At 34.4% G+C, this 56,817-nt stretch overlaps 4 protein-coding genes and 1 non-coding gene across 9 annotated transcripts; 2 read left to right on the top strand and 3 right to left on the bottom strand.

Moving 5' to 3' along the window:
• Positions 1–3,435: 3,435 nt before the first annotated feature.
• LOC122292325 (methionine aminopeptidase 1A-like) lies at positions 3,436–12,704 on the bottom strand. Of its 5 annotated transcripts, none has more exons than XM_043100609.1 (16): positions 12,372–12,704; positions 11,904–11,964; positions 11,362–11,467; positions 10,395–10,470; positions 10,001–10,048; positions 9,846–9,890; positions 9,154–9,253; positions 6,947–6,998; positions 6,807–6,848; positions 6,184–6,245; positions 5,995–6,093; positions 5,316–5,389; positions 5,148–5,217; positions 4,868–4,933; positions 4,698–4,786; positions 3,436–3,714 (listed from the first exon to the last, which is right to left on the bottom strand). In XM_043100609.1, exons 1-16 carry the CDS (start codon positions 12,393–12,395, stop codon positions 3,637–3,639), a joined length of 1,092 nt encoding a protein of 363 aa, XP_042956543.1. In that variant the 5' UTR covers positions 12,396–12,704; the 3' UTR covers positions 3,436–3,636. The 5 variants fall into 5 exon arrangements, with proteins under 5 accessions (XP_042956543.1, XP_042956539.1, XP_042956541.1 ...); XM_043100605.1 differs by having other exon boundaries at positions 11,362–11,547; positions 11,891–11,964; positions 12,372–12,703; XM_043100607.1 differs by having other exon boundaries at positions 11,904–11,941; positions 12,372–12,703.
• Positions 12,705–16,465: 3,761 nt separating this feature from the next.
• Positions 16,466–24,679, bottom strand: LOC122291836 (methionine aminopeptidase 1A-like). The gene is made up of 16 exons (XM_043099846.1): positions 24,399–24,679; positions 23,916–23,966; positions 23,414–23,599; positions 22,428–22,503; positions 22,022–22,069; positions 21,862–21,906; positions 21,162–21,261; positions 19,864–19,915; positions 19,723–19,764; positions 19,238–19,299; positions 19,049–19,147; positions 18,339–18,412; positions 18,171–18,240; positions 17,901–17,966; positions 17,731–17,819; positions 16,466–16,741 (listed from the first exon to the last, which is right to left on the bottom strand). Exons 1-16 carry the CDS (start codon positions 24,461–24,463, stop codon positions 16,664–16,666), a joined length of 1,203 nt encoding a protein of 400 aa, XP_042955780.1. The 5' UTR covers positions 24,464–24,679; the 3' UTR covers positions 16,466–16,663.
• A 109-nt stretch (positions 24,680–24,788) lies between these two features.
• TRNAR-CCU lies at positions 24,789–24,861 on the top strand. The gene has a single exon. It is a non-coding gene; the product is annotated as a tRNA-Arg (tRNA).
• Positions 24,862–32,784: 7,923 nt separating this feature from the next.
• Positions 32,785–36,288, top strand: LOC122291835 (pectinesterase 2-like). The gene is made up of 2 exons (XM_043099845.1): positions 32,785–33,794; positions 35,380–36,288. The coding sequence occupies exons 1-2, from the start codon at positions 32,939–32,941 to the stop codon at positions 36,066–36,068; spliced, it is 1,545 nt and encodes a 514-aa protein (XP_042955779.1). The 5' UTR covers positions 32,785–32,938; the 3' UTR covers positions 36,069–36,288.
• A 1,964-nt stretch (positions 36,289–38,252) lies between these two features.
• LOC122291330 (plasmodesmata-located protein 8-like) lies at positions 38,253–40,359 on the bottom strand. Its single transcript, XM_043099009.1, has 3 exons — positions 39,455–40,359; positions 38,524–38,631; positions 38,253–38,424 (listed from the first exon to the last, which is right to left on the bottom strand). The coding sequence occupies exons 1-3, from the start codon at positions 40,200–40,202 to the stop codon at positions 38,420–38,422; spliced, it is 861 nt and encodes a 286-aa protein (XP_042954943.1). The 5' UTR covers positions 40,203–40,359; the 3' UTR covers positions 38,253–38,419.
• Between the last annotated feature and the right edge of the window lie 16,458 nt (positions 40,360–56,817).

Below are 56,817 nucleotides of genomic sequence, written 5' to 3'. Positions count from 1 at the left end.
TTTCTGACCTTCTTCCTCCCTCTACATTTCTCTTCTCTGCGCATCGCAAACATTTTAGTGTATCCTACCTTTCTAACCCTCTTCAATCAAAACTTTCTGCAATGGAATGGTATGCTAGAGTCTTCATGGCTCAATTTTTGGAAAACCTTTTGAAGAAGAAGACATTCCAGCCTCATTGCAAAATTTTGGTACTTTTGACATTGCAAAGGATTGGGAAAACATGTTCATTAAGGCCCAGTAACGTTCATTGCTGATATTCCAGCCATTTCAGTTCTTCTTCCTTCTTTCTTCTTCTAGTCTAATGGTCTTCTCAATTTTCTTCCCTAAATATATTTAGGTGCTTAGAAGGAAAAAATCTCACAAGCCAGTAATGTTCATCAATGATATTCCAGCCACCAGTGTAGCGGTTAAACCCATCACTAGGGTCCTTCCTGAGTGTCCTCGTCTCAGCCAATATCATAAACAAGTTCCCTGCACTCTTCTGCGCAACAAACTTCTTTGTGTTCCAATGCACCACCCCACCCTCTTCTCCGCAACAAACTTCTTTGTGTTCCAATGCACCACCCCACCATATTCTTTCTCAACAAAAATCTCTATAACGTTCAAAACCACGCACATACAAAAAACAGTCACCTTTACAAAACAAATTGTTGTAAAGAAGAAACACAAGTTTCAGGAAACAAAAAATGAAATAATTGCCATTAAAATCACCTGGACTACATAGCATGTACAGACAAAGAAAGAAGAAGAAAAAATGAAGGGTTTGGTCTCAGACATAACATGGTGGGTTCACTTCTGTTCGTTTCCATTTCCATATCCTGAGTCTAGAAATACTCTGGTTTCTTGGAGAATAGAGAGAGGAGAGAGAGAGTGACAGTGATTTAGCTGAGATCTTAAATTCTGTCAGAGCCACATCATCCGGTTACACACGGTTCCGCAAGGGCGGTTGTACGTAGCATAACTGTAAATCAGATCCAAATACGTTGGTGTATGTTATGATTAGCATATTTACCTTTTCAATAATCTTTTTGCTTCTTTCTTTCTTTAGTTCATAGAATGAGGGGAGATTTTATTTTGAGATTTTATTTTGAGAAATACTTTAACCACATTATTTAGTAAATCTATAAAATGAGTTGACTTGATAGTTAAATGACAATATTATCTTAAAATAAATGTTACAGATTCATATATAAAATATATTAATTTATAAATTTACTTTTATATAATTTCTTTATATATATATCACTTCTATTCTACTTTTGGGTATTGTGCAGGATCGTGATTATATACTACGTTAAATACACACAAGAAAAAAAGAATCAAATATTAATTGGCCTCATTAATTATGAATATCCCACGTCGAGGAAAATATGGCTCACTTGTTGATGCAATTAAATTATGGAGATTTGTTATGCATTGTATAGGCTCATGATTTTGGAATTGATTCTGTATTAAAAATATTGATTCATGTTTATTTTCAAAAAAATAAAAGAATGATTCGTTTTTATATCCGTATATAAAAATTTTAAGTACACTTATTTTTATGTATTTTTTTAATATGATTGATTGTATTATTTTTTTAATATAAAATAACTGCTTCAACTAATTACATCGTAAAAATTATACAAAAATAATCACATATAACGTAAGTCTTCGATATATATTATATTCTCGGGACGTTCGAAAAAAGTGACATGTATCATGATTTGGTGAAAAAGAACGTATATTGAGAAATCAAATATCTCTTGAAGTTTTGATAAGTTGTTTAATTCGTCCAATTTCTATTGGTTTTTTGAATTGCCACACGCGTGGTGACGAGTATGTTTCTATACCAATCAGAAGTTGATTAGTGACATTTTAGTTCCATGTTAATTATGTTATTAAAAAAAGAAATATTTTTAAAACTCTAAAAAGTATTTATAAAAAATCCCAAGAATTCAAAAAAAAGAAAACAAAAAACAAAAAACAAAAAATGAAAACAAAGAATGAAAATAAGAGCCTAAAATACTCTAAAAATTAAACAAATTACAAAAACTTAGATTATATATAATTTAAATAAATATTATAGCGAAACAGAAAATCCAAAATTAAAATGAATGAATGAATAAATAACAAAAATGAAAAGAGAAAAACTAATTAAAAAAAAAAAAAAAACAGAAAATCCACTTGATCTCTAGCCAGCTGTTATTACCTGTATGCATGCTTGACGGTCAAGACCAGATCTGGATACATAAGGTGGTCTTATTTTAGTTTCAAGGCCAGATCACCCTATAACTAACCACCTTATTCAAACTACAAAAAGACTAATATTTAACTAAAGAAGAAAATTTAGTTAAAAATGCAATTGGATATATATACATACTTACTATTTTAAAAAAAGTGTACGATATTTGCTTACTCGATGGCGGTAAATATCATTTTTCATGACAATATAATAACCAATAAGATCATATACATACATATATATATATATATATATATATTTATTTATATATATATTATGTATCATAGGGAGACAGTCACAGATCCTTTTTGGCGCTCGCTGGCCATTAACTGGTATTGCCATTGCCAACTCAACATCGAGGATGAGCTGACAATAGTAAAGCATTTTATTCGGCAAACCATCCAATATTAATATTTAATAATTTATCATTCTTGAGGGCAAGGCCTGGCTTGTAAATTAACCGCAGTCGAAGTGGCCCGTGCCAATTTCTATGGGCATGGAACTCTAAACTTTGAATTAATATTTCCTCTAATTTTTATCCGAATTTCCTCTAATTTCACTACGAATTTAGTCGCATCTGTTGCATTGATCAAATGGAGCTCATTCAAAGATGCATGCGTGGGAGCTTCTTATCTTAATTTGTTCTAAGCTCAGAGTAAAATAGAACGTGGTTTGACCTTCATATTTGAAAATAGGAAAATATTTAAACCATAAAGTGAATATACAAAAATAAACCCATAAACTGATACATCTTTATTTAGTATATCAAATTATAAAGTTACTTTTATTATAAAATAGATCTAACGGATTTTATGAAACTACATCAGTTTATATGGATTTATTTTATGTAATCTATTTGTGTCTATAACAATTATCTTAAAAACATCTCCATAAATTTTAATAACATTTATAGGTTCTTTTTATGCTATAAGTATCTTTACCTATCAACGGGACATCTTCCCTGGAAAGTTATGGTTGTTTACAAAGATATCTCAGTAATTGTAGGAGACCCAAAAATACACCTAAAACAGCCCATCAACCTCATCATAAGATGAGACGAGCATGCAATTTTTCAAGGGAAATTACGATTTTGTCTATCCAATGAACTTTTATCCATGCCAGAGAGAGGATAGAGTTAGAAAACTAAGATTAAAACATTGGGATTTATTATGTATATAGAAAATAAAAAGGGGCAAAAAGGGTCATCAAAATGTGAAACACCGAAGCACACTTCTGCACCTTTTGCATTAATTTAAGGTATTTATGCAGTCAGTCGCAAACATCACTAGCGAAAAAGTAAAAAGTAATATGTCCTCAATGATGTGCGATAGTTTAGGGATGGTGTCATTGGGAGATGATTCGCTTGTATTCTATCCACCATGTGGCTTCACCAGAGAGACAATCACCCGATGTTATGCATTTAGCCAAGGAAACACATGGGGGGAGGAAGGCAATCGCGCCGTTAGAACCTCGACTCCAGTCTGTGTCACCTAAAGGAGGATAACAAGCAAAGTAAATATCGTCTGCTAAATCAAACACCTAGCTGTTACGTCTGGTCAATATTTTATGCGAGGTTCAAGCATAAATCAGGTCATAAACATCAATACAGAGACTATGGTGAATGGTGATTTATCTACATACGCAACAATTTTATTTTATTTTATTTTTTATTTTTTTTAAGAAATACTGATCTAAATCCTAAGTTTTATCATCACCAATCATATTATATGCCACATGCTAGTGATTACCATTTAAGTATCTGACGTATAAAACCATGTACGTGTGACAAAGGATGCCGTGATTTTAGGTGAATAGTAGCAGTGCAATTTTTTTTTTTAATTATATATTCTAATCACGGCATGTATAGTATTGAATGTTCATTTAATTCCTTGATATGCTCAGAGGTTAATCAAATTTATAACTCAAATCATAGAAACAATGTTGAAAATTAAGCTAGGTAGTGCGGGAGATCAAGCTAACTACAAATGATCAATCACTGGAATATTCCAGGCTAGTTTTTCAGGAGTTTGCATCAGCCATCGGCCATGGACATGTTAACATCCTACCATGTAAACACTAACACATTTTGTCTCATCGTCCTAGCATTTCTGAGTTCGAGAGTTCAACCAAAACAATGGAATTGATTTACAAACTTAAACTAAGGCCTCTGAAGGATTCTTGTGAGTGATTCCTAAGACGAACGACTGACTTCAGAAGAAGTCAAGAATATCAGACACTAAGTATAAATTATCAAAGATCACGTTTAACAGGTATGCATTTTCTCAAAGAGGGTGAGAGGTCATGGAGAAATATGGGCAGCGCACCCAAATCGAAATGATAGACTGTGGTCTAGTAGTAGTCTCAGATTATATGCTTTGAGGACCACTTCAAACCAATTACAGTAACTCAGACCAACTCAACCTCCTACAACAAAAAATAACAATGCCAAAAGAAGCTGGAAATGTGCAGTTACCAAAAGGGTGTGCTCAAACTGAGCACTGCGTTTGCCATCAGCAGTGACGGCAGTCCATCCATCAGGCCACATCCGATCACGCCAAACCCCTATTCAGAACAGTTATTGAGAGGTCACTAGCAGATAAATAATCAATTCAACTAGTACACATTTATATAATATGCAAATACCAGCGTTGATCATTGGTTCAATTGTAAAGGTTTGTCCAGCCTTCATCACACCAACAGCTTTATTTCCTGCTTGCGTTAAGGTCACTGATGCATGAATGAGGCAAGCAAAAAGTAATAGAACTTTTTTCACAGTATTATCAAAGATTGCACTTGTTATGCTCCACCATTAATTTTTTTTTGATAAGTAGTTATGCTCCACCATTAATTTCCCATGAAAAAATGAAGTAATTTAATACTATAAAAATGCTGGGCTTAAAAGCCACAGCTTAAATTAGGATACGTCCATAGTGTGGAATATTGGGTGCACAATGAAAGAGCTCTCCAATACCATGACCACAAATTGATTTTACCTACTTGCGCAACAGAAATAGAGAAGAATTTCCAAAGACCATCAGTCATACGATAGAAAGAAAGATGCTTACAATTGCAGATCAGTATTAAACATTACCACAGAAAACCCTGACATTGAAGCATGACGATTAATGACCTCCCCAATTTCGCGGAATCGAACTCCAGGTTTCACTGAATTTGACCAAAAAAAAAACACAACAAATTTTATATTTCGAGTCCTTAAAACTCAATACAAGATTGAAAGTCTTCAAATTATACTACAATAAATTCTGCAAATTTCAGATAAAACAGGAAGATATCAATAAAGCATGATTGTGACATATTGACACTCTGCAAACTAGAGGAATATCCAGGATAAGGAAAATTTGCATTATCCCATCCATAGAAGTGATCTGCCAGTGAATCGGAAGTGACTCGTGTTCCCTGTGTACCTGGGCTTTGCCTACTTCTATGAATAAAACTTCTTGATTCCCTAAAAAAAAAAAAAAAACAAACGAAGAAGTGATCTGCCAGTGCAATGCACAAGTGGGGCAGATATTATTGTGAAAAATTACAAGATTAACTTTGACCCACAAATGGTTAAAGGTGGCAATGTCAAGTATAAATAAATAAACTTTTAAACACATCATCAGTCTGCACAGTGCCACCAAAATGTGCAGCGTGCTTTCATTGCTTTCAAGTACTAGGGTCACCAACCAAAACAGCACTATAAACTCAATCATCAGAAAGGTCACATACAGTTCAGAGATCACTTAACTGACATGTCCAACACCTACCAATAGATATTGCTTTCTCCAAGCACTCATATGTACACCGGACCAGCCGTTGAGACTCTTCATCAACATTCCCCACAAAGTACGTTTCATTGAGATCACCTACATGATGAATCAACCATTGGTTAAATAAGGAGCTTCTTTGGCATTTGGCAATATAGAAATTCATAACACGAGTAAAAAGCTTCATACCATGAACACCTTTGTAGTACACAGTCACATCCACATTGACAATATCACCATCCTCTAATGTTCTGCAGCAAATAAAATAGTATCTGGTGAGGAAAGTTTTCTCCAGGATTAATCTTGACGTTTATAGATACTGAAAACAAAAATATTAATAACTTGCAGAACTTATTATATTAACATAATCATGGCTCATTAGATCACACAAAAGGAAAGTAATGGCTAACTTGCAGAACTCATTATATTAACATAATCATGGCTCATTAGATCACACAATAGGAAAGTATAGGCAAAAGCCCAGTTCTCAGATCCAATTAGAATCACTCTGAATGGAATAGAAAATGAGGTGACTTATAACATGTAGCGCATACCTGAAATCCTAGAAGTTATCACTGCTGATAGAAGCTCTAAACCTTTAGCTGTTGGACTACTTAAATTATTGATGTTTTAATTTAGAATTATAGCATAATCTGATAACCCAAAACGAAAACATATTTGAAGCAAAGAATTGAGAATGGTGTTCAAACTTTGGTTTGGAGAGAGTGGCAGAGTTAACAATGTACATGAAGTTACTCATGACTAAAAAAGGACAATAACCCAATTTTTTAAGGAATCGGCTTGACATTTACCTAGCATCTGGAATTCCATGGCAAATTACTTCATTAACTGACCTGCAATAAAGAGACAGGTTGAAGCAGATGTACCTGATCAATACCATATGATCTTAAGAAAAGTTTTTTAAAAATACAGTACACATAGAAGTACCTACGTGCAGCAAGACTTGGGGAAGAAATGATAATTGAGAGGAGATGGATATCCTCCTGCATTGAAGTAGAATTTCAAGATAGCACAATTTATTAATTTTTTTTTTTGATAAGTAATAAGAATTTTATTCATACGAATGAAGAAGGCATAGCCCGTGTACACAAGAAGTATACAAAAGAGACACCTAATTACATTCTAGCTAAGGAAAGAAAATCATGAACATTGTTTCCATCAAGTATAATGGCTGAAAACCACAACATTAAAGTGCGCATAAAAAAATCCTGAAGTTCCTCCAATGTGCGTTCCCTATCTTCAAAGCATCTCTCATTCCTCTCCAACCATGTACACCACATGATACATAACGAGATCATCTTCCACACTGCCGCCACTTGAGGACTGCCTTGAAGCTCCTTCCAACAGGCCAATAAATCCACCACCCGTGACAGCATTACCCAAGCAATATCCAATCTTCTAAAAATCTTGTTCCATAGGCCCCTTGTGATCTCGCAATGTAAAAGTAGGTGATCTACAGATTCTCCCTGTTTTTTACACAGGTAACACCAATCCATCACTATGATTCCCCTCTTCCTCAGATTGTCCGTAGTCAAGACCTTCCCAAGAGCAGCAGTCCATACAAAAAAGGCCACCTTAGTAGGCACCCGTGATCTCCAAATCCTCTTCCATGGAAATAAAACATGGCCATGAATTGACAAAATCTTGTAATAGGTCCTGACTGAACATTTTTTACTACCATTAGCCTTCCACTGCAACCTATCTTCTTGAGCCATATTATTTCTAGCCATAGGCTAGAAATGCATGTTGCCATGATCTAGAACTCAAAAAAACTGAAGATACAGCATCACCAATGGCCACGTAAATAAACAAATCACATTAAGACATATGGTTTAACATGATTAGCAGAGTATAAGAAAGAATAGCTACCCTCAGTTTCTCTTTAGAATCTTGCCTTAATATATATTTCTCCAAACATGCATAAAAACCTTTAAAGTGGTACAAGTACTGTCTTTCTTCTAATCCAAAACACCATAGAAAATAAGTTCATGGAAACCAATAAGCAACCCGATGGTTAATTAAGAAATGAAAACTTTTTTTGATCAGTGATTTAGAAATGAACACTGACAAGAATATGGCAGACGCAAGCAGATATCAGTGTCTAACACAGATCAAAGGCACTGACACAGCATCGTGTGTCACTGTAACCCATGAAAACCACAGTTTACCATAAGTGGATCAGTATGGCAATTGGACTAAGTAATATAGACAATTTCCTGGTTTGCTACAACTAAAATATAAGACAAGCAAGAAAACAAGTTAACCAGGAAAAATTCGGTAAAATTGATGGGTTTCGCATAACACCCCTCCAAGACCCATTGGCTCAACCAATTCTAGAGAGCAAGTTACATGTATAAGTGTTTCAAAGGTTCAAATGTTTGCTGCCACCATGTATTAAACCCACTTCCGTCACTATGGCAATGAATGCAATACCATTAGGAAATCATTTTTTCGTTCCTTTCTATCAAAACTTTTATACTCATGCCAATTTTCTCTCTCTCTCTCTCTCTCTCTCTCTCTCTCTCTCTCTCTCTCTCCCCCCCCCCCCCCCTCTTTCTTATCACAGATAGATACATACATACTTACATATATTTTAAAAAAACTGAACTGTGAAAATAGGCCAGCCGCCTGAATGGGCTAGCCAGTAACCTAATCCCATGTATTGATCTCTGGGTACTCACACTGTAAATATGGTACAAACAAATTAGTGTCTAATCAGCAAACCGTTTAAACGTAACAATAGCAAGCTCAATTCAAGAGACAAACAAGTTTATGGTACTCTCATCATGTGGAATCTAGGCCATTACAGATTGCTCCTTATTCCCTTTGATTCTTCAAAAATAAAGATTTAAAATCCTATCCAAACCTCCACAGTTTTTTAAAAAAAAAATCAAAACTACTGTGCCCATGCATTAAGAGATGTATCATCACTAAATCAACCCACCTGGTCATATATTGCACTCTTAAATGTAAAATTTGATTCAAGAGTTTAAAAAAGGAATAAAGTTCTCTCTTATGAACTCCATGTGTGCTGAATTTGTGCCTTTTGCGCTTATCAAAAAAGATTAATCACTTCCAAAGAAAACAGGAATAAGACTAGTAAGTAGTACCATATTCTGGAGAATGGAAAACCCATACCAGCTGCAATAGTTGCATCATGAACCACACGATCGATCTCATCAGTTGTCACGCCAGGTCGAACTACATGAGCAGCTGCATCCAGAACTTCCCTTGCAATCTGAAAGTAATGGTTGTAAAACAGGAACTTCAGAATCTATGCCAATGGAACTTACTAAATTTTCCCCCGTTCCATCCCAAACATTGCCTAAGCAGTACCAAAAAGAATGTAGATAACTACAAGGAGAATTCTTATTTTCACAGAAAATATTGAATTTGTGTTTTCAATATAGGCTCTTTAATTATTTTTACTCAAATCATCGAGTATAATCTAACCATCCAAAAAAAATCATCGACCATACTCACAGATAGAATCAGCAACAGAAGAAACCCAAGGGAAAATTAAAAATAAAAAGTGAAGCTTTTGAACAATGATTTCAAGAATTTTTGCAAAAATCATCTTCCTAGGATAGCCTTAGATGAGCCAGTGTTACCAGATTCACTATCCTGCCCTCTGCAAAACACTGGACATCATGCGACACCACTGTACCATGAGTAAAAGCACGCAGCATAATATGTTACTATATGTGCATACAGTCAGCAATTAATGCATAGTTGAAGGAAGACCACAGATGAAAGAATGACACGTCATACAATAATTGCTTGAATTATAGAACCTCCTCTTATAACATAAACTTACAAATGCAACTTACTCTGCAAGTCTCTCTCATTCTCTCAATTTGATCCACGGTTTTGATCTTCAAAACAAATACATCAATTAGAAAGAGGAATAGAAAAAAGAAAAAAAAGAAGAGGCCCAAATTATAGCCATAACTAGACAACACTGAAAGAATGAGTACACGTGTACCTCAACAACATGCTGCAGATCACTATTGGGCTCAATTTTTGGGATACCCTACAAGTTAGAGGGCAAGGAAAGTCGCATGAAAACTTCATCAGACACCATAGATGTGTGAGAGATCAACAGAGAGGACTGTTCCTCAGAACTTTTTTTTTTTTGTTTTTTAATCGGTGACTGTTCCTCAGAACTTTTGTGAGAAGAGAACAACAACACATAGCTTAAGCATATTTCTTTTTTGATAAGTCAGTAAAGACAATGCCCATTTAAAAATTTTCAGCATATCCATATTTGTTGATAAAAAATGTATTAGTGAGAGAACAGAACACAGGTGTATAGAGACTGATATAGACATGTCAAATAACAAATGATTCCAACTACAGAACAAGTAAAAATAACTCACATCAACTGCCCAGTCAGGATGCTTAATATGGGCTGGTACAACACGTCTACCAGCTATTGGATATGGCCTTAGCGTCCTGCATAAGAGCAGATGGTAATCATGGTTTGACAATAAAAAGAAATTAATATGCAAAGCATACTACAAAAGGCATCGTGAAAATGATAGAAGCTAGGAAAAAAAAAATTTGATTGGTACTGGGTGTCTGAGAACAAAGTCCCAACTAATCCCAGGGTGCACAGGCCCTCGGCAAGAACTTTGCCGCAAGCGCACCTCGATAATTCAAGGGGAAGTTCCCCCAGTCTAATTGCCCCTAGAAATTGTTTGCACTTGAGAGGATTTGAACCTTAGACCTAGAGGGAGCATACCACCAGGACTAAGGCCTTGAGCACTTGACCCAACCTCTTGGGGTTAAAGCTAAAAAAAATTATACTTAATAAAAAAAGTGTATACTCATAAAATATATTAGGGTGGGCAAGTCCACTGACTACCAATAAGGTTCATAATAAGAACACGGCCCCAATAAAAGATTAGCTCCTAGCTGGTTCTTGCCCTATTCAAGATTTTTTTTGCTGCAGGCATACTTTTCCATCTTCAACCAATCTCACATGATGGCACAATTTTCTATAATTCTATGCTTTTTCCCCAGCTATTATTAATAGGGCAGATGGTTGATCTGAGTCCTAATATTTTAAATCAATCAAGGAAATCTTATGTCTATTTCTAATATCGCATTTGTACAAAAGATTTTCATCATTGAATAGGAGAGATCCCCCCCCCCCCCCCCCCCCCCCCCCCCCAAAAAAAAAAGAATAGAAAGATTAGAATGAGGAGGCGTAGAAATGTACCAAAGGTCCTGCAGAGACCAAAAGAGAAGAAATATCTAAATCAAAACCATCAGACATAAATGTCTGACTACATAAGGGTAAGATATGTCAATATGAAGGCAGCAAAAATCCTTGAGTAATACCCAGTCCAATCAAAATGGGGAAGTTTTGGTGTTCGAGCCTGTCCTTTCTTCAAGCAATATAGCCAACCTTCATTAAGTAAGTCTGAATTTTGTTCATGCGGAGTACCTGTACCAAATGAGGACAGCTTTGCCTTCAAATGCACTGATTTATGAGAGCTCCAAGAAGCCTTGAAACAATCCTGAGTGCTGTCAAGAAATAAATCATATGAGAACTTGGAAAAAAAAAAAAAAAAAAAAAAAAGAAAAGAAAAGAAAAGAAAAAAAACTGCAAATTTCAAAGGCCAAATACAATTCAAGTTGTCATCCAAAGCCCAATGTGCGAACTATGATGAAAGAAGTTAAAAAGAAATCATTCTCCTTGTGTCCACACGGTATGTATAAAATCTAGTACACATTATGTGTTCTGGAAATATCTCCTTGATAGCCTAGGGGACGAACTATTCTGCTAGTTTCCTCAAGCAGTAAGATCAAAGACATAATGCATATATTTGTCCAAATTAATAACACGAAGCAGGGAAAGATTACAAACCAGAAAGAAGCACCTTCACGAGGAAGCTTTAATTCCATGCACTTGGGACACCTACAAACGAAACAAATTGGATCCTAGACAGTGTGGCGAACATTCAACAACATCAAGAAAATTAATAGACCTTCCTAAACCAGCTCTGGTACAGCCATGAAGCTAACGTTGAGCAAAAAGTTCGTGCGTTATGTGTGCAAATAGCTTGCTTTTCAAGTTTCTCTACGTATTTTCTTCAGCACTACCATAAAAACCACAAACGGATAAGTTTCAATCAATTTTTAGACTTTTTCATTAACATCCTCACTTTATATCAATTCTATCTAATAACAGTAATTCAGCGAAATACTTATTTTTTCGATAGGTAATTCAGCTAAATACTTATTATAGCAATAGAATCACATTTGCTCAAGAAAGAGAAAAAGAGAGAGAGAGATCATTTTTAATGATTTTTCAGTTGAGTAAACAGAAAAGCGAAAAATAAACATACTGAAGATGCGCAGGGTTGCCACATCGAGCGCAGGAGAGAGTCGGAGTAGTAGTCGTCTCCGCCATCGAGCAATGAATTTCCAAATTACAGTGGTTTTATGATTACCAGTAGAAAAGACGCAGAGTATTTGATCAGATGTATGACTTGAAGTACTAAAGTCGCAGAGAACCGTACGATACGTTGATGGAAACGGCCGAAGTAGGCGAGGATGTCTTACATCGGGCCAGCCGGCGTCATGTCTAATATAAACTTTTATTCGAATTTTTCATCCTTCAAATAAAAAGAATAAACTGATGAAAATAAAAACTAATATAGAGAGAATTTGATTCATTACTTTGGAACGAAAGAAAGGGATGGATGTAGGCATTTTCATTGGGTCATGCATAATTTCTGACATTCGGTAAGGTTTGGGTTGGATGTAGGCTTTTTCTTGGTACGGTTTGTTATGGCTCAATCCAAGAGGCCCAAGAACAAAAGCCCAACTCACCACCTTTAGATGAATGATCTTATTCCCTTTGCTAGAATAAATTAAGAATTAAATTAATCTATTCCCCTCAAGAAACGTAATTAATAATTTAACATAGTATCGTAACAAAATATTTTAGCTCGAGTCTTGACTCCTTGTGTTATTTCCATTTTAATTAAATATTTTGTTGAATATACTTTTTAAGAGAGAATTTAACTTAATAATATATGTTTCCAACGTGTACTTACTAAGAGAGAATTTAACTTAATAATATAACTTTATAGATCAACACGTAATTTTTTCTAAGCTCAGAGTAAAAAGAATGTCGGTTGACCTTCATATTTGAAAAAAGGAAAATATTTTAACTACAAAATAATTATACAAAAATAAACCCACAAATTGATACAACTTAATTTGATATATCACATTATAAAATTACTTTTATTATAAAATAAATCTAATAAATTCTCTGAAACTATATCAGTTTATATGGATTGATTTTGTGTAATCTATTTGCGTCTATAACAGTTATCTTAAAAAAATCTCCATAAATGTTACATTTTTAGGTTCTTTTTATGCTATAAGTATCTTTACCTATCAACGGGACATCTTCCCTGGAAAGTTATGGTTATTCACAAAGATATCTCAGTAATTGTCGGAGACCCAAAAATACACCTAAAACTAGGACTGTTCATACGGGCCGGGTAAAGTCCGGAACCCGGATAATCGGGTTTCCGGTTATGGTTTTCGGCCCGGATTTGATTCCTAAACCCGGATTAATCCGGATCGGGTACCGGATTTAAACCCGGTACCCGTGTATCTTTAAAATTCCTAACCTAAAACCCGTATCCTGTTTCTTCAAAACACCTAAACCTAAAAACGCCGCAGCCGTCGTTCCTGTCCACGCTCTCTCTCTCGTTCCTGTCTCACCCTCTCGGACGCTCTCTCTCTCTCTCTCTCTCTCTCTCTCTCTCTCTCTCTCTCTCTCTCTCTCTCTCTCTCTCTCTCTCTCTCTCTCTCGTTCCTGTCTCTCTCTCACACACACACCCACACCGAAACCATAGCCTCCTCTGCCGATCGAAATTCCATTCCGTCGTTTGTGCGCCAATTGAAGTCAGTTTGGGTTATTACATGAACTTGGTTTGGGTTTGATAACTCTCTCTCTCTCTCGAACTCGATCTGTGAGTAATGCCTTTGAACAACTCTTATGTGGGTATGAAATATATACTGTTATTTTGTTGGATCTAGGTATTTTTCATTATTTTGTTAAGCATGGGGTTTTTTTTTTTTTTAAGTTTTTGAGGGTTTACGTTTTGTTTCTTCTATTTCTCATGATTTGTTGTTAATAGCCATATAAATGAATGGTCAGAGACCTTCAACCTGTTATGTTTACTTTGAAGTATTTGTGTCTTCGTCCATAGATCTGTGCCTTTGTCCGGATCTGTGTCCCTACATCATGGTAAATTTCTATATTTGACATTTACTCACTTTGTTAAGTTCAACATTTGAGATTTAATCACACTACGTCTAAATTTGGATGTTTGGATTTGACCATAGATCTTTTAACATATTTGAATATTTGGATGTTTGGATTTAACTATAAATCTTTTAACCAGATTTGAATATTTGGATGTTTGGATTTAACTATAAATCTGGGTATTTTTTGTTACGTTGTTAAACATGGGTATAATGTATATGTTGTTATTTAGATATATCTGGGTTTTTTTTTTGTTATTATGATAAACATGGGTATAAAGTATATCATCTTTAGAGATTTGTGATGATTTTGTAATAGATTTGGCTTGGCTCATCAATATATTTGTGATGATATTGTAATTTGCGAGAGCAAAATGCAGTTTGATTTTACTTACCCAAACAAGCTTATCTCAAATAATAGGATTTTTGCCATCTGAACTCTTTTATGCTATTATGCTCTGTTGACGACTGAGTGGAGCACATATTGTTGTCCTATCCAGTTATTCTCCATTTGGTAATTTGGCTTATCTTTGTCTCTTGTCACATGCATGACATGACATGGGAAAGGTATGGGTACCAGATGGAATTAAACAAAATGATGAGCTTGACACTTGGACTTGTACCTGCAGTCCCTATGATCTTACCCGAAGTCGTGTGACACTGTATTTTATCTCCAGCATAAGCAACCATTTATATATTAATTAGGTTTTTTTTCTACTCTTGGGACTGTCATTCTTTGGTTAACTTAATGATTTTATTTTATCTTCACCATGGCAAACTTGAATTTTTTTTTTTGCACGTGTTTTGGACTAAAAGCTTCACTTTTGCAACATGGGGTCATCAGATTTCAGAGCTGATCCAGTATTTCTTATTTTATTTAAGTTTTCTTGAGCTCATATGGCTTATTGCTTGTTATATTGTTGCAGGTATTGCAAGTGTGAGATGCCTTACAACCCTGATGATCTAATGGTTCAGTGTGAAGGGTGCAGTGACTGGTAAGTTGAATGCTGTCGATGTTGTACCACTGAAGATTTTGACATCTTAATTTCTGAGATATAGTGATTAAATTTCTATATGATTGAAGCTTCTTTTCATGAGTAATTAAAAAAGTATTAGTTATGTCGAAAATCGATTTACTTGGGAAATTTCTTAAAAAAATCATGGATTTATGTTGAAGAAATCAAACAACTGTACAACTGAGTAAAAGGTGTGTCGTTAATATGAATTGTCTAGGAAAAGATATTTTATTAATAATATGAATTCTTTGGTAACAGTTTAGAATTTCATTTTTTTTTTTAAAAAGGTCCTGGGCTTATGGGCCGTGATCATTCATTAGCATGTTATCAGCAACATGAAACCAGTTTAAGTGTGTGACAGCTTGCCATGGGAATGTGATGAAAAGTAGTACTTGGAATTCATCGTTGAATATAAATTACCATCGTCCAGCTTTTTATACATTTCTTTCGAAGATTATGCTAATTTCAAATTAGATGCATATGTCTATGATGCAGCCTTGCAAAGGGTATCTATTTGCTTCGTTCATGTAATTCTCAATTGTTGCTGATTTAGAGTTTATGTGTGAGTTACATGTAATCTCAGATGGAGTCAATGGTTTCACAATTCTGAAAGATGTTTTAGGAAGATTACAAAGTGTTGGTAATTAATATAGGAGTTGATGATATTTTTCAACTTTTAAAGTGCACAATCAAATTTATTCTTTTATTTTTTATAAAAAAATCAGAGCTACAAGTGAAAAATTGGACTTTTATATAGGTTTGTTAAAAAAAAAAACCGGTTTCAATCCGGAACCCGGAATCCGGATTTTTCAAAATCCGGATGCATCCGGTTCTGGCCCGTTTATGATCCGGACTAACCCGGTCCGGGTTTCAGCTCGTATTTGAAATCCGGATTCCGGTTTGGGTCTACCCGGATTCCCGGGTCGGAACCCGGATGAACATGCCTACCTAAAACTCAGCCCATCAACCTCATCATAGATGAGACGAGCATGCAATTTTTCAAGAGAAATTACGATTTTGTCCATCCAATGGACTTTTGTCCATGCCAGAGAGGTTCGAGTTAGAAAACTAAGATTAAAACATTGGGATTTATTATGTATATAGAAAATAAAAAAGGGCAAAAAGGGTCATCAAAATGGAAACACCAAAGCACACTTCTGCACCTTTTGCATTAATTTAAGGTATTTATGCAGTCAGTCGCAAACATCACTAGCGAAAAAGTAAAAAGTAATATGTCCTCAATGATGTGCGATAGTTTAGGGATGGTGTCATTGGGAGATGATTCGCTTGTATTCTATCCACTATCTGGCTTCACCAGAGACAATCACCCGATGTTATGCATTTAGCCAAGGAAACACACGGGGGGAGGAAGGCAATCGCGCCGTTAGAACCTCGACTCCAGTCTGTGTCACCTAAAGGAGGATAACAAGCAAAGTAAATATCGTCTGCTAAATCAAACACCAAGCTGTTATGTCTGGTCAATATCTTAAGCGAGGTTCAAGCATAAATCAGGTCATAAACATCAATACAGAGACTATGGTGAATGGTGATTTATCTACATACGCAACAATTTTATTTTATTTTATTTTTTATTTTTTTTAAGAAATACTGATCTAAATCCTAAGTTTTATCATCACCAATCATATTATATGCCACATGCTAGTGATTACCATTTAAGTATCTGACGTATAAAACCATGTACGTGTGACAAAGGATGACGTGATTTTAGGTGAATAATAGCATTGCACTTTTTATTATTATTATTATTATTTTATATTCTAATCACGGCATGTATAGTATTGAATATTCATGTAATTCCTTGATATGCGCAGAGGTTAATCAAATTTATACTCAAATCATAGAAACAATGTTGAAAATTAAGCTAGGTAGTGCGGGAGATCAAGCTAACTACAAATGATCAATCACTGGAATATTCCAGGCTAATTTTTCAAGAGTTTGCATCAGCCATCGGCCATGGACATGTTAACATCCTACCGTGTAAACACTAACACATTTTGTCTCATCTTCCTAGCATTTCTGAGTTTGAGAGTTCAACCGAAACAAAGGAATTGATTTACAAACTTAAACTACGGCCTCTGAAGGATTCTTGTGAGTGGTTCCTAAGATGAACGACTGACTTCAGAAGAAGTCAAGAATATCAGACAATAAGTATAAATTATCAAAGATCATGTTCAACAGGTGTGCATTTTCTAAAAGAGGGTGAGAGGTCATGGAGAAATATGGGCAGCGCACCCAAATCGAAATGATAAGACTGTGGTCTGGTAGCAGTCTCAGATTATATGCTTCGAGAACCACTTCAAACCAATTACAGTAACTCAGACCAACTCAACCCTCCAACAAAAAATAACAATGCCAAAAGAAGCTGGAAATGTGGAGTTACCAAAAGGGTGTGCTCAAACTGGGCACTGCGTTTGCCATCAGCAGTGACGGCAGTCCATCCATCAGGCCACATCCGATCACGCCAAACCCCTATTCAGAACAGTTATTGAGAGGTCACTAGCAGATAAATAATCAATTCAACTAGTACACATTTATATAATATGCAAATACCAGCATTGATCATTGGTTCAATTGTAAAGGTTTGTCCAGCCTTCATCACACCAACAGCTTTATTTCCTGCTTGCGTTAAGGTCACTGATGCATGAATGAGGCAAGCAAAAAGTAATAGAACTTTTTTCACAGTATTATCAAGGAGTGCACTTGTTATGCTCCACCATTTGATAAGTAGTTATGCTCCACCATTAATTTCCCATGAAAAAATGAAGTGATTTAATACTATAAAAATGCTGGGCTTAAAAGCCACAGCTTAAATTAGGATACGTCCATAGTGTGGAATATTGGGTGCACAATGAAAGAGCTCTCCAATACCATGACCACAATATGATTTTACCTACTTGCACAACAGAAGTAGAGAAGAATTTCCAAAGACCATCAGTCATACGATAGAAAGAAAGATGCTTACAATTGCAGATCAGTATTAAACATTACCACAGAAAACCCTGACATCGAAGAATGACGATTAATGACCTCCCCAATTTCACGGAATCGAACTCCAGGTTTCACTGAATTTGACCAAAAAAAAAACACAAAACAAATTTTATATTTCAAGTCCTTAAAACTCAATACAAGATTGAAAGTCTTCAAATTATACTACAATAAATTCTGCAAATTTCAGATAAAACAGGAAGATATCAATAAAGCATGATTGTGACATATTGACACTCTGCAAACCAGAGGAATATCCAGAATAAGGACAATTTGCATTATCCCATCCATAGAACTGATCTGCCAGTGAGTCGGAAGTGACTCATGTATACTCCCTGTGTACTTGGGCTTTGCCTACTTCAACAAATAAAACTTCTTGATTACCTATAAAAAAAATAAAAAATCGAAGACAAAGTGATCTGCCGGTGCAATGCACAAGTGGGGCAGATATTATTGTGAAAAATTACAAGCTTAACTTTGACCCACAAATGGTTAAAGGTGGCAATGTCAAAGTATAAATAAATAAACTTTTAAACACGTCATCAGAGTCTGCACAGTGCCACCAAAATGGGAGAAGCTAACCAATACTGGTCAGTGCATCGTGCAATGGTTTCAATTACTAGGGTCACCAACCAAAACAGCACTATAAACTCAATCATCAGAAAGGTCACATACAGTTCAGAGATCACTTAACTGACATTTCCAGCACATACCAATAGATATTGCTTTCTCCAAGCACTCATATGTACACCGGACCAGCCGTTGAGAATCTTCATCAACATTCCCCACAAAGTACGTTTCATTGAGATCACCTACATGATGAATCAACCATTGGTTAAATAAGGAGCTTCTTTGGCATTTGGCAATATAGAAATTCATAATACGAGTAAAAAGCTTCATACCATGAACACCTTTGTAGTAAACAGTCACATCCACATTGACAATATCACCATCCTCTAATGTTCTGCAGTAAATAAAATAGTATCTGGTGAGGAAAGTTTTCTTCAGGATTAATCTTGACGTTTATAGATACTGAAAACAAAAATATTAACTTGCAGAACTCATTATATTAACATAATCATGGCTCATTAGATCACACAAAAGGAAAGTATAGGCAAAAGCCCAGTTCTCGGATCCAATTAGAATCACTCTGAATGGAATAGAAAATGAGGTGACTTATAACATGTAGCCCATAACTGAAATCCTAGAAGTTATCACTGCTGACTAGAAGCTCTAAACCTTTAGTTGTTGGACTACTTAAATTATCGAGAATAGTGTTCAAACTTTGGTTTGGAGAGAATGGCAGAGTTAACAATGTACATGAAGTTACTCATGACTAAAAAAGGATAATAACCCAATTTTTTTAAGGAATTGGTTTGACATTTACCTAGCATCTGGAATTCCATGGCAAATTACTTCATTAACTGACCTGCAATAAAGAGACAGGTTGAAGCAAATATACCTGATCAATACCATACGATCTTAAGAAAAGTTTTTTGAAAAAAAAAGTACACATAGAAGTACCTACGTGCAGCAAGACTTGGGGAAGAAATGATAATTGAGAGGAGATGGATATCCTCCTGCATTGAAGCAGAATTTCAAGAAACCACAATTTATTAATTATAGGCTAGAAATGCATGTTGCCATGATCTAGAACTCAAAAAAGCTGAAGATACAGCATCACCAATAGCCATGTAAATAAACAAATCACATTAAGGCATATGGTTTAACATGATTAACAGAGTATAAGAAAGAATAGCTACCCTCAGTTTCTCTTTAGAATCTTGCCTTAATATATATTTCTCCAAACGTGCATAAAAAAAACCCTTTAAAGTGGTACAAGTACAGTCTTTCTTCTAATCCAAAACACCATAGAAAATAACTTCATGGAAACCAATAAGCACCCCGATGGTTAATCAAGAAATGAAATGAAAACTTTTTTTGATCAGTGATTTAGAAATGAACACTGACAAGAATATGGCAGACGCAAGCAGATATCAGTGTCTAACACAGATCAAATGCACTGACACAGCATCATGTGTCACGGTACCCCATGAAAACCACAGTTTACTATAAGTGGACCAGTATGGCAACTGGACTAAGTAATATACACAATTTTCTGGTTTGCTACAACTAAAATATAAGACAAGCAAGAAAACAAGTTAAAACCAGGAAAAAATCAGTAAAATTGATGGGTTTCGCATAACACCCCTCCAAGACCCATTGGCTCAACCAATTCTAGAGAGCAAGTTACATGCATAAGTGTTTCAAAGGTTCAAATGTTTGCTGCCACCATGTATTAAACCCATTTCCGTTACTATGGCAATGACTGCAATACCATTAGGAAATCATTTTTTTGTTCCTTTCTATCAAAACTTTTATACTCATGCCAATTTTTTCTCCCCCCCCCCCCCCCTCCCTTTTCTTATCATAGATACATTTGTTTTAAGAGACAAACAAGTTTACGGTACTCTCGTCATGTGGAATCTAGGCCATTACAGATCCTTATTCCCCTTGATTCCTCAAAAATAAAGATTTAAAATCCTATCCAAACCTCAGTTTTTGTAAAAAAATCAAAACTACTGTGCCCATGCATTAAGAGATGTATCATCACTAAATCAACCCACTTGGTCATATATTGCACGCCTAAATGTAAAATTTGATTCAAGAGTTTAAAAAAGGAATAAAATTCTCTCTCTTATGAACTCCATGTGTGATGAATTTGTGCCTTTTGCGCTTATCAAAAAAGATTAATCACTTCCAAAGAAAACGGGAATAAGACTTAGTAAGTAGTTCCATATATTCTGGAGAATGGAAAACCCATACCAGCTGCAATAGTTGCATCATGAACCACACGATCGATCTCATCCGTTGTCACGCCAGGTCGAATTACATGAGCAGCTGCATCCAGAACTTCCCTTGCAATCTGAAAGTAATGGTTGTAAAACAGGAACTTCAGAATCTATGCCAATGAACAGAACTTACTAAATTTACCCCTGTTCCATCCCAAACATTGCCTAAGCAGTACCAAAAAAAATGTAGACAACTACAAGAAGGAGAATTATTATTTTCACAGAAAATATTGAATTTGTGTTTTCAATATAGGCTCTTTAATTATTTTTACTCAAACCATCGAGCATACTCTAACTATCCAAAAACAAAGCATCGACCATACTCACAGATAGAATCAGCAACAGAAGAAACCCAAGGGAAAATAAAAAATAAAAAATGAAGCTTTTGAACAATGATTTCAAGACTTTTTGCAAAAATCATCTTCCTAGGATAGCCTTAGATGAGCCAGTGTTACCAGATTCACTATCCTGCCCTCTGCAAAACACTGGACATCATGCGACACCACTGTACCATGAGTAAAAGCATGCAGCATAATATGTTACTATATGTGCATACAGTCAGCAAGTAATGCATAATTGAAGGAAGACCACAGATGAAAGAATGACAAGTCATACAATAATTGCTTGAATTATAGAACCTGTTCTTATAACATAAACTTACAAATGCAACTTACTCTGCAAGTCTCTCTCATTCTCTCAATTTGATCCACGGTTTTGATCTTCAAAACAAATACATCAATTAGAAAGAGGAATAGAAAAAAGGAAAAACAAAAAAAAAGAGGCCCAAATTATAGCCACAACTAGACAACACTGAAAGAGTGAGTACACGTGTACCTCAACAACATGCTGCAGATCACTATTGGGCTCAATTTTTGGGATACCCTACAAGTTAGAAGGCAAGGAAAGTCGCATTATAACTTCATCAGACACCATAGATGTGTGAGAGATCAACAGAGCGGACTGTTCCTCGGAACTTCTTTTTTTTTTTTTTTTTTTTTTTTTCCCGGTCGGTGACTGTTCCTCAGAACTTTTGTGAGAAGAGAACAACAACACATAGCTTAAGCATATTTCTTTTTTGATAAGTCAGTAAAGACAATGTCCATTTAAAATTTTTCAGCATATCCATTTTTGTTGATAAAAAATGTATTAGTGACAGAACAGAACACACGTATATAGAGACTGATATAGACATGTCAAATAACAAATGATTCCAATTACAGAACAAGTAAAAATAACTCACATCAACTGCCCAGTCAGGATGCTTAATATGGGCTGGTACAGCACGTCTACCAGCTATTGGATATGGCCTTAGTGTCCTGCATAAGAACAGATAGAAATCATGGTTTGACAATAAAAAGAAATTAATATGCAAAGCGTACTACAACAGGCATCGTGAAAATGATAGAAGCTAGAAGAAAAAATTTTGATTGGTACTGGGTGTCTGAGAACAAAGCTCCAACTAATCCCAGGGTGCACAAGCTCTCAGCAACAAGTTTGCCGCAAGCGCACCTCAGATAATTCAAGGGGAAGTTTCCCCAATTCTAATGGCCTCTAGAAATTGTTTGCACCTAAGAGGATTTGAACCTTAAACCTAGAGGGAGCATACCACCAGGACTAAGGCCCTGAGCACTTGAGCCAACCCCTAGGGGTTAAAGTTAGAAAAAATTGTACTTACTAAAAAAAACGTATACTCATAAAATATATTAGGGTGGGCAAGTCCACTGACTACCAAAAGGTTCATAATAAGAACACGGCCCCAATAAAAGGTTAGCTCCTAGCTGGTTCTTCCCCTATTCAAGATTTTTTTTGCTGCAGGCATACTTTTCCATCTTCAACCAATCTCACATGATGGCACAATTTTCTATAATTCTATGCTTTTTTCCCCAGCTATTATTAATAGGGCAGATGGTTGATATGAGTCCTAATATTTTACATCAATCAAGGAAATCTTATGTCTATTTCTAATATCGCATTTGTAGCCCTGAACATTTGTACAAAAGATTTTCATCATTGAATAGGAGAGAACCCCACCCCCCCAAAAAATAAAAATCAAAATAAAAAATTATGAATAGGAAGAGGAGAATGAGGCGACTTAGGAATGTACCAAAGGTCCTGCAGAGACCAAAAAAGAAGAAATATCTAAATTAAAACCATCAGACATAAATGTCTGACTACATAAGGGTAAGATATGTCAATATGAAGGCAGCAAAAATCCTTGAGTAATACCCAGTCCAATCAAAATGGGGAAGTTTTGGTGTTCGAGCCTGTCCTTTCTTCAAGCAATATAGCCAACCTTCATTAAGTAAGTCTGAATTTTGTTCATGCGGAGTACCTGTCCCAAGTGAGGACAGCTTTGCCTTCAAATGCACTGATTTATGAGAGCTCCAAGAAGCCTTGAAACAATCCTGAGTGCTGTCAAGAAATAAATCATATGAGAACTGGAAAAAAAAAAAAAGCATAGTTCACTCCAAATTTCAAAGGCCAAATACAATTGAAGTTGTCATCCAAAGCCCAATGTGCGGACTATGATGAAAGAAGTGAAAAAGAAATAATTCTCCTTGTGTCCACACGGTATGTATAAAATCTAGTACACATAATGTGTTCTGGAAATATCTCCTTGATAGCCTAGCGCACGAACTATTCTGCCTGTTTCCTCAAGCAGTAAGATCAAATACATAATGCATATATTTGTCCAATTAATAACACGAAGCAGGGAAAGATTACAAACCAGAAAGAAGCACCTTCACGAGGAAGCTTTAATTCCATGCACTTGGGACACCTACAAACGAAACAAATTGGATCCTAGACAGTGAGGCGAACATCCAACAACATCAAGAAAATTAATAGACCGTCCTAAATCAGCTCTGGTACAGCCATGAAGCTAACGTTGAGCAAAAAGTTCGTGCGTTATGTGTGCAAATAGCTTGCTTTTCAAGTTTCTCTACGTATTTTCTTCAGCACTACCATAAAAACCACAAACGGATAAGTTTCAATCAATTTTTAGACTTTTTCATTAACATCCTCACTTTATATCAATTCTATCTAATAACAGTAATTCAGCGAAATACTTATTTTTTCGATAGGTAATTCAGCTAAATAATTATTATAGCAATAGAATCACATTTGCTCAAGAAAGAGAAAGAGAGAGAGAAAGAGATCATTTTTAATCTTTTTTCAGTTGAGTAAACAGAAAAGCGAAAAATAAACATACTGAAGATGCGCAGGGTTGCCACATCGAGCGCAGGAGAGAGTAGGAGTAGTAGTCGTCTCCGCCATCGAGCAATGAATTTCCAAATTACAGTGGTTTTATGATTACCAGTAGAAAAGACGCAGAGTATTTGATCAGATGTATGACTTGAAGTACCAAAGTCGCAGAGAACCGTACGATACGTTGATGAAAACGGCCAAAAGCTTAGATTTTCACAGTTACAGAGGGACAGAAAGAGGGAGAGGGCTAGGGTTCTTTCTGAAGAAAGAGAGAGGGAAAAGCAAGGGGTTTCAATATTTATAGTTAATTTTCTGTTCAAAGATAAATTTTATTTGGGTTGGTGACGTAAAAATTGTAAAAATATTTAAAATAACTTAGTATTGTAAAAGACCAGCGCCTGTAGCTCAGTGGATAGAGCGTCTGTTTCCTAAGCAGAAAGTCGTAGGTTCGACCCCTACCTGGCGCGCTCTTCATTTGTTAGAGTAGTTCTATACAGATTCACAATTTTACATAAAAAGGAGTCGTTTTCCAGATTATCAATTTACCACATTGCGGGCTAAACATGAGTATAGATGCTAAAGTTAGAACAGCCTGAATTGGGCTTGTGCTGGGGCTTCAAAGTAAGTGAGAATGTCTTACATTGGGCCAGCCGGGTTATGTTTAAAATAAACTTTTATTCGAATTTTTCATCCTTATAATAAAAGAATAAACTGATGAAAATAAAAACTAATATAGAGAGAATTTGACTCATTACTTGGGAACAAAAGAAATGGAGAAATAGCTCTGCAACTTTCCATTGGGTCATGCATAATTTCTGACATTCGGTAAGGTTTGGGTTGGATGTAGGCTTTTTCTTGGTACGGTTTGTTATGGCTCAATCCAAGAGGCCCAAGAACAAAAGCCCAACTCACCACCTTTAGATTAATGATCTTCTTATTCCCTTTGATAGAATAAATTAAGAATTAAATTAATCTATTCCCCTCAAGAAACGTAATTAGTAATTTAACATAGTATCATAACAAAATATTTTAGCTCAAGTCTTGACTCCTTGTGTTATTTCCATTTTAATTAAATATTTTGTTAACTAAAGAGAATTTAACTTGATAATATATGTCTCTATCGGGTAGAATCAACACGTAATTGTTTAACATTTTTTTTTAAAAGGAAAATATACATAACAGTTAAATTACTAAATTGATTGATACTAAATGTATACGATTATATTACATAAATATCATAAAGCCAAGTACTTTCAAAATTTTAGTTTAGATATTTATAAATAATTGAGGTGTTAACTTTTAAAGAATCCATATTGTTGTTGATAGGCATGATGAAAGCTGATTTTTCATGCCATCGTGGGGGGGGGGGGGATTGATGTGGCGGCCTGGCCGGGAAACGTAAACCAATTAGGAACTTCAAGATAAAGCGTTAAAAGTCAAAACACAATATATAGTTGTTGGTGACCTACTGCATGCATCCATGGTTTTGATTCTCGAATGTTGGTTTAAAGTCCAAAGGCCAAACCAAATTAAGTTAAGGTCTCTAGTTTTAATAGCAGTCAATAAGGCGAAAGGTCCTGGTCGTATATATATAACAATATTGACGATGTGATCATGATCGGAGCGATGATGTTCGATCTTTAACTTTAAATATTCCTCGTGATCTTTTTCTGGCTTTTAATGATAATGTCCGTTTCCATTACGTCAAAGCTGTCTTCGGGTCAAAATTAACTAACATCAGATAGAAGTGAATTTCCATATTTGTTTATATTGTCGTTAATACACACACATATATATATAATATTATATATGAGAGCTTTTAGCTACATACACAAATAGATCCTACACATTGACGTGGCATACCATCGGTGCGTCATGCATCCCTTTTCTTTTCTTTTTTTCTCTCACTTTTTCCCCCTTCTCCCCGATGACTCTTCCCTTTTTTTCCTCCCTATGTCTCTCTCCCCCTCCCCTTTCCCAACTCCTTACCACCATTGCTGTCGAAGCTTCTTTGCCCCTTATCGACGTCACTACCACACCCCTCACTTTCCTTGCCGACGTCGCCTTTCACTATTACCTCCATCATCGTCATCGCTGTTGCTGCCCCCCTCACTGTCATTGCCACTAACTGACACCTCTGTCAATATCTCTTCTCTCGATCAAGCTAAGGGGTTGAGAGTGAGAGAGAGAACACAAAGAAAAAGAAGAAGGGGGGGATGTGGCATTGATAGTGTGTTGCATCAGTGTGCCTGTGACATATTCCTTTTATATTTATAGTATTTTTCTATATATATATTCAATGTTGAGGGGATTGAAAGACCATATTGGATGTGAATATTTTTTGTGGGCTTTAAGCTGCTTAAGGAATAGGGTAAATCAAAATAATTAATGAGCCGAAGTCAAGAGATTATATCATTAAAACCCCTGGAAAATACTGGTAATTCAATCAAAATAATGTAATATTCTAGTTTTTGAGGGATGTACATGCAGGCCAAGGTATTTCTATTTTATTAACAAATAAAGAATATATATATATATATATATATATTGGCCGGACTTATAATTTTGACGTTACACGATTTGTGTTAATTAAATTAAATTTTAAAATGAATGCATGTTTTTTCTGAAATTGGACTTCCCAAGAGTTTTTCCCCCCCCTGAAGGAAATGATAATTTTTGGTACTATTATTTTGTTCAATTATCATTGCTATATATATTTTGAACAATGTTATGGTGCACACCAAATGTGCATCCCAAATATGCACACCGGCGTAAATGAGTTTTTTTTTTTCTAATTTTTTTTAAGCATTCTTAATTATTACAAAAATAAAATAAAATATAAATATAAATTCACTAATAGTCATTTTTTTAATAATTAAAAAAATAAAAATATATGAATGGGCATATATATTTAGGAGTCATACTATCATTTTACATATATTTAATTTATCCAAACAAAAAAAATTAATCACATCTATATAACCTTGATGATAAGATAAGATAATGACAATTAGCTTAATTTATTAATTTAGCATGACTAATTTTTCTAGTCCTTTGGGCAACCTTATTTTAGTTTCAGAAAATTAAGGATCGATCGATTATGGATGCGTAGAATTCCACACAATCGAATGGACAGCCAATAGCAGAATGGCTAATCAGATAGACACGAATAATTGCTGATTATTCATGCAGCTTTCAAGTCAAATTTTCAATGGAATTAGTTATTATTTTCCAATACCATTGCCAAGTGGTTCGGCCTTATGTTCAACCAAGCCGGCCGGTTAAGGTTTCCCACTGGCAATATTTATGTGCAAATACACATTTAATTTTATCGAACATCATTTTCTTTGATTGTTAATTATATATAAGTACTTATAGCTATCCCTACACAATTAATTATAATAACTTGATTTTTAAGTTTATAATATTATATTCCAACTTATTTTTGTACGTTTTAATTTTTGTTTTTAGAATCTTATACTAATATATTATATGATACTAATTAATTAAGTGATCGACATTCATTTTGTTTGACCTTTTCATACCGGCTTCTATAGTTTTATGTGTACGAGATAGGTTAGGCATGCGTGCATGGAATTGGGCGTTCTCTGACAGTCCCACAGAACCACGTGTACACCTTATTGTATACGTGTTGCCTACAAACGTAGTACTTTTTTTCTTTCCGAATAATGTGACCTTTTTTTTTTTCCCTAACACGGGGAATACAAAATTGCTAAGAAGTTTGGTTGGTTAAAAGTTTTGAGAATTTTTCAGATTTTTGAAAAAATCAAATATTTATTTTGTACTAGATTTGTGAAAGTGAATAGGAAATTAAATATTAAAAACTGTTTATATAAAAACTCTTTTGAGATGTTTATTGTGTTTGAGTTTGTGAATTTTTTTTAAATATTGCTAAATTTACAAAAGAATTATATAAAAATAATCTCATTAATTGGTATGGTTTTATCTGATCCGTTAGATTTATTTTATAATAAAAATTATTTTATAATCTGACAAATCAGATCAAATCATGTCAGTTTGTGAGATTATTTTTATATAATCCATTTGTGCCGATTATAATATTTTCGATCTTTTTAGTTATGAAAGATGGTATGGATTTAGTTCTTATGATGAATCCGTACCTAAGCATATAATTTAGATGATTTTTTTCTTTGAGAAAGATAGAATTTTTTGGTAGGTAAAAGCCTAAAGGTGTACTTGGAATAAAATTGAAATGGTTTGCACGAGATAAACCTGCACGGCCGAGTTCCAACTAAACCAAAGTCTAGCGCATACATTCTTTTGTTGACCGATGACGTTTCGAGCATTTCAATTACTCTTCAAGATAACGTAAAGGATTACTTCAGTTAATTATTTTCTCTTATTTTTTCTTTCTTTTAGTTTTTGGGGGAGGTTGGAATTATATTCAAATGTTGCAGAACATAAACGAGTCATTTAAAAAAAACCATAAACGTACGACTCATGGAGTTCTTTTTTTTCTTGGTTTAGAATAGAATCATGACTGCATGATTATAATAAAAAGGAGTAATTGTGATGAATTATTAACGATTCGTTTTAATAAAAAAATGATCAATTTCGTAACATATAACATCGCGCAGCACAAAACTCGATCGTGATAATCACGAACTGATAACCATGCAAATAGCTCCAAGGCAAGCCCTAGCTAGGTTTGGCCACCTGATTTTCAAATATTACTATAACGTAATGCATACATATTATTACTAATCAAACGTACAGCGTTAATTGACAAGTGGAATTCTAGTTAGGTAGGCCTGCATTCTTATTGAATGAGTTAGCAAATTTAGAAATAGTCAAGCTGTTTGAACTTTGAAACATGATTTTGATAAAAATCAACTTTTTTATTTAGTCGACTATAAATGAAGCAAACATATATATATATATATATAGTATGTTCCTTCCGTTTCATAATATGCGTGTCTGATACTTAACTCTTTGTGATCAGTGGATAGGAATTAATTCATATTAATGTCGATCAGGATGTCATAAAAAATTGTATGTATTAATGTTTTGGACAGTTTTTAGCCACTAATTAATTAATTAGAACACGTACGACGTTGCCACATGAATGTAGATCTAACTACCAAAGCTAAGTATTTAGGATTTTCTTTGACAATTATATATATCTACGTACACTAGATTTCATGATCATCGATTTTTTTTTTTAAATTTTTAAAACCGACAATTTAGAAATAATTGTACTAGAGATTGAGGAATATATATATATATATAGCACTAATAAGAACGTGGCAACTACCTAGAAAAGTACGAAGGAAGACATTAGAGAAAAAACTGACTCATGATGCAGTCAAAGACAAATTTAGACTCTGTTCCTACGAAGAGTCGAAGACACCGTCGATCTGTTGGAGAATTTTGAAAGGAGTACTACTTCTACTTCCGATGTTCAAGTCTGAAGTTTAATTTCAATTCTTGCCAGATCATCATGTTCTTTAATTCATAAATATATATATATATATATATCTTAAATATCTATAGATTGATACATGAATTACTTATTAAATCTGTGTCTTGATCCATGCACTTAATTAGCGTTGTTTCAAAAGGATCAGTTTAATTCTTTGTCAATAAATTATACAAAAAAATACGTAAAAATAACTACACATAAAATTTTTGCTATATATATATATAAATATATATAACAAATGCTAGATATATATGATGATAGAACGTCCGCCTAAGCTCACCTAAGGAAAATTATATATATAGATAATTGTAGTTGAATTCTAATATGAATTTACTGGGGCAGATACGTACACTTACGTACGAAACAGTTCAATCATCTAATTATATATATAGAAGTTGTTCATAATTATTAGTCTCAAAGTCGTTTGAAAGGGGTTAAAAAAAAAAAGAGAGAATATTTTTATTTTTCTTTTTATTTCTTCATTGAAAAAACAAGGTCAAGGTAATTTTCATAATCCAATTAATACATGATGACCGTGTCATCCCGAATTGTACATTCCTTATCGACCCCTACCTATACGTAACCGTGCTTAATATTTAAGATGATCATGACTATCATGTCTTTATCGGTGTGTGGCATTAATTTAACCTCATGCAGATGGTTGTTTATAACTGGTGACATCTAATAATAAAATAAGTCTATAGTTTTACATATATTAAACTTTGAATACCGCCACGTGCCCCACCATTGGACTTTCCAGCCATCGATATGTTGATCGGAAGGAAAAAATTGTCAAAAAGGGTAGCGCACAGATGTTAGTACCCGTTAAATCCAGGTGCCGCCGTGCCAAGGTGAGTCCCATGTTGTCACGTGTGGTACCATCAGGAACATCGGTCTCGAATCTTTCAGATTCAACTACTTTTTCTCTGTCTAATGTGGCACGTGTGCCCCATGCGCATCCTCTTTAGCCGTGATCTCACGACCTAGTATGGCACGTGGCAGCAGCTCTTATAAGAGGATTTTATCTACGTACGGTACGTATAAAATGAAGATCCAATATAGCAAACAGTATTATCTGATTTTTTTTTTTGGCTCTCAAGGGAGACCTATATCATGTGTATATATATATATCCACTCCGAAGACATGCATGTGCATGTCCACGTGCTGACTTGATCGTTTGCTTTGTAGGATTAATCATCTCATCAACTGTACATCAGTACATTGGAGTCTAATTTGTTCGTGGGCCTGGCTAGCTAAAAGGATAATCGAGTCTTCATTAATAAACATTACCAAGGAATTTGAGTTTTTTTTTTTTTTTAACTTAATTTCATGTGTAATTTAAAAAAAAATTAAAAGTGCATGTATAATTATTGATATTTGAAGAATTATATATACAAGGCTGATCTTAGTCAAAGAAAATAAAAGGAATAGGCAGATAGAGTTGCTGGCCTATATTTATATAATGATAATAATGTTAATATAAAAAAACTAATTCTTACTTGTCTATGAGTCTTAATTAACCTAAGGGAATCATGAAATCGATCTGGATCTTGCCATGAATGGACCAAAGCCACCCAGTTCAACGTACGAAAGTTCAATAGAAAATTAGGGCCCTAACCATATATGGTTTAGACGCGCATCATGATCGGCCATCAGTGGTTGGTTTGATGTGACGATATATCTAATTCATGACTTGTATATATATAGAGATAATTCTAGAAATTGCAAATGGTCAAAGAGTTTCAGCTTTAAACTCATGTTTTAATTAATTTGGGGGAAAATACGATCTTTTTCAATTCATGAATCCAAAAGTCGTCTAGCTTTCGTTATAATTAGTTAATGATAATAAAAGTATTGATCTAGACCTAGTACTATTAATGGCCAAGCAATATTGCAGTAGTTTATAAATAAAAAAATAAAAAAAATTACTTAATTAACTAGGAATTAAGAAATATTATTTCGGTAAGTTGATGATCAGTTTATCCAAACGAGAATAAAGGAATTTATCTTAATCATAATATAAGATTATAGAATTCAGTTCACCTAGGAAGATAATGAAAAGATAATGAGAAATATAAATATTGAATAATCTATATATAATACCGGATGAAAATCCAGTAGTATTCGTGAGGCATGTTGACCAGTAGTGCGCAGTTCATAACACAGGCAGATTGTGCCTGCACTTCCTCCATCTATTGATATAACATACATCGATCCTATCTAATCCGGCACGCCAGCTAGCTAGCTATTCATGTTGCGTGTATATCTATGGGTCATCAGCAAGCTGTTTCATGCCTCCAACTCCATGTCACATAATTCTCAGGTCAACATATATAAAGTTAGAGACTTAAGAGTCAAAATTATTTATTATTATGATCGATGTTATTGATTCAGCTCATAAACATTAAAACGGTTAATTTCTAGCGTATGATTTTAATTTCCTTTCAGACGTACTGGCACATGATGCAAGTCCCACTGGGCCACACAGGTACGCGAGGGATGAGGGCAAACAAATTAATTAAAATTAATTAATTGGGATATATAAGCCGAAACAAAAATGTCACCACCACACAATCGATAAGATGATCAGCTATAGCTAGCTAGATCGAGGAAACGCAAGAAAGAATTATTTTCGGATCAACTGAAAATTAAAAATGCCCCACCCCCCCCCCCCCCCCCCCAAAAAAAATAATTAATGTTGCGTGCTATAATTAACGTGACGTTTTGAAAATATATAGAAATACTTAAGAAAAATAGGAAAAGATTAATACGGGAATTAATAACAAAGCGGTTGTGATCAATAATGCCACGGAGTATATACCGATGATCATATAGTAACCCGTGAGCTTATTTCAACGAATAATTCCTCGATCTGCATGTATGTCCACATTGTCCAGTACTACTACTCGATCTTCTATATAAGTAGCCCTTTGGGGGACATAGAGCCTACACCAACCCCCAAAATCCCTCTCCATATTGTTCCATTACTTAAGCACATCTATCTATTGTGTTTATTTAAACAATCCAACGCTAGCTACTGCCAAATCATATCACCTATCGAAAGGCCACCATTAATATTATGGCACTTCGAGTATTCGTGACACTTTTATTTTTGCCTCTTTTCCTCTGTCCAACAGTTTTTTCCTACTCTTCAGAAGATGTGAAAAAATGGTGCAGCCAAACCCCACACCCTCAGCCGTGTGAGTATTTCTTAACCCAAAATCTCGGCCACATCCCCATACATCAAAAGTCCGACTTTCTCAAGATTTCAAAGCAACTAGCCCTAGAACGTGCCCTCAAAGCCAAAAGTAACGTGCTTTCACTAGGCACCAAGTGCCGGAACGCTCTCGAAAAGGCTGCATGGAATGATTGTCTTGAGCTCTATGAGCACACCATTCTCCGGCTTAACAACACTGTAGACCCCGGCACCAAGTGCACTGAAACTGATGCTCAAACATGGCTCAGCACGGCTCTGACCAACCTCGAGACGTGCCGAGCCGGGTTCCTTGAGCTTGGGGTCTCCGACTATATCTTTCCCTTGATGTCCAACAATGTTTCCAAGTTAATCAGCAACGTTTTGGCTACCAACAATGTCCCGTATTCTGAGCCAGAGTATAAAGATGGGTTCCCAACTTGGGTCAAGGGCGGGGACCGAAAGCTTCTGCAATCTTCTTCGCCGGCATCTCAGGCCAACATCGTGGTGGCCAAAGATGGGTCGGGGAATTATCGGACGATACAGCAGGCGATAACCGCAGCGTCGAAGCGATCGGGAAGTGGGAGGTATGTGATATATGTGAAGCAAGGGACGTATAAAGAAAACGTTCAGATAAATCTGAACAACATTATGCTGGTGGGAGATGGCATAGGAAAGACCATAATCACAGGGAGCAAAAGTGTTGGCGGAGGTTCTACAACTTTCAACTCAGCCACTGTTGGTAAGCAAATTCAATTAAGTTACTTCGGTAATTAATTAATTAATTAATTAGAAGTTGTGTGCTGGATAATTTGGATTCGTCCTGGTCATGAAAATTTATGTAGTTTAAAGCTAATTGGGTATCACCTAAAATGTTAACGAGAGACGAAAGATGTGGAACTATAGATATGTTCAAAGAGATGAAAGCAACTCACGCAAGAAATTAAGCAGTTATTTTTTGGGATCACTACTAATTAAACCCGAAATTCTTAAATTAATTATTTGTTGACGACGCATGATTCTTTCAGGTCTCTGATACTCGCGAGGCCAGTTTTTTACGTGTTTAGGGTAGCTCTATTTTGCTAGCTAGCCAGGAATTAGGATTGGTTAGCTTATGATCATAATTATCTTGTTTTATTTTTGGGTACACGGTACGTATTTTGATCACCTTCGGATGATTTCTAGATTGGACAGAATGAAATTAATTTCATTATCTCACCGTGAAAATGGATTTTAGAATTTAACAGTATATACTTAGTTAAAGAATGGGGATCCACATAAATATAGTTTTGATCATATTTTATTAAGAGTTATTCTATTCTCAAATTGATTTAATTAATTTTTAAGATTTAAATTTTAAAATTTATCTTCTAAATCAAATTATGTCACTTAATTAGCAATCTTAAAATAGTAGTACTCTTTTATAAATTTACACCATACAATCATTTTTAAAGTTGAACATATTGGAATTATACATGACATCAATGTCTTAAAAATATTTCACAAAACTAAACTCACAAACTGACATGTTTTCATATATTACATTAGAACTATTTTACAATAAAAATAACTTTATAATTTAACATATTTATCATATCAAATTATATTAATTTATAAATTTATTTTGAGTAAATTTTTCGTTAAATCATTTTTCTTAAAATAATACCCAGTTGATGCATGTATAGTTGGTTGCACAAGACTAGAGGTCTTTCTTCGTAAAAAGACGGCAGCTTTAATTTATTGATTATTACCCTGCTGATTTTTCTTTATGGAATTCGACAGTTTACAATTTTTAATCATTTATAATTTAGGTAAATAAGGATGATGAGTAGAAAATTATCTGGGCAATAGATCATAGTAGAAAATTACTTTGAAGAAAATTATCTGGCCGGGCAATAGATCCTGGTATATGCAAGTGCTGTACATCTGTAATTGGTCAAAAAAGTCGAAGACGTGTCTAGCCATGCATGGCATCTAGAAAATGACAAGACTAACCCAGTTTGAACCCCTCTGTAGCTCATGGACCAGACAGTCTATATTTACAAATTAATTAATCTTGGATGGTCCTTTGGCAGCCAATAGGGTTCCATTAATCTGCTTTGAAGCCAGGAAAACCTATCGTTAAAAAATTGGTACAAGTAATCTATAGGTATGGCCCTCCTGTAGAAAGTTTCTAGGTTTGATTTTTGTGGCTTAAGATCAAGTGCAGTACTTATCTTAAATAGCCATCAGAGATTACTTTGTCTAAATCAAGATTTCGGGCTAAATTTAATTAACAATATATATCATTGGTTTGACATAAAAAAATGTTTGTTTGGAACTTGCAGCTGTCGTGGGAGACAACTTCATCGCCCGAGATATCACATTCCAGAATACTGCCGGAGCAGCAAATCATCAGGCCGTGGCTCTGCGTTCAGGGTCCGATTTGTCAGTATTTTACAAGTGCGGCTTTGAAGGGTATCAAGACACTCTCTATGTGCATTCCGAGAGGCAATTCTATAGGGAATGTGACATATATGGCACGGTGGACTTTATCTTTGGCAATGCAGCTGTTGTTCTGCAAAATTGCAACATTTATGCACGTTATCCTCCAAACAAGACCAACACCGTCACTGCACAAGGAAGGACAGATCCTAACCAAAACACTGGGATTTCCATTCACGCTAGCAGAGTCACGGCTGCTTCTGATTTAAAATCTTCACAAAGTTCTGTCAATACATACCTAGGGAGGCCATGGCAGGAGTATTCACGTACGGTGTTCATGAAAACGTACCTAGACAGTTTGATTGACCCTGCTGGATGGATGGAATGGAGCGGTGATTTTGCCCTCAAGACATTGTACTATGGGGAGTATGCCAACACAGGACCTGGCTCCTCGACCGCCAGTAGGGTCAATTGGCCTGGTTATCATGTCATTACTAGTGCATCCACAGCTGCCCAATTCACCGTCGCAAACTTCATCAGCGGTGGTTCTTGGTTGCCGGCTACCAACGTGCCTTACACGGCTGGTCTCTAGTTTATTTCTTTAAAAAGAAATTGTTATTGCCTTCAAATTATGAATTAATAATTTGAATTGGTTATTAAATGTACATTAATCTGCAATAGCCAGGTTGCTAGCTAGAGAGGTTCTACATGCATGATTGGTTCCTCCTGTGACAAATGCAGATTATTGTTGTGTCCAAAAACCAAAATAAGGAATATCATAAATTTGAGTGTATATATATATTAAATATTTACATCGTTGTGCCATATATTCAATCACAGCTAGAGTTTCATTTCATTTATTATAAGTAATAGCAAAGTGTTAATATATATATATATATACAAGTTGTAATCTTAATTAATTTTCGCCCTTTTTGATGAGGTCATGAATTTATAATAAGTTTCCAACTCGATTGAACCAGCTAGTGCCATGTTCAACGCGTTTCTTGCCTCCAACCATGTCCATCTTCTCATATCAACAGAACATATATAGATTAATTCAGTAATTATATATAGTCAAATTAAATTTTGTTTTTCATTCCAATAGAAAATAATTATATCAACAAATTGCTAATCAATATTGTACTATATATATATATATATAAAGTTTGTTGGCAGATGCTATTGATTCAGCTCACGCATGCATTGGTTTCTACTGTATCTCTCCTGGCCTTTCTGATCATGACGAGGAGAGATGGAGGCAAACAAATTAATTAGTAAATTAAAAATTGGAATAAGTTAGCTGAAATAAGATCAACACAAAAAATGTCACCACCACATAAGAACGATAAAGCGTACGTACTATAAAGTGACGTTTTGAGAATTTATGGAGTTCTTTATTATTTAAAAAAAACAGGACAGGAGCTGGTTATCAATTAGCCAGGGAATAACAAAAAGATGTGAGTCCTGCATGCATGCCACGTGGTACTATATATATGGTACCCATATTTTGACGACTTCAGCAGGATTTTTCATATACAAAAATTTGTGTAATTATTTTTGTGTATTTTTTTGTCTATTTTATTAATATGATTAATTAGATATTAAAAAAATTGATACAGTGAATTATATTAATAAAATATATAAAAAATATATAAAAATAACTATATATAATATTATTTAAACATATAATTTCTTCTATATATACTTAGTCTTTGGGAAACTTGATCAATCAAGGCTAAAGCCCACACAAATTAAAGCGCGCCCCAACATCGGGACGCACCGAGACGTACGGGTTCATTAAGCTTGGGGGTCATGGACAACATCTTGATGTCCAATTATGTTTTTGAGTTAATCCGCAACATTTTGATACCAACAGTTCCGTACGTATTCTGAAGCACCAGAGTATACAGATGGGTTCCCAACTTGGGTCAAGGGTGGGGACCGGAAACTCCTGCAATCTTCTTTGCCCAGAACTTGAGCCAACATCATGACGGGGAATTATGAGACGATACAGGAGGCGATAACCACACCGTCAAAGCGATCAGGAAGTGTGAGGTACTATATATGTGATATACGTGAAGCAGGGAACTTTACTAAGAAAACGTTGAGATAAAGCACAACTCTTCTATCGGCCCAAGCCTTCGCTCCTTGCCCAAGCTTTATTGAAATGATCTACTAAAAATTACAACGAATTTTTGTTGGAACGAGTCATCAAACCAGACGACCCATATCTTCTTGTTGGTTTCTGTGGAAAGCTCCGGTACAGATATTATTAGTCACTTTATATCTTCTTGTCTATTAAAAGATGACTCACTAGTCACTACAAAAAGAGTCCTCTTCGTATGTAGCTCTCGGAAATTTTAAATTGAAAGCAGCAGTGATCTCCTCATAAACAGTATTTTCATTAAAAAATTTCCTCTATTGTTTCTTTGGCCATGATATGAGCCTCTTCCCTCAATGGCAGATCTATATGATCGATCAAGCTTGATTATAACCAGATCAATGACACATGAAGAATACTCCTACGCCTGCAGAATTGCTCAACCCGGTATAAAACTTGGCTTCAGAAAATTATTAGTGGTTTAAAAACGTTATTATTTTATTATATTGAAAGGGACTGATGGGGCCATGGGGGTTTTGTTGGATAGCATGAAGGGAATGGAATCCGCAGCCGTTTCTTTAAGATGATGGAGCTTAGAGTACTGCTACTTCATGCCATTGCTTCTGGCCAGAAGATATATCTATATATATATATATATATATAACATCTATCATCTTTTGTGCAAAACAATTTTGTATGAAAATTGCAAGAAAAAGTACAATATTGACTAATAAGCTGTTACAAGATCAGTATCAGAACAAACATTTGCAAACCTTTCAAACCATGACCAGCTTCTACTTACGGATCATCAAAGGAATTAAGCTCATCTTCTATATATTTCCTTAACCTGTACATCAGATATAATATTTGTTGATCATTACCGTGATTTCATGAACAATTAAACTGATAATTATAAGTAACACATGTAAAAAGAAAATTTAATTACCCATTGTTCTTCGGCAAACTGAGAGAAGAACGATCAGAACGGCTACAGCTGCTAGTACGCCAACAATTATTGCTACTGTTTTTCCCACTTGATCCTCGTTAGAGGAATCTACAGAGGTGCTCAATGCAAAAGGTAGTGGGAATCAATACCATACATAAAGAGATGATAGAAGATTAGTCACGGCCGCAGTTACTATCATGATCACTCATGTTTCATAAAGCTTTCTTTCTAACCATTTTTTATATCGATTAAGTGCTACTTATATAATTTGTTTGATCCATTCCATAAGCACTGAGAATCTGAGGAAGATTGGAAGAATATAGTATCTTTCAGTACTTGGGTTGGAATGATTGTCCTGGAATCGCAGCTTATGATCTTTTTCTTCCATCATTTGATAAAATGATGGCACTAATTTGAATAAGCTTTGTCGCAAATTATATTGTGAATTAAGGGGGCCGGGAAATTCACTCATTGATAGTCTAATAATAGAATAATACCTTTTGCAACCAAAAGAATGGATTACTTTGATTGAAACAAAAAGAAAATTGAAGATATTGTTAAAAGCATAAAGATGAAAGCTGGGGGGTGTGGCACTCAGAATGGAGGTCGCCAAAAGCAACAGCTAGAGTACTAGTGCCCCTTAATTCTTTACTTTTAGAAAGATTACATTTTGACGATTGGATTTCAAAAAATAAAGATGTTTCCCTCTATCCGATAAAGAAAGAAAGAACTAAAGTGGTCAATATGCTTTGCGCTAAACTAAGGAATAATGCGAAAGGCTTGCAATGACCTAATTCGTGGCTCTAATTAATTACCAGGATAAAAGACAGCAAAAACTTCGATCTTTACTTTTTTTTTTATTATTATTTTGGCAAGGGAATACTGCAATTATTCCTGTTTAACAATATATGGAGAGAGAAATAAGTATTACCTGAAGCGGAATTATAGTAGCCAGATGCCCAGTACCGAGCATAACACTGCGCCAAAAACACGTCGGCCGCAGCAGCTGATCCACATACATTCTTCAACTTTCCAATAGCATCCGCAAGGCAAGAAGCGCAATCAGTTGGATTCAAATCCCCCGCACACTGCGCAAAACCTTGTACTAATCCTGAACTGCTGACTCGAAAGCCAATTGCCCCTTGCAAGTCGGCAAGAACATCATCTCTACGCCTAAAGAACTCAACATCATTGCTTACACTTTTACTACACTTAGTATGCGTAAGACTTGTGTCAAGCTTCCCCAAGAAATCAACATGCTCATATCTTACGTAGCAGCCCTCGAGTTGCAAAGAAGCGCCAAAAGAATATGGGCAGACTAATCCTATTTGATTAGCTGCACTTTCAATGCATTTAGAACAGTCAAAAATCTTCAAATCTCCCCTGCACTGGTATAAGCCATATATGGTACCTTCCGGGGAGGTAGAGCTTCCATTTCCTAGAGCGAAGCTGTTGTAAGACATTTGAGAAGACGAGCTGACAACCGATGTTAGAAAAGAGTTGAGGTTTCCTTCAAAGGGTGAATTGGGTTGGGATTTTTCTTGAGAACAACCGGCATAGATGAACACGTTGATGGGATATTCATGGCTACTAAGACAAGATAAGAGAGAGAAAAGAGAAGAAATTTTCAGAGCCAAGATGGATTGGCGAGTGGAGTATAACTGAAGCCTTCTCAACATTTTTTCAGTTGTTTTGTTTTTTTCCTAATCTGGTCTGCCTTCTTTTGTTTTTGTTCTGCTTTGGTGGTGAATGGTGATTGTGAGAGAGCCGAGAGAGTGGTTGCTTTTTGGTTTTTCTTGAAATCTATAGCGGAGCATTTCCTATTAAGAAAAGGACCCAGCCAGTTGTTCTTCATGGACCCCATATATTCATATAGTAGCAGCATCTTTTCTATATATGCATTCTACTTTCTCCCGAGTTTTAGTCATAAAGATTATCGACCACGTACAACACTACTTTTAACTTTGGCCAGGAAATCGATATGGCCTTGGATGATTTGAATTGCTAGGTGGTTGTAGACACGGCTATTCAACTGGTTTTGGTAGATGCCAGCCTCCTTTATGTCAAAAGTAAAAGGCGAGATCAGTCCGTTTATGCTAATTGGAAGTTGGGCAAATGCTCTCGTACAAGCCATGAAATGACGAGATGGCTTTCGCTTTGGAAAAACAAGAACAGGTGTAAGGTGTCATGAATCAAATTAAAGTGTGCCTAAGCAAACACATACAGTACGTAATTCAGTCATTAATATATATTACAAAGATGTCACTTCTGCTGCAAATAAGAAATGGAATTTATAACCCCCCGCCGCCCAACATAAGATAAAAGCGATATTGAGAACCAAGCTTGGGAACAAAGTTTTCATCGGGAAGATTATGGTGACCCAGCTCGTCCAACATTAAAGCAACAACTTGATGTGGAATCAGGGGAAAAAGAAGGTCAAGTAGTTGATAATTTGAGGGGTTCTAAAGCCATTGGTGAAGATGATATATATAGATCTAAACGGCAATAATACGAGAGATTCCTAGCGAGTGATCGGTGACAAGCCATGCACACTCGATCTGGTTGCTAATGCGTGGCTAGCTTGTATATATTACTGTGGGCAAGATAATTGTTCTTTGAGAGATAATATTAAATAATTAAATTTATTTATTTTTATTTATTTAAAATTTTGAAACAAGTGATACTTGATGCTTTAATTAATAAGATAACAGAATAAATGTAATGTGTTCAAATCTGAGTTTTACACGTACTTACTAATTAAGAAAAGTCTGACGCCTAGTACCGGTGGAAAAAATGCCAATGGTATAATATATATATATATACTAGGTGGGAGTAATGTGTAAAGCACGTTTGTCTAATTTTATGAAATGATTATTTGTAAAAAATAATATATATTTTATAAAAATTATTGATGTCACTTAATAATTTAAAACATATTGGAGAAAATAAAAAAATTAGTTCAAAGTATTATATAATCCAATACATGTTTATAACATTTATAATTTTAGCAAAGATATATACGAAAAATTTAATAAAAGTCTAACACAAACGGTAGTTCAAAATATGTGTCGTTTGATGTTTGTATTATAATTCATCAATTTATGTCACCCTGTAGACAATCAATAGAGACAACATTGAAATTCTTATTTTGCTGTTGGTTGGGTCCATCAGGGACAACATAAAGTTAAAACATAATCTTTTTATAAAATCTGTGGTATAATATTTTCTATATACAGCATATATATAAATCATAAAATATATTTTGAAATTGTTGGCCGAATTTACTCTTTCTTGATTAGCTCAAGGATCACGGCCTTTGTCATGTGCCTATCATAGCAAGCCCACGTATGGAATATGACTTAGCGGAAGCTACGTCCTACTACCATGAGAAAAAAAAAACACTTTGATTAAACACACTTGTATTATATATTATATGTGATTTTTAAATTTGGAATACTCAATAATCTGAGTTAATGAAACGTATAATACACGTATATTATACTTAGGGATTCACGTCTTATACACCTAATACACGTGTATATGTTAAGGAGAAAGAGAAAAATATAATAACTAATCTTTAATTACTTATTATTATATAAACTATTAAGTATTATAATTATTGAGATTAATAAATCATATAACAATATTGAATGCTATCTCTCTCAACATTTATGTGCCAAACCGTTAAAACAAACGGTGTTAACTTTAACGGAAAAACAAGAAAAATCGTTAAAACAAGATTTTCCGTTTCATACACACTTTTTATATATAGAAGATATATATATATATATATATATATAATTAATTAAATGTATCTATTCCATCAACTTTAAGCTAATAGGATAATTAATTAAAAAAATTTAGTGAGTTTCTCTAGGCAAAAGATCATAAATAACGGTCCGAGGAAGGTGGGAGCTCCTCCCCTTTTCTTTTTCCTGTTATTTATGTTTTCATTTTGTGCTACGTTCTTTTTTTTTTTTCTTTTGATAATAAAAGCTGTTTGGCTGCGATTTTGGTGGGTTGAAAGGCCATCACCAAGCTTGATCCCGAGTCCTCTACCATAACAAATCACCCAACTTGGCGAAGAGATATTGCACGGTGGAGATATTGGAGGATCTTTGCTTCGTATGGCCAGTGTTCCTAACCGTTTTGGTATGATCTTCTAAGGGGATACCTTAAAGAGTTTACAGTGTGAGCGGGTCATGGCGGCGTCTTGCTCTTGTAGACGGAAGATTGCATGCTGATTTGGGGTGCTCTCTCGTGGGGTTAAGGAACTCTGTTTTATCCATGGAAAACATAAAGGTTTTTTCAGGATGCATGTCGAGCAGCATGGAGGGGATAAGGCATTTTCTGCTCATGGCGGATATTCCCTTAGATGGTGGTTGGAGTTCGGGTGACGCAGTATTAAACGGTTTCTTGGTTGTTTTTTCATTTTTCTTAGCTCTATTTTTTGGTTATGGGTGTCTGTAAATAAGCCTCTCGGTGGCTGTGTGTATGGTTGTTTAAAGAATAGATGTTGATTTTTGTCTCTGCCAGTCCAAAGCGGAGGTTGTCTCGCTTAGAGGTTATCGGAAATGGGAGACGATGTCCATCGATTATTGGAAATGGGAGAGGCTGACGGTGACAGAGCTGGATATGTGGATTGGGACGAGGGAGGATGCTCGGTGAGAAGCTTGTTGCACTGTGGGCTTAATGGGGCAGGGGCTCTAGGTGGCTTGTGCGAGCTTCATGGTGGAGTCGTCTGCAGCATAACTGTGCAGACAGTGAATGGGCATAGGGCGTGGGCAGACAGTGGAGATCATAGTGTCTTTTCTTTTTTGTTTTTTAGTTAGGGTTATGTTAGTGGTGTTTTAATTTTTTTGTTTTGTTATATCTATTAGGTTAATGAGAATAAATTGAAATAGACAATTCTCTTTTCTCTTTTGGAGGATGAGGGTAGTGAGTCTCTATCCTTCTTTGGAGGGTGGGGGTGAAAAATCTCCATTTTCATTTGGAGAATGGGGGTGAAATGAGTTGTTTCTCACATACAAGCTGTGATGGATACCTCTGTTTTTACAGAGTCTCGCATCTCAGAAGGGTTGTGTCATTAGAGAGTTTTTGAAGTTTTTAGGCATTGTCCTGTATAATGAAAGTTGTGTGCGGGGGAGCTTATAATTGATGAGTAGTTGGCTTATAATTGGGGCTCGTATCCAAACTTATTAGTCACAGCTGCAACTTCCTTCATGAATTGAAGTTTATTTCATAAAAAATAATAAAAAAAAAAAAGAGCTAGCTAATAGGATATTTAAGTACAAGTGGTGAAAATTGTTATGACGAATGCCGACCTTACTTATATTTTATATATATCTAGCTAGGGGTGCTCATTGCTCAACCCAAGCCATGACGTTTAAGAGATCATTATACTTCTGATTCGGATTTTACCATGGAATTACCCAAATATTCCTATAGTGTAACATAAATTAAGATCTATCAATTTACTAAATAAATTAGTTAGTCGTCAATCATGCAATTATTTAATAATTAAGCAATAACATAAAGAAAATAAATTGCATAACAACAAAATTAGTAATAGAGGAAAACTCTTTAAATAATTTTTTAAAAGTAAAACCATACAGAGGAGCCAAGAAAATTCAATTTTATTATTTCAAAATCAAGTACAAGTAAGTTCTCAATTATAAAATATTTGTTAATCGACTCTCCTACTTGACTAGACAAATAACAGTTTGTTTTTCTTTACTGCAGTAGCTGCCAGAACCTCTAACAATATTCAAACATTGGCTTTTCTCCTAGAACTTTATTGACTGAATCAATCACGATCACTCAATCTTGGATCAACGATTACATTTTTTGAGAGAAACAATATGAGTATTCTCCAAGGAATTTACTCACTAAAATAAGCACTAGGAAAGTGTTTTATAAAATATTCATAACTGAATCTCTCAAGATCCTAACCAATAGGATTCCTTAAATAAACAATCTAAAAGAAGTTTGAGTTGCAGTATAACTTTGCTGTAGCAAAGAAGTCTCTTGATGGAATGCTGATACTTTGCAATAAATCGTCTATGCAGTAACAGATCCCAATTTAACTTCTTTTCTGAATAAGTGCAGATTCTTTATGACTCAATTTTCACACTCTTCATTTATCTAAAACACTTTCTAATAACTTATAGATAAAATCAAAATAGCTATAGATAAAGTCAAAATGTTTTACATTAATCCAAATTACAAAACTAAAAATAAGATGAAGTATTGTATTATCTTAGTCACCTATTTATATCCAAACTTATAAACTTAATCACCTAGTCTTGGCTAAACTCTTGCATCTACGTACCATTTTAAGTGAGTTGGAATTTGAACCATTCAGTAGCCAATGGCCCTAATGGCTCCGCCCTCAGGACCTGCAAGTTATGATATCCGAGGCGATCCACGATGTCCGCTCCCAACTATTTTTCAAATACCCAACCTAAAAATAGCTTAATATGTCAATACATTGCGTATATGTGACAAAACTATGAACATTTAATAGGGCAAAATTAACCAAAACATACATTTGTATAAATATACTAGGTAAAAGCAACGTGCAATGCACGTTTGCTTAGTTTATATTTAATTATTTTTGTTAAGAACTAATTTTTTATAAATAAAGACGTAATGTTTTTGGTTAATTAAATAACTAACAATGTAATGTTTATGTAATTAATAAATAATTACACGTTGTGATATATTATAAAAGAAGAGCATTAATAGAATCTATAGTATGATCCTATAAATAAACATCACCCAGAGATTTAAGAAAGTTGTTTGAAAAAATTTTAATTTTAGGATAACAATCTAGCATTTTCCTCATCTTGCATTGTTTCAATAGAAAGGACATTAAAATGTCTATATTTTTTCTCATTCAGTTCCTTTAGATCTACATAAACTTGAATCTTCCAAATGTTTTACCGTTAGTTTCATTGTTCCTGTTGCCCAGATGACTAACACAAGAGGGGGGGTGAATTGAGTTGTATTAAAAAAAATAACAATTATAAATCAAATATATAATATAAAATATAAACAAAATATGAAATAACAATAAATATAAAGAGTAAGGGTAAGAGAGAAGCAAACTCAGTATGTTAACGAGGTTCGGCCCCACTGCTTACGTCCTCGCCTCAAGCTACCCCTTGAGGATTCCCAAATTCACTATTCAACCTCCTTCAGGTGGAGATAGAAACCTATTACACCTTTGAACAACACCGCTACAAAGGATCCGTGTAGAACACCCTCTACACTTGCAATCACCTTACACGTGGTGATTCAACTATTCCCTGTGTAGAATACTTTCTACACACACAAGGGTTATACACACCCTTTTTCTGATACAAAAGCTGATAGTGGGTAGGTTATCAGAAAACACTCCTCAACGAGTGAAATAAGAACAATACAGCGCAAGCTATATCTCTCAAAATGAACAAGGATTAAGGCTCAATGTTTAGAGAAGAGAGAATGAAAGCTTTGAATGAATGTTGTATGCTCTTGGTGTTGTGAATGTGAAGCTCTCAATTGATCTATTTATAGGCATATGAGACTTCATATTCAAATTTAAAAAGATTCACATGTCAAAGACAACATCATTCACTTTTTCAAAAAATTCAAATAAAAGGTTCTTCTTTTTCAATTGTCAAAGACAACATCATTCATTTTTTTCAAAGAATTCAAATAAAAGGTTCTTCTTTTTCAATTGTCAAAGACAACATCATTCACTTTTTCAAAAAAATCAAACCTAATCTTTTACTTTTGGCATATGACAAAATGAACACACTTTCATTTTCAAAAAATTCAAACCTAATCTTTTACTTTTTGTATAAGTCTAAAAAAGCATCAACCACTTTTGAAAATATTCAAATAAAACATGCACGTGTGAAAGATGACAATCAATCATCTTTAATATTTTCAAAGTTCAACCCTTTAATCAAGGCATGCACATGCAAAAGATGACAATCAATCATCTTTCAAAATTTTCAAATTTAATTTTCAAAAATATTCATGCACATGTGGAAAATGTATTTTAATGCTTTATGATAAAATATTAATTTTGAGCATTAATCCTAATTTCGAATTTTGAAGAGATTTACAACATTACTCTATAATTTTAATGTGAACTTGTTCCCTTCTTGCTCATGCTTGTTTCCTTGATGTGCTTGACTCCATTGTGTAGACAACTTGAGCTTGAGACTTCTTTATTCTTTGAATTCATTTGTTATCATCAAAATCCATGTGTAGATTTATAATCACATGAAACTTGAAACATTGAGTTCAACAATCTCCCCCTTTTTGATGATGACAAATATTTGATAGAACTTGAAACCTATATTAATACTTAAGCTCCCCCTGAAAATATGCGTTAGTTTTTCAAGCAAAAGTATAAATATAATTCCAAGCATATATAACAAGTTTAGCAATTTAAACAATGTTAATGTTCTAGTCTAACACTTCTCCCCCTTTTGGCATCATTAAAAAGGATCCGCAACAAGTAAATGGACTGAAGAAAACGATGCGTTTAATAGTCACTGTAGATAGTTGAAAAATGGAGCCGTCCGTGACCCGACAAGTGCTGCAAAGCCTCGAGGCCTAACTCTATGAGTTTAATACGGCTGAAGATTTAAACAATCGCCTGATGTTGTTGACAAACGGGATTGAAGGCTCCGAGTTTCTATAAAAAAAATGATCATTTTCATCTACCGGATGCCAAAAAAATAATCACTTCTTGACCTGAGTTCTGTTTTTCCACAACGATAGAATGGCTGAGCAATTCTCTTCCACTAATGTTCCAGACTTGAATCAGGAACCCTTGACGCATCAATCATCAATCTTCTCTCCTGAAGCCGTCAATACCATGATAGGAGCAGTGAACCGTTTTTCTAGTAAGGCTGATTCTGAGATTATTGCAGAATCAAGAATGCTCAGTAATCAATATGCTGCCTCTGTTACGATCATGTCTCAAAGGTTAATGGCGAGGGTGAGTGAGATTGATCATCTTAACATGCAAATATCTGAGTTACGACAGAAGCTTGCTAATAAGGATAGTGAGAATAAAAGGCTAAAGCAAGAAAACCAAGAGTTGAAAAAATTTGCAGATTGGTATGCTCATGATCTGCAACCACGAATAGAAGAGCTGGAACGAGAAAGGGTTCAGATACAAGGTCAACATCGGCAGATAACAGCAGAGGTTCATCGTTTACTAGAAAAATAGGGACAATCTACTGTTAATCTCGCTGGCTTAGTAAGAAAACTTTTGACAATGTGTGTCCAGCATATCTTGTATTTCTTTTGACTAAATAAGATTTGAAGATAAAATAGTTTGTCTTATTCTTTATGCTATCTCTATAAAATCAGTCCTGAAGTTCATCTAATCCGCATCAAGTTTTCATCTCATCTCTATAACTCATCTGCATTCCTTCAGCATTCTCGTTTTAAGCCTTCTATTCTTTTCTCAATGGCTCATTCTTCTAACATTTCTCTAGATCCATCCATGAGGCATTCTGCATCTCAACCTCCTGTTCTTTCTGCAGCTACCATTGGTGCCATGTTGCAGCAAGAAAATAATAATCTGACTAATAAGTCAGATTCTGATGCTATTTATGACTTGGTGAGTCTTGGGACTCGCTACTCTTCCTCTATTGTGGCTTTTTCTCAGCGGCTACAAGCCAAAAATCACGAAGTTGAAAAGCTCAAAGAACAAATTGTTGTACTTCAACAAATTGTTCAAGAGTCTCACACAAGGGAAGGAATCATTCGGCAGAAGAATAAACAGTTGAAATCTTTATTAGATTCTTCATTCCGCTTGCCGGTTCCCATGAATAAGAATGACATGATATTGTATGAAGAGAATGAGCGTCTCAAACATGAGGCTAAGAATCTCAAATTTATGTAAAAGTATTAAAAAAAATCTATCTCTATTTTTATTGACTCTGGTCTATCTTTTAAGAGATATTCATAGCATGCATCATACCTATTTCTCTTCTGATCATACATAATCTATCTTCTGGTAAAGGTTTTGTGAAAATATCTGCTAACTGATCGTGTGTGTTTGTGAACTCTAACATTATATCACCTTTTTGCACATGATCTCGAAGAAAATGATACCTTATTTCAATATGCTTAGTTCTAGAATGTTGTATTGGGTTCTTTGAAAGATTTATAGCACTTGTATTATCACATTTGATTGGAATGTGATTATACATGAGTTTAAAATCTTCAAGTTGTTGCTTCATGTAGAGAACTTGAGCACAACAACTACCCGCAGCAACATATTCTGCCTCAGCAGTAGATAGTGCAACAGAATTTTGTTTTTTACTAAACCAGGAAACTAATGCATGACCTAAGAAATGGCATGCTCCACTAGTGCTTTTTCGATCTATTTTACAGCCAGCATAATCTGCATCTGTGTAGCTGATTAGATCGAAAGATGTGTGCTTAGGGTACCATAACCCTAGGTTAATTGTACCACTAAGATATCTAAGAATGCGCTTAACTGCAATTAAATGTGATTCTTTTGGAGATGATTGAAAACGTGCACATAAGCACACACTAAACATAATATCTGGTCTACTGGCTGTTAAATATAATAAGCTACCAATCATACCTCGATATATCTTCGAGTCAACTGGCTTACCGGATTCATCTTTATCAAGTTTAGTTGATGGGCTCATTGGTGTTCCAATTTCCTTAGCATTTTCCATCCCAAACTTCTTCAGTAATTCCTTAATATATTTTGATTGATTGATGAATGTCCCACTTTTTGTTTGCTTAATTTGCAATCCGAGAAAGAATGTAAGTTCACCCATCATGCTCATCTCAAATTCTTCCTGCATAGTCTTAGCAAAAACTTGACACATATTTTCATTAGTAGCACCGAATATTATATCATCAACATAAATCTGAATCAAAAGAATATCATCATTTTCATATTTAATGAAAAGAGTTGTGTCGATTTTTCCTCTTGAAAAACCTTTTTCAATCAAGAAACCACTGAGTCTCTCGTACCAAGCTCTAGGAGCTTGTTTAAGTCCATATAGTGCTTTTGTGAGTTTGAAAACATGATTTGGGGAAATATGATTTTCAAAACCTGGAGGTTGCTCAACATATACCTCTTCATTTATAAAACCATTTAAGAAAGCACTTTTAACATCCATTTGAAAAAGTTTGAAATCTTTATAACAAGCATATGCAAGTAGCATTCGAATAGCTTCTAATCTTGCGACAGGTGCATATGTCTCATCATAATCGATTCCTTCTTCTTGATTAAAACCTTGGGCTACAAGTCGAGCCTTATTTCTAGTAATGACTCCAGACTCATCTTTCTTGTTTCTAAAAACCCATTTTGTTCCAATAATAGTATAATTTTTGGGTCTAGGAACAAGTGTCCAAACATCATTTCTTTCAAATTGATTCAACTCTTCTTGCATAGCTAGAATCCAAGATTCATCAAGAAGTGCGTCATCAATATTTTTGGGTTCAATTTGAGATAGAAAAGCAGTATGATTACAAATATTTCTAAGAGATGATCGAGTACTTACACCTTGTGAAGGTTCTCCCAAAATTTGTTCAACTGGATGATCTTTCACAAATTTCCACTGTTTGGTTGCATCTTGTATTAAATTTTGATGATCTTTCCTGATGGCTCCATGTTGAACTTCCTCTATTGCTTTCTCTTTGTTGAGATTGAGACTTTCTGTGTTATTTATACCTTCTGTTTCTTCATCAATAGATTTCTTGGAGAGTGGAGAATTAGATTCATCAAATACTACATGCATAGATTCTTGTACAGTTAAAGTCTTTTTGTTGAATACTCTATAAGCTTTACTATTAGTAGAATACCCGAGAAAAATACCTTCATCAGATTTTGCATCAAACTTGCCTAAATTATCTCTGTCATTCAAAATAAAACATTTGCATCCAAATACATGAAAGTAACCAATGTTGGGCTTTTTCTCATTCCAAAGCTCATAGGGGGTTTTATCTAATTTAGACCTTAACATAACTCTATTTATAACATAACATGCAGTACTTACCGCTTCGGCCCAAAAATAACTAGGCAAGTTGTTCTCATTGAGCATTGTTCTTGCCATCTCTTGAAGAGATCTATTTTTCCTCTCTACTACCCCATTTTGTTGAGGAGTTCGAGGAGCAGAAAAATTATGAATAAAACCGTTTTCATCACAAAATGTTTCAATATTTTTATTAACAAACTCTTTTCCCCTATCACTTCGGATACTTGAAATAGTATAGCCCTTTTCATTTTGAATTCTCTTGCATAACTTGGTAAAGGCATTATGTGCCTCATCTTTATGAGCAAGAAAGATGACCCAAATATATCTAGAGAAATCATCAACAATAACAAATGCATAATATTTTCCTCCTAGACTTGCAACTCTATTTGGTCCAAAAAGATCCATGTGTATCAGTTGCAATGGTCTAGTAGTGGAAATATGTTTCTTAGTTTTAAAAGAAGTTTTTGTTTGTTTACCAAATTGACATGCATCACAAATTTTGTCTTTAAGAAAATATGTTTTTGGTAAACCTCTCACAAGATCATTTTTTGAAAGTTTGGAAATAAGTTCCATGTTGGCATAACCTAATCTTCTATGCCATAACCAACTAGTTTCATTTTGAGCTGACAAGCAAATAGCATCTTGTGAGGTAATTTCTTCAAAATCAATTGTATAAACATTATTGTTTCTAAAAGCAATAAAACAAATATTACAATCATGATCATTCAAAATAATGCATTTATCCATTTTAAAAGTAACTGTAAATCCTTTATCACATAATTGACTTATGCTCAAAAGATTATGTTTTAAACCTTCAACAAGTAGAACATCTTCAATTATGAGAGAAGATTCATTACCAATTTTACCTATTCCCACGATCTTCCCTTTCGAGTTGTCTCCAAATGTCACGTGTCCTTCTTCTTTAGATCTAAGATCAAAGAACTTAGTCTTGTCTCCCGTCATGTGTCTTGAACATCCACTATCTAAAAACCACTTATTTTTGCTTGTGGATGACTTCATGCATACCTATAAAAACAATTAAAATGATTTTTCTTGGTACCCAAGTTCTTTGGGTCCTTTATTTATTAGTATTAGAAGAAACAAGATTTTTAGGTACCCATATGGCCCTAATAGTCATTGTATGATTTCTTCTAATAGGACAAGTATGATAATTATGACCATTTCTATTACAAAAATTACAAATAGCATGTGACATATATGAAAAACTTGAATGATTATAATAATATCCTTTTTTGACAAAATTATTTTTATGAAAAGAATTTTGAATATTAGTCTTTGAGGTAGAATGATTATCAAAGAAATTTTTATAAGGTTTGTATTTTTGTTTTGGCATATATCCCAAACCTGCCTTGTCAAAAACACATCTTTGACTACCAAGAAGTTTTTCAAAATTTCTTTTTCCATTCGTAAAGTTTTCAATAATATTTTCTAAATCGGTTTTCTTCTTATTCAATTCAAGATTTTCATCTTTCAAAATGATACTTTCTTTTCTTAAAATTTCAATTTCGTTTGTTAAAGAAGAATTTTTCTTTTTCAAAGCAGTATACTTGATACCCAATTTTTCAAATTCCTCATAAATCTCTTCTAAAACATTTTGCAATTCTTCATATGAAGGATTTTCAATATTATCAAGATTTGTTACCTCAATGTCATCTTTAGCCATAAGACAAAGATTTGCTGATTCTTCATTGCTTGCTTCACTATCTGAGCTACTTGAATCATCATCCCATGTAGCTTTCATTGCTTTCTTGCCCTTGTTTCGATCTTTCTTTAGCAGAGGACAATCTGGCTTGATATGACCAGGTTTATTGCATTTATAACAAATTAAAGTGTCGTTTTTACCTGAATCTTTCTTGGAAAACTTTTTGAAAGATTTCCTCGGAGGAGTTCTATTTTTCTTCAAGAACTTCTGAATTCTTCTTGTTATCATCGCAACTTCTTCATCTTTATCGTCATTGTCCTCATCTTCATCACTTTCACTTTCATGAGGAACAGCTTTAAGTGCTAAGCTCTTCTTTGGTTTTCCTTCTTCTTCTCCTCTTTTCAATGTGTACTCATGGGTGATAAGTGACCCGATGAGTTCATTGACTTCGAGCTTCTTGAGGTCTCTAGCTTCAAGAATCGCTGTAACTTTTGATTCCCAACGTTTTGGTAAAGAGTTGAGAATTTTTCTTACTATCTCCACCTTGGAATAAACTTTGCCAAGAGCTGTCAAGCTGTTTATGATGTTAGTAAAACGAGTGTGCATACTAGAAATAGATTCATCATCATTCATCTTAAACATTTCATATTCATGAGTAAGAATATAAATTTTTGATTCCTTGACTTGCGAAGTTCCTTCATAGGTTACTTCCAAGTTATCCCAAATTTCCTTTGCCGTAGCGCAATTCATTATTCTATTAAACTCATTTCCATTAAGAGCATTATATAATAAATTCATAGCAGTTAAATTTAAAGTATAAAGTCTATCGTCTTCACGATCAAACTCTTCTTCTTCCTTTTTGACCTTTACTCCACCAACCACTTTTGTTGGAATATAAGGTCCATTTACAATACATTTCCATATTTCTCTACCTTGAGCTTGAAGAAATATTCTCATTCTAACTTTCCAGAATGAGTAATTATCTCCACAAAAGAGTGGAGGCCGACTACTAGATTGACCTTCACCAAATGAAGCTGCAATGTTAGCCATAAGATCTTAACTCAAAAGATAGTTAATCTTATAATAGAGCTCTTAGCTCTGATACCAATTGTTACTGATCATAGGCCGCACCTATGTCACCTAACAATTGTACCTACCAGACTAGCCGGCCACCGTCTCTACCGGTGCACCGTCACTTATGGTCGGAGAGTCTTGCTTCGGTGACACAGTCACAAGCGAGAGTTCCCATGAGTGATCTGCCTGTATGAACAGTACAGGTCAACTAGCTCTGATACCAATTGTTGCCCAGATGACTAACACAAGAGGGGGGGTGAATTGAGTTGTATTAAAAAAAATAACAATTATAAATCAAATATATAATATAAAATATAAACAAAATATGAAATAACAATAAATATAAAGAGTAAGGGTAAGAGAGAAGCAAACTCAGTATGTTAACGAGGTTCGGCCCCACTGCCTACGTCCTCGCCTCAAGCTACCCCTTGAGGATTCCCAAATTCACTATTCAACCTCCTTCAGGTGGAGATAGAAACCTATTACACCTTTGAACAACACCGCTACAAAGGATCCGTGTAGAACACCCTCTACACTTGCAATCACCTTACACGTGGTGATTCAACTATTCCCTGTGTAGAATACTTTCTACACACACAAGGGTTATACACACCCTTTTTCTGATACAAAAGCTGATAGTGGGTAGGTTATCAGAAAACACTCCTCAACGAGTGAAATAAGAACAATACAGCGCAAGCTATATCTCTCAAAATGAACAAGGATTAAGGCTCAATGTTTAGAGAAGAGAGAATGAAAGCTTTGAATGAATGTTGTATGCTCTTGGTGTTGTGAATGTGAAGCTCTCAATTGATCTATTTATAGGCATATGAGACTTCATATTCAAATTTAAAAAGATTCACATGTCAAAGACAACATCATTCACTTTTTCAAAAAATTCAAATAAAAGGTTCTTCTTTTTCAATTGTCAAAGACAACATCATTCATTTTTTTCAAAGAATTCAAATAAAAGGTTCTTCTTTTTCAATTGTCAAAGACAACATCATTCACTTTTTCAAAAAAATCAAACCTAATCTTTTACTTTTGGCATATGACAAAATGAACACACTTTCATTTTCAAAAAATTCAAACCTAATCTTTTACTTTTTGTATAAGTCTAAAAAAGTATCAACCACTTTTGAAAATATTCAAATAAAACATGCACATGTGAAAGATGACAATCAATCATCTTTAATATTTTCAAAGTTCAACCCTTTAATCAAGGCATGCACATGCAAAAGATGACAATCAATCATCTTTCAAAATTTTCAAATTTAATTTTCAAAAATATTCATGCACATGTGGAAAATGTATTTTAATGCTTTATGATAAAATATTAATTTTGAGCATTAATCCTAATTTCGAATTTTGAAGAGATTTACAACATTACTCTATAATTTTAATGTGAACTTGTTCCCTTCTTGCTCATGCTTGTTTCCTTGATGTGCTTGACTCCATTGTGTAGACAACTTGAGCTTGAGACTTTTTTATTCTTTGAATTCATTTGTTATCATCAAAATCCATGTGTAGATTTATAATCACATGAAACTTGAAACCTTGAGTTCAACAGTTCCCGTTAAAGTTAATTCCGTTTGCTAAATCTGTCTAAATTCATTTCCAAATTTTTAATGAATAGTTTGAAAGCATATGTGTTTGAATAATGTTTGGAAAGAAAATGAGATGGAATGAGATTAAATAAGATATGTTTCCAAACATTCCTTAGGTGTCATTTGAATAGTGAGTTAAAATTAAATGAGTTGAAATGAAAATTGAAAGATAAATAAAATATTATTATAATATTATTTTTTTAATATTATTATTATTTTAAAATTTGAAAAAATTGAATTATTTATTATATTTTGTATGAAGATTTGATAAAGTTGTAATTATGAGATGAAATATTTTTACTATCCAAACAGTGCCTAAAGATGCTTAAGTACATTTATAGGTTCTTTTTTTAGAGGTTATTAATTAACATGTTTGATATAGATTAAAAAAAAATGATTTGGAGACAATTTGTTAACAATTTATACAAAACTAATGACATAATATTAATTTTTTAAAACTTTTATATTAATGTGTTTAGATTTTATAATATATTTATCTTTTTATCACTTCTAAAAAAATAACTATATGGTATTTTGGGAGATGATGGGCTGTTGATGGAATACAGGTTGTGCCCACATAGCTTAATACCATTGAATCCCTTTCAAACCCTTCTTTTCTATGCTTCAAAACCATGTCTAGCCCACATTGCTCACATCGTATTATTTTTATTTTTATTTTTATTTTTATTCTTTTAAGCAAGCATTCATTTAATATAAAGAAACATAAGTACTTGTTTCTTTATATCCTACTTTTTATTCATAAATTTCTTGTTTTAAAAATTAAAAAATAATCTGATAATTAATGAAAAACATTTGATCAATTTATACCACATAAATGGGATAATAGTATACAATATAACTTGTTTTAAATAAAAAGTATTTTTATAAAATAATTTATAAAATTAATATCATTTTACAAAAATATCTTCAATATAAAAATATTGCTAAAAAATATACACGTGTATCATTACTCTGCTGAGAAAGTATTGAAGCATTGCATCTAAGCCATCAGCCATCCACACACATATTGCTTAAAACATGATTCTATTGCTATCATAATTTACAAAATTGAGTCCTTAATGATAGTGCGTTGAAAAGCTTAAATCCTTATTATTTCATTCCATATTTTTAGGACTTTTTGAATAAATACAAATGAGAACTGTTACAAACACAAAGAAATTATATAAAGTAAATCCATAAATTGATATAGTTTTATAAAATTCATTAGATTACTTTATAATAAAAATAATTTTATAATCTGACATAACATATCAAATCACATCAATTTGTGAATTTAATGTAATCCTTTTATAGTTAAATTATTTTTCAATATAAATATATGGGATAAACTCTAAAATATTTGATTGGATTTACATTTTTTATATAAAAGCACCTTTTTTAAAAGAAAATATTTATATAATTATACTTAATAAATAATATGATATTTATAGAATTTAGACCAAACTCACCTATTCTTAGTAAAAAGAAAGATAAAAACAACTCCCAAAGGTACAATGTTGAGTTGATACTTGAAAAGATCTTTGGGATGAAATCCTTCTCAATCTCAACTCGCACTTTCTCCTTCGTTGGCACCCCGACACGACATCTTTCTTTTCATATTTCTTTGTCCCTCGCCCCTCAAAAACACCATGACCAAACCACCATTGAGAAAATGAACCTGCAGTTCACCAGAAAGCCACCGGCGGTAGTGGACATCAAGCAGATACCAGAGACACCCCACAGAGGGTCCCACCACCGTCGGGCCCACTCCGACACCTCTTTCCGCTTCCCCAACTTGGACGATCTCCTCCTTTTCGACCCCACCGACCTCGACCTCTCCTATTTCCCTTCCCCTTTCCCCACGGCAAGTGGCGTGGTTATGGCCGTAGATTCATCCGACGAGTCTGGCAACCCCAAC

Source organism: Carya illinoinensis, chromosome 13, assembly GCF_018687715.1.
Source record: "Carya illinoinensis cultivar Pawnee chromosome 13, C.illinoinensisPawnee_v1, whole genome shotgun sequence".
In the NCBI taxonomy this organism is placed as follows: domain Eukaryota; kingdom Viridiplantae; phylum Streptophyta; class Magnoliopsida; order Fagales; family Juglandaceae; genus Carya; species Carya illinoinensis.
Note: the sequence above shows the minus strand (reverse complement) of the source record. Positions and strands in the feature narration are given on the sequence as shown.

What these genes read in the sequence shown, in the direction of transcription:
- LOC122292325 (XM_043100604.1), bottom strand. Translation starts at nt 12,436, where the DNA reads ATGGCGGAGACGACTACTACTCCGACTCTCTCCTGCGCTCGATGTGGC. An exon ending in GTACTACAAAGGTGTTCATG is followed by an intron (nt 6,094 to 6,183) that starts GTATGAAGCTTT and finishes TTCATCATGTAG; the next exon opens with GTGATCTCAATGAAACGTAC. An exon ending in CAATGTCAGGGTTTTCTGTG is followed by an intron (nt 5,218 to 5,315) that starts GTAATGTTTAAT and finishes TTGCGCAAGTAG; the next exon opens with GTAAAATCAATTTGTGGTCA.
- LOC122291836 (XM_043099846.1), bottom strand. Translation starts at nt 24,463, where the DNA reads ATGGCGGAGACGACTACTACTCCTACTCTCTCCTGCGCTCGATGTGGC. An exon ending in ATCTGCAGCATGTTGTTGAG is followed by an intron (nt 21,907 to 22,021) that starts GTACACGTGTAC and finishes TTTGTTTTGAAG; the next exon opens with ATCAAAACCGTGGATCAAAT. An exon ending in GAATGAGAGAGACTTGCAGA is followed by an intron (nt 21,262 to 21,861) that starts GTAAGTTGCATT and finishes CATTACTTTCAG; the next exon opens with ATTGCAAGGGAAGTTCTGGA.
- LOC122291330 (XM_043099009.1), bottom strand. Translation starts at nt 40,202, where the DNA reads ATGTTGAGAAGGCTTCAGTTATACTCCACTCGCCAATCCATCTTGGCT. An exon ending in CTACTATAATTCCGCTTCAG is followed by an intron (nt 38,632 to 39,454) that starts GTAATACTTATT and finishes GCACCTCTGTAG; the next exon opens with ATTCCTCTAACGAGGATCAA.
- LOC122291835 (XM_043099845.1), top strand. Translation starts at nt 32,939, where the DNA reads ATGGCACTTCGAGTATTCGTGACACTTTTATTTTTGCCTCTTTTCCTC. An exon ending in TTTCAACTCAGCCACTGTTG is followed by an intron (nt 33,795 to 35,379) that starts GTAAGCAAATTC and finishes TGGAACTTGCAG; the next exon opens with CTGTCGTGGGAGACAACTTC.